A 64737-nucleotide genomic window follows, 5' to 3' on the forward strand; every position below is an offset into this window, starting at 1 on the left:
GCAGAAAAACTAATTCATGCATTTGTTACTTCAAGATTGGACTACTGTAATTCTTTATTATTGGGCTGTCCCACATATTCTCTGAAAAGCCTTCAGTTGATCCAAAATGCTGCAGCCAGAGTTTTGACGAGAACTAACAGGAGAGATCATATTTCTCCAGTTTTAGCTTCTCTTCATTGGCTCCCTGTTAAATTCAGAATAGAATTTAAGATTCTTCTCCTCACAAATAAAGCTCTTAATGACCGAGCTCCATCATATCTTAAAGATCTCATTGTAAGATATTTTCCTAACAGAGCACTTCGTTCCCAAACTGCAGGTTTACTTGAGGTTCCCAGAGTTTCTAAAAGTAGAATGGGAGGCAGAGCCTTCAGTTATCAGGCCCCTCTCTTGTGGAACAAGCTGCCAGTAAATGTCCGGGAAGCAGACACCCTTTCCACTTTTAAGACCAGGCTTAAAACTTTCCTTTTTGATAAAGCTTATAGTTAGGGATGGCTCAGGTGATCCTGAAACATCCCATAGTTAAGCTGCTATAGGCCTAGACTGCTGGGGGGGCCTCATCTGACACACCTTTCCTCACTTTACTCTCTTTATGTATATGTGATATTATTGTGGTCATTAACTCGTGTTTCCCTGTTCCAACAGATATCCTTTGAATGGTGTTACAGTGCGCCTTCCTGACTATGGAGTCAGCGAAGACTTCTACGCATGCAGTGATACTTCCTCGTATTTCCTACTGTTATACAACATGGTCACATACATCAGAGTGCAAAATCTTGGACTTTGATAGCTATCAGCTGTTTTTGGATGTCTGTCTCATCTTTAAGGTTTCCAAAGGATTAGCCCCTCCACTATTACAGGATTTCATAAAGACAGAATCCTCTAGAGTAAACACCAGGGGCCTCATGTACAAAGACTTGCGTGGATTTCCTACTGAAACTTGGCGTACGCTCAAACCCAAATGCCCTCCAACGTCGGATGTAAGAATCTGTGCGCACGCATGTATCCAAGCACATTTCGTTTGTACATCCCAATCAACGTGGAATTGAGCGCACATGTCGGAGCACCCAACTCCTCCCTGTCCACGCCCCTACTTAAATACGCAAATCATATTTAAATGAGTCCTGCACCTGCGATTCCCCTCTCTGCACGATCAGAAAATAAAGAAAAAAAGCATGAGTAAGACGGGAAAAAAGAAAAATTACACTGAAAGTGAATTGGAAGTGCTACTGTCCGAAGTGGAGGCGCGCAAAAATGTACTCTTTGGCACGCTGTCATCCGGCATAAGCAGCAAACACAAGAGGAGTGGGCGGGATAATGAGAGTGGGTTAATGCTGGGGGGTCTGAGAAGCCTCACAAGCAGAGGTGAAGAAGAAGTGGTCCAACATTAAGGTGGATGTGAAGCAGACTGGCTGCCCACTGCCGCAGTGTGGCCAAAACAGGCGGGTGGGGGGGTGACCGACTCTGTTTGAACAGAGAGTCGGGGCAACAATGGGTGACACTGCTCTCTCTTGGGGTGGTGGGAGCTCATGTGGGGGACTCCGATTACCCCCAAGCTAAATACCGATGTTTTTGTGTAACTCACAACAACGTGTTCATACAGTAACGTGCAGAAGTGCGCCGGGGAAAAGGTGAGGCTGATTGAGACATTTCACACTTTACGCACGAAGTTATTAACATATGCCCACAGAGACGATCAGGGGCTTGTTAGAAAGATCTTCAACTGAAGTTTAACCAGCAAAAAACAGCAAGAAACTAACTTTAACCACCAACTAATATATATAATAATGATGCCGTACGGGATAGAAATTGGGGGCGCACATACTCAATGCGCGTCACGGGGAATAATATTAGGACCATTACAAGAATGAAGTTACTCACCAAGAAGCCACCCATCACGCACAGTGCCGCCCTGTAGTCTGTTCCCAACATGCTGTTACTCAGAATGTATGAATCGTGCGTTGAACCAGGGCACCTCGCCACACTTTTGGTTAATTGCATTTATGCATCACATATGATCTGTACATCGATCGAATGAAAATGTTTCCTGTCAACATACAAATTCTTCATGTGATGGCGCTTTTATAGCAATGTGTGTGCAGTCGATAGCTCCGATTACAAAACCGGCTCTCGCTTCAAATTGAGCTTTAATGTTGGCCTGTTGGGAATTTGATATACGTGGCTGAGATGCGGATAATTCTGTCCCACACGGCTGGCATGGCTCGGCTGGCACAGTCCCAATCGGTTGGCGACCTGCCCCTGGAATGCTTCGGTTGGAACCCCAGTGTGCACATCACCTGTGGGCACAGGCAGCGCATGCCTCCTCGCTGTGTTGCGCTCCAATGCCGGCCGCAGCTCTGCGCACAGTTCCAGAAGGATTTCCCTCAAAACGGCTGATGAGTAATCAGTCGCCATTAGAGACCGACCGATCGATCAGCCAGGCGATTTAATCGGACGATTTTTGCCATTTTTTAAATCAATCGGCATCGGCCGATCTTCTTATTAAATTTTTATTTATTTTTTTAAATTTTTTTAAACCGAAGTAATAATGCTCAGACATTAAAAGACACCCGACAAAACGCTATCCGCGCAAAACCCCTGGTCCCGGCTGACGACTCACCACCTTGACTAAGCAATTTCCTGCGGGAAACACTGATATATATAGTAACTATATTATTATAGTTGGTATTTATTTATTTTATATTTAATTCATGTTGTTTTTTCAACAATAGTTGTTCAACAGTTGTTAAATTTTCAATAAATCGTGTGAAGTTTACAAGTGTTGTGCCTCCTCTTACTAGTATGTTTGTTTGCATGCCAATTAAGGATAATACAATAGCATATCGGCACTAAAAATCGGCAGGTCACATCGGCCATCGGCTGACTCTGACCGCTAAATATCGGTATCGGCTTTAGAAAAACCCATATCGGTCGGTCTCTAGTCGCCATCATATGCCAGCTAATCCTCTCTGTTGTAGTGAACACATGCTCTCTTCGAATTGCACCATTTGCAAAGTCTTCTAATACTTTTAAAGCAGCCATTGTTTTTAAATGGTATGCATTGCACCACTTTGCGCTGCTTTTATATCCACTCGTGTAAATGGAGACACATGGGTGTGTTAATTGTTTATCAGTATTAATTGTTCATCTATCTCAAATGTGCACATCACTGTCTGAGGACTAATTGTTTTCACATTTATTCATTATAACAGTTTCCCAACATCACCTTAGGTGTCGCCAAAGAATCAGCAGCTGCAGAAACGTGCGTACGCCAGCCCTAAGCTGCCGTGAGGCACCGCACATTTCCACGGTCTTTTCGTTCTTGATACATCTGATCGTTGATGTGAAAAGGTGCGTACGCCACTATTTTGTGCGTACGCACGCTTTGTACATGAGGCCCCAGAGCACTAGAGGACACTGATGTGCAATGATGCAGGACTAAGTTTGGCCAAATGGTGGAGTCCATCAGAGGAACAGTGCTGGAACACACTGCCAACTCGTGTTAGAAACTGGGACAATTCCACCACCTTTAAAAAGACCCTTAAACAGTGGTTGAAAACAGCCAGAGGTGCTCTCATGGGTTACCTCTCCGTCTTTTCCCTTTTGTGTACGGACTCTTAACTTTGATGTGAATCTTTCTAAATATTTTCTATTTGTTTGTTCTTTAGTTTTTTGTCATGGTGTATTGTCTGTATGTTTTTATGATACCTGCCTGAGGACAACGGATGAAATTTAGATACATTGATGCTTTGCTGAAATGTTGATTAATGTGCAGTGTCCTAACCAAATAAATAAGAAATAAAATAAAAACGTCCTTCACACCGACCTGTGGCCCGGAGGACCCAGAGGATGAGCGGGCTCGTTTCCTGGTGGAGGGGTTCTGCTCCTGCTTCTGCTCCTGCTTCTGCTCCTGCTTCTGCTCCTGCTCCTGCTTCTGCTCCTGCTTCTGCTCCTGCTTCTGCTCCTGCTCCTGCTTCTGCTCCTGCTTCTGCTCCTGCTTCAGTTCATGGTTCAGCTCCTGGTTCAGCTCCTGGTTCTGGTTCTGGTTCTGCTCCTTCTTCAGTTCATGGTTCTGCTCCTGGTTCTGCTCCTGCTTCAGCTCCTGGATCAGCTCCTGGATCAGCTCCTGGTTCTGCTGCTCCATTCTGGTTCTCTGACTGATGGACTCTGCAACAGTCAGTACATACGATAAGATCCAGCTGTGGCGTGCAGCGTGTTAAACCACACCCACTTTTCTTCTTCTCTTGATAACCTTTCTGCACAGTTTTTAACCATCCAGTCACATTCCATTAAACTCATTACTGTGCTTTTTATTTAAATCCCTGGGAACTGTAAAATGCTTCTTTAAAGACCCACTAAGGTCACAGTTCAAAATATTTGTAGCCTTTTTTTTTTTTTATCAAATTCATAAAAAAAATGTAATAATATACTCTGTAGACCGACACCCACTGTGTGCAATATCCCATAAATCTCATCTGAGTCAGTGTAAGGCTTTGCGGTAAGACATGTTGCATCACTTCCTGTTACCTTGCTTGTGCACTGTGGAATTTATTTCTCCTCTTGGACTACTGATAATCACTTTATTTCTACCTATAACTTACACAATTTTGCATAGTTAAACTCTATAGCTTACCGTTCTGTTCTAACACACTCCTACAGATCTTTAATCTTTATTTTCACTTTTAGCGGTGTGTCTGGTTCTCTAGCTTAGCATGGCTACCAGTTCTCTTCCTCCATCTCCTGCTTTCACCTGCTCCGTGTGTCAGATGTTTAGTTACTCCTCGGCCTCCTTTAGCGATAACGGTACATGTAACAAATGTAGTCTTTTTGTAGTTTTGGAGGCGAGGTTATCTGAATTGGAAGCTCGGCTCTGCACTGTTGAAAATCAACCGATAGCGAGCCAGCAGGGTTACCAACTCTCACGCATCTGCCGTGACACTCACTCTTTCAGACTTAGTGTCACGCTCTCACACTTAACAAAGAAATCTCACGCTAGATAATTTTTTCTTTCTGTGTTGATTTTTTTCACTCGTTCTATAATTTCCGAATGCTTAAACTCATGGACCACAGCAGAGCACGGGCGAAACAAAGGGTTAATTTTCCCCTTCCGCAGTTCCCTCTCTCAAAAAACGGCGCGTCATTGGTGGGGACAGCCTTGCTGTCTGTGATTGGCTCACCTTCTGTAGCGCTATGCCTGGCTTGTTGTTGCTAGGTTGGTTGCTAAGCGGTGATAGCGGGAAAACAGCTGACGAGGTGACCGGTCTTTGGTTCGGAGTCATCATGTCCGACTCGGGCGGGAAAAGAAAACTGACGGCCATGCATTTGGCTCATTCATACAAGATATGGCTAGTTAATAGGCTCAAAGCTACAAACTTAATAGTTTTTCAGGAAAAAGTGAGCCGTGGAAAAGTGTTTTTCATGTGACAGTTTATGTCTTTATTTTTAATAAATGTTTGCTGGACCTTAATCTTTTGACTACTGGTTAGAGCCTGGCTCGGGCCGGATTTTTCTGTCCGAGCCCGGCCCTCAACCGACAGAAAAGTGCTCGAATCCGACCCGAGCCCGACATTAATTAAAATATTTGTGTCCGAGCCCGCCGGAAGCCCGAGACCAGTGACCAACGCAAGACGGCGCACCCTAATCAGTGAATACACATAATCCATTATAAAACATACACATTAATGGCAGTGCACCATAACAAATGCACAAGGCTATTTTTTTTTAATGTCCTCCATAGCGCTTTCAGCCAACTGAGCTCGGCTGCACTGATCGCACGTGTTTAATGTAAAGTTGTTCGAATGTTCGATATGCGTGCGTGCGCACCGAGCATGCACAGACCACAGATGCACACAGATGCATGCTGCACGGCATGAGGCACGAACAGCCTACCAACATTTTCATTTATGCATATTCAATTATTTATGTTTATCACAAAAACTGACGTTTGCAATGAACTGAAACCTGTCCTCTGGCTGTTTATAATTTTCACGATGTCTGCTTGCTTTCGAGCCCGACCCGAGTCCGACAAGACATTCTGATTTTTTGTTCGAGTCCGGCCCGGCCCGTCGGGTTCCGACCGGGCCCGTCGGGCTGCCATACTCTACTACTGGTGTTTTATTTTTGTGGGAACTGTGCAAAGCTAATAAATGCTTGTTGGTAATTAGTGATGCTCCGATCAGCATTTTTTGGACCGATCACCGATCACCGATCACCAAAGTCATGATCTGCCGATTGCCGATCACTGCCGATCACGGAAGGAATCGGACATTTCCATGCCTTTCATCTAGCAGAGAGTGCACCATTTATAGAAATTAAACCGCCAGAGGTAGCTGGGGACATGTAGAACAAGAATCTGGTGGAGTTTGCAGAAAACAATTGTTTTTTTTATTTTCTATTAATATTTTAATCTGCCCATATACATCATCCACTGGGTATGATTTCAGCATCAGATTATTAAACAATGATGCAGTGAAATAACTTGAAAATCTCCAAAGAGGTAGCTGGGGACATGTAGAACAAGAATCTGGTGGAGTCGGCAGAGAACATTTTGATTTGGTTCTAAAGGAAGTTTTCAAATCTGACTATGCAGAAATGAGTTTGATTCTGAATATGCTTCAATAATTTTGTTCTATCATTTTGTTTTAATCATTAAAAAGAATGTAGTAAAAAAACAACCAAGTAATGACAGGTGTATGTATTCCAACAAATGAAAAATCAACTTCGATATAGATTTCTGAGTTTACGGGGTGCACTTGAATGCACCATAAATCCGCTCACACGCTTTACCGTACAACGCGATGTAAACGGGCACTCAATTTTCAAGTGTAGCTAGCGCGAAGCGCAGATGGCGTGACCGCAGTAAGTTTCACATCTTTCTGACACACTTTGAAGAAATTCCAAACAGGAGAGGTCATGTTGTCGAGATGCACTGTAGAGGTTTTGCCTGTTCGGTTCTGTACACACGTCACGTACCACATTAGAAAGTGGTCGCTAGTAATTTACGTCAAAAAAAAAAAAAAAAAAAAGCTAGTAATTATGTCACATGATCGGCTTTTTGATCGGCATATTTTTCCGATCGCCGATCAGGCTATTTTTGGGCATTATCGGCCGATCATGATCGGCAGCCGATCGATCGGAGCATCACTATTGGTAATGCTAAGTAGTCATCTGCCTACATTTTTCAAAAATTGTACATTTCCACTTTTATTGTTCACACTTATCTTTGCAGTGTGCACTTTCAAAACTTCATCAGTTAATATTTTATACAAAATGCACCAAAACTCATCAACTTACAGATCCTGAAATTTCAGAAACACATGTAACACACATAAAACATCTTACTGTGGCAATGTCTGCCTGGGCCTGTGATGATGTTGAAGTCACCAGAAACTTGAGTGACTTGCATAAAAAAAAAAAAAAAAAAAAAAAAATCAGAGGGCTGTGAATCAGATGGGATGTTCCATTATTCACCCCAGAATTGATTAAAATGCAGGAAATTGCATCCAAGAAATAGCAAATTTTCTGGGGGAGGACACCCAGACCCCCCAAAAAAATGAGGTGTCCCTCAACCTTAGGTGGTGGAGTGGCAAATTATGTCCCCACCAATGTCAACACCATTATTATGCCTTTGCAGCAGAGTGTCTAATCCCTCTCTGATTGTTGATTCGCTGGAAACGGCTTGTCCTTACGTCAGTGACGTCGGTCTGCCAAGGCAAAATCTGATTGGTAACGCAGCGCTGTCTCACTACAGCAATGTAGTGTTATTCGATTCAAGTGAATTTAGGATTTGCCATGTCTAACTAGTCACCCTAAAATCGACTAGAATGGAAGAAATTGCATTTAAGAAATGCAAAATTTTCTGGAGGAAGGCCCCACACTCTGCACTATTTCATATTCATAAAATGTATACATGTATCTACATCATATCTACACAGATAATATATATATATATATATATCTGTACTGTGGAACAACTTCTGAGATGCGTGTCGCGAACCGACCCGCTGAAATCTCACTCCAAGGTTTTTGGAAAAGTTGGCAACCCTGCGAGCCAGGTCCCTTTAGCCAGTGTGGAGCCACCTAGCGTAGCTAGCTCAATTAGCCTCCCCCTAGCAGAACCTGAGCAGCCGGGATCACAGGGTGGCTGGGTGACTGTCAGGAAGAGGCGTAGCTCTAACGTCAAGCCCGTTGTTCACCATCGACCTGTCCACGCTGAGGACAAAACCCTGGTAACTGGCAGCTCTATAGTCAGAAACGTGGCGTTAAGGCGGTAGCATGGTTGCCTCGTCTTTCACGGCGGTGGTGGACCGTGACGTCAAAATGACGTTTCAGGCCTGGCGCTTCCCTTGAAAAGACGGCGCAGCGCGTTGTCGTGCACCAGTCGATTTTTGTAACTTGGCGGCGCCGAGCACAACGAACCGGATGGACCGATGTGAGACCAGGCTCAGTGAGGAGGTGCGTTTGTACAGGCAGCTGTACGAAACTGCAGTGAAACAGCACAGGGAGCACGTAAACTCCCACAACTGGTGCACAGAGATGGGCAGAACTTTGGGGAAAGAGGGAGAGTTCTGTAAGAATGTGTGGAAGAAGCTACGGGACAGATACGTGAAGGCAAAGAAGAGGGCAGAGACTCTGTTGATGCCGGGGGCTTCAGACCTTCACCTCTATTAACTGAATTAAAAAATTAAAATGATCCGAAAACTGCAGCAGTATCATTAATTACAGTATTCTTGCTCTTGACAGCGGCATTGTTTTCTTCTCCACTTTTGTGGTTGTAGAGTAGAGGTAACCTTCACGTAGCAGCGCCACCTCTGTGACGGAGAAAATTGCAACTACTGGCGCGCAACGACTTGCGCCACTATATAGGGTCCTATGGCGGGCACGAACTCGTGACGTCATCAACACCGCTCGCGCGAGCAGACGCGGCAACCATGCTAGAGCCTTTACGAGTCAGCGGGGATTCGTCCCGTCCGGACGGATCGCAAGTCCGGGCGGATCAGTAGGGGGCATGGCTCACTTAACCGGCTCGTGACGAACGGGGCGGGAGTTAGGTTTCGTTTCACTCAGTGTGTCTGTGACTGTGTTCGTGACTGAACACCATGCTTGAGAAAGACCGTAGCCTAGTAGGCAACTAAAGAGGGAACACACACACACACACATATACATATATATCTATATATATATATATATATATCTATATATATATATATAGATATATATATTCCGGTTTAATCTTTTTGAATTTTTTTTTAAGGCGGATCAAATGCATGCCACCATCCGGTCTGCCCGGGTGACGTATTTAACCGGATAACCCGGATTTTGTTACAGCTCTACTTAATGCACGAGGCAGAGAGAGCGAGCGATTCTGTTGGCAAGAACTTGGGAGCTAATGTGCGCTGTTAGCACTTAAGCACTTCGTGGATACTACTGAAACGTGAAGATTGTGACGACGTGACAAATTTGTTTTGTTTAGATCAGCCACTCTCAGAGATCGCATGAAACACCGATGACGCTGTCTTAGCTCTGTGTTTTGGTAACCCAGCCTGACCGTCGGAGCCCAGTCCACTGACTCAGTAGCTAACAACACGCTGGAAAGCCTTCAAAACAAAGCCCAAACGTAGCCCGTATTACATTACTGTTGATTGGCATTTAACAACAAAATACTTTACTGCACTACTACAAAACAAGTTACATTTCCAACATACCTTTGACGAAGTGGTCACCGCAGGCACGAGCATTTGCAGATGCAGCCCCTCCAGTCTGTAAACGTAGCTTAGCTATCCACTTTTGGCGGCGTTGTTCTGTGAGTTTTTTCCATTTCTCACCTCTATGGGCGATTACCTTAGGTACTCGATAGTAACCCTTTCCCTTCTCTCGGTTAGACCGGTTGCTACATCCACAAAACTGAGGGATTTTGGGCAAAAAAGTGGCAGACAAAACACAGTGTTAGTGATGTTACCTCCAACCCCGAAGCTCCGAAGCACGCTTCAAACTCGACAGGGTAGTTATAGTGAAGAAGTGGCCCGGAGCTTGCTTCATGTGACGTCACTGATGACGTTTGAACCACTTCACTGCTTCATTCAAACCGAGTCAGCTGACTGCTTCGAGTTGATGTGCGGAGCTTTGAACATTTGCTGTGATTCAGTGTATTCAAGATGGCTGAAGCCCCGGTTCATGTCCCACGTTCTACACGTATATACGTTACGAACAGCTCTCGTTTTTTGACATTCGGAGTTTTGGATTATTCTCTCATGGAGCAACCATCGAGGAAGCGTTCTAAAGTGTGGGAATATTACGACCCAAACAGTTCCTTGTGACACCAGCCTCCTCTGTTCCCTGTGACAGAGTATTTTCCAAAGCTGGAGAAATTGACTAAAAAAAAAAAAGAAACCGTTTGAGCCCTTCTACTGTGCAAAAACTACTTTTCTTTAATAAAAACACCTGAAGTAACACAAGCACCCTCTTTATTACACCAAGCACACTCCCAAAGAAAATGTGAATGACAAACCAAACATTTTCACATTGTTTTTAAATTATTATTCCATCCATCTCTTCTCCGGGGGTCGGGTCGCGGGGGCAGCAGCTTGAGCAGAGAGACCCCGGCGTCCCTGTCCCCGGCCACTTCCTCCAGCTCTTCTGGGGGGACCCCGAGGCGTTCCCCTGCCAGAGATCCAACGTGTCCGGGGTCTTCCCCGGGGTCTCCTCCCAGTGGGACGTGTCTCACCAGGCGTCCAGGAGGCATCCCCACAAGATGCCCGAGCCACCTCATCTGACTCTCGTTGCGGAGGAGCAGCGGTTCTAAAATCGAGAGCTTCTCCTTCTGGCTCAGCTGATGGCGCACCGATCCGCCTGTCAACCTCCCGCTGCATTCGTCCCTCACTCGTGAACAAGACCCCGAGATACTTGAACTCCTCCACTTGGGGAAGGATCTCATTCCCGACCCGGAGAGGGCAAATTATTATTTCATGGGTAAATTAATCAATCGTTAATGACTGCGGTCAAGTGAGCCGCCACTCGTTCATCCGCCGTTAAGGCAGCCGCCACTTAACTTTCACATGCGCTCATATTCTCTACTACTACGGTTTTAAACGGCGCGACACACACAACGTTATTAGTTCTAACCTAAACGACGTGTGAAAGAGTGGCGGCTGGGAATGGCGGCTAGCTTGACCATCGTAAATGCACTGCCAGATGAGCGAGTTACAGCAGGCTTTAGCACAGTCTCTCTCTCTCTCTCTTTCTCTCTCTCTTTCTCTCTCTCTATATATAGGCTATATATAGCAAATATTAATTAACGTTTGGATCAGAATTTCACTTCAAACATCTTGCATAATAAGTTTTGTCAAACATCTTGCATATTCAAGTTTTTGTCGTTTAGAAATCATGATATGTGAGGTTTTTGAAGAACCTTAGCTCCAAAATTGTACAGTAAAATCTATTGGTTCTTTGTTCAGGAATGACTCAGTGGTACTATCAGTATGTCCATGTACTCCATTGCTAAGAATAATTGACATTTGGGTCAACATTTCACTTCAAAGTGCTTACATATGCAAGTTTTGCCCATCATAACGTGAGGTATTAGGACAATTACTCCAAATTTTTACAGTAAAATCTACTAAGTCCTCTTCCAGGCATGACTCAGTGGAGCTGTCAGTATGTCCATGTGATTCATTGTTAATAATAATGAACATCTGGATAAGCACTGTACTTCAAAATACTTGCATATGATTTTTTTGTCCGCTAAAATGCAATGTTGTGTTTTTGAAGGACCCTTGCTCCAAAATTGTACAGTAAAATCTATTGGTTCTTTGTTCAGGCATGACTCAGTGGCACCAAATATATGTCCATGTAATCCATTGCCAAGAATAATTGACATTTGGGTCAACATTTCACTTCAAACATCTTGCATATTCAAGTTTTGTCGATTAGATATCGTGATATGTGAGGTTTTTGAAAGACCTTAGCTCCAAAATTGTACAGTAAAATCTATTGGTTCCTTTTTCAGAAAGGACTCAGTGGTACCAAATATATGTCCATGTAATCCATTGCCAAGAATAATTCGCATTTGGGTCAACATTTCACTTCAAAGTACTTACATATGCAAGTTTTGCCCATCGTAACATTATGTGAGGTATTAAAACAATTACTCCACATTTTTACAGTAAAATCTACTAAGTCCTCTTCCAGGCACAACTCAGTGGAGCTGTCAGTATGTCCATGTGATTCATTGTTAACGATAATGAACATCTGGATAAGCACTGTACTTCAAAATACTTGCATATGCTTTTTGTGTCTGCTAAAATGCAATGTTGTGTTTCTGAAGAACCCTAGCTCCAAAATTGTACAGTAAAATCTACTGGTATCTTGGTCAAGCATAACTCAGTGGAACTGTTAGTACATCCATATATTTCACTGCCAATAATAATGAACGTTTGGATAAGCATTTCACTTCAAACTGCTTGCATATGGACGTTTTGTTTTTGATAAGACGTAATCAAAAACAGTAAATTCTATTGGTTGATTTTCCAACTCCAGGACCGACTGCAGCACGCCATCCAAGGAGGGGTTCGCCAAAAGGGTTCCTGTGATACCAATCCTCTCAGATTACCAAAGAAACTGAATATTGATCAATCTAATGTAGCAATCAGATTTAACATATTTACAACTCAACATATTTAAAAATTATTTAACAGAACTATATATGAGTGAAGATCACATAATGAGCACATTAGAGTTAAGACTAGTTTCACAACTCAAACTATAATTTCTTTTCCATCCTAATGCCTACACTGAACTGTTGATATAGTGTGGATATAGGTTTAAGGGTATAGGTGATCTATCTAGCTGTGTACAACATACAATTATTATCAAAAAATAGTTTATTTGCTGTGTAATATGAATGCAAACTTTTTCTAAAAAGCTGGAAAATTAAGTTTAACATGGAGATGTGAAACTTAAAAAAGGGAAATAAGTCAAAAAATGAAGGAGTACAGATAAATAATGGAGAGATATGGTATATTTAACCCCATAAAACCACATCTCGATAAAATACATGGTATTACACAGGAACATATGGGCAACAGCTGAAAAAAAAGGACTAATTGTTTGTTTTGTTTATTTAACAGTGTATTTTTTAATTCCAAAATGTCTTTATAGGAAATTCCTGCAGTAACGCAAAATTAAAAGCTATGTCAGAAGTAGCCGTGAACCTTGTGTTTGAAATCTCAATATTTAGGAACATATAGCAGTAAAGCAACATGAAAGCCAGGATAGGAGTATCTGGAGATGTGTTGTAGATTACATGCTGCATATATATTTGTCACATCCACTGTTGCTCTGAAATTGCCAGTCCATGGTGCTAAAGCTCCACAACGTCCCATCACTTCAAGTCAAGAATCAGGTCATGCCTGGGCCTCCTTGATACACAGTTTTGAGTTAGCTTGCTTATTTTTAAACTGCTCACTGTGAGGTGTTGTGGTGATAAATTAAGTTTGGTTCTGTCTCTTCCCTGTGTGGCAGTAGTGCACTGATGAGAGGTGCAGACAAGGTATAGATGACCAGTTGATTTGGGCTGGTGGAGGTAGGGCTGGATGTCCAATAAGGAATATGGTCACACACACACATACAAGGACATCAAGCAAGTAAAAGGCAAAAATGGTGAAATGAAATAACATTATGAAAAAGGAAAGAAGAAGAGTGATATAAAGAGATGGGGGGATGTCACCGATGAATTCAGCATCAAATAATCACAAAATGAAGCAGTGAAATAACTTGAAAATCACCACAGAGGTAGCTGGGGACATGTAGAACAGGAATCTGGTGGAGTTTGCAGAAAATAATCCTTTTTTTTTATTTTTTATGAATATTTTAATATAGCCATATACACCATGCATTGGGCAAGATTTCAACATCAAATTATTAAACAATGATGCAGTGAAATGACTTGAAAATCACCACAGAGGTAGCTGGGGACATGTAGAACAGGAATCTGGTGGAGTTTGCAGAAAATAATCGTTTGTTTATTTTTTATGAATATTTTAATATAGCCATATACACCATGCATTGGGCAAGATTTCAACATCATATTATTAAACAATGATGCAGTGAAATGACTTGAAAATCACCACAAAGGTAGCTGGGGACATGTAGAACAGGAATCTGGTGGAGTTTGCAGAAAATAATCCTTTTTTTTATTTTTTTATGAATATTTTAATATAGCCATATACACCATGCATTGGGCAAGATTTCAACATCATATTATTAAACAATGATGCAGTGAAATAACTTGAAAATCACCACAGAGGTAGCTGGGGACATGTAGAACAGGAATCTGGTGGAGTTTGCAGAAAATAATCGTTTGTTTATTTTTTATGAATATTTTAATATAGCCATATACACCATGCATTGGGCAAGATTTCAACATCATATTATTAAACAATGATGCAGTGAAATGACTTGAAAATCACCACAGAGGTAGCTGGGGACATGTAGAACAAGAATCTGGTGGAGTTTGCAGAAAATAATCGTTTGTTTATTTTTTATGAATATTTTAATATAGCCATATACACCATGCATTGGGCAAGATTTCAACATCATATTATTAAACAATGATGCAGTGAAATGACTAGAAAAAAATAGATGGAATTCTCTCTCTCTCTCTGCCTCTATATATATATAGGCTATAGCAAATAATAATTAACGTTTGGATCAGAATTTCACTTCAAACATCTTGCATAATAAGTTTTGTCAAACATCTTGCATATTCAAGTTTTTGTCGTTTCGAAATCATGATATGTGAGGTTTTTGAAGGACCTTAGCTCCAAAATTGTACAGTAAAATCTATTGGTTCTTTGTTCAGGAAGGACTCAGTGGTACTATCAGTATGTCCATGTACTCCATTGCCAAGAATAATTGACATTTGGGTCAACATTTCACTTCAAAGTGCTTACATATGCAAGTTTTTCTATCATAAATAGGTTTTTGATGGACACTATACAAATACAGCGTTCACGCACTGTGGCATTTCCGTACCAGGTGATGATGGACCCTGTCAAGGTGCTCTCCACTGCTGAGGAGTAAAACGCTTTTAGGATGGGTGTTGAAACTTTGAACTTTCTCAAAAGGCGAACAAAGTATAATCTCTGCCTGGATTTCTTTATAATGTGTTGCGTGTTGTTTGTCCATGTTAAGTCCTTTTTGATATGTATCCCCAGGTATTTAATGCTCTCTACTCTCTCAACAGGTTCTTTGCAGATGGAAAGTGGAGTGAAGTCCACCACCATTTCCTTAGTCTTACTGACATTAAGTGCAAAGTTGTTGAGCTGGCACCACTGTGAGATGTTTTCACAAAATCTGGCCCAATGCATGATGTATATGGCCATATTAATATATTCATAAAAAATAAAAAAACGATTATTTTCTGCAAACTCCACCAGATTCTTGTTCTACATGTCCCCAGCTACCTCTGTGGTGATTTTCAAGTTATTTCACTGCATCATTGTTTAATGATATGATGCTGAAATCTTGCCCAATGCATGGTGTATATGGCTATATTAAAATATTCATAAAAAATAAAAAAAAAGGATTATTGTCTGCAAACTCCACCAGATTCCTGTTCTACATGTCCCCAGCTACCTCTGTGGTGATTTTCAAGTCATTTCACTGCATCATTGTTTAATAATATGATGTTGAAATCTTGCTCAATGCATGATGTATATGGCTATATTAAAATATTCATAAAAAATAAAAAATAGGATTATTTTCTGCAAACTCCACCAGATTCTTGTTCTACATGTCCCCAGCTACCTCTGTGGTGATGTTCAAGTCATTTCACTGCATCATTGTTTAATAATATGATGTTGAAATCTTGCCCAATGCATGGTGTATATGGCCATATTAATATATTCATAAAAAATAAAATAAAACGATTATTTTCTGCAAACTCCACCAGATTCCTGTTCTACATGTCCCCAGCTACCTTTGTGGTGATTTTCAAGTCATTTCACTGCATCATTGTTTAATAATATGATGTTGAAATCTTGCCCAATGCATGGTGTATATGGCCATATTAATATATTCATAAAAAATAAAATAAAACGATTATTTTCTGCAGACTCCACCAGATTCTTGTTCTACATGTCCCCAGCTACCTCTGTGGTGATTTTCAAGTCATTTCACTGCATCATTGTTTAATAATATGATGTTGAAATCTTGCCCAATGCATGGTGTATATGGCTATATTAAAATATTCATAAAAAATAAACAAACGATTATTTTCTGCAAACTCCACCAGATTCCTGTTCTACATGTCCCCAGCTACCTCTGTGGTGATTTTCAAGTTATTTCACTGCATCATTGTTTAATAATATGATGTTGAAATCTTGCCCAATGCATGGTGTATATGGCTATATTAAAATATTCATAAAAAATAAACAAACGATTATTTTCTGCAAACTCCACCTGATTCCTGTTCTACATGTCCCCAGCTACCTTTGTGGTGATTTTCAAGTCATTTCACTGCATCATTGTTTAATAATATGATGTTGAAATCTTGCCCAATGCATGGTGTATATGGCTATATTAAAATATTCATAAAAAATAAACAAACGATTATTTTCTGCAAACTCCACCAGATTCTTGTTCTACATGTCCCCAGCTACCTCTGTGGTGATTTTCAAGTCATTTCACTGCATCATCTTTTAATAATCTGACGTTGAAATCTTGCTCAATGCATGATGTATATGGCTATATTAAAATATTCATAAAAAATAAAAAGAAGGATTATTTTCTGCAAACTCCACCAGATTCCTGTTCTACATGTCCCCAGCTACCTCTGTGGTGATTTTCAAGTTATTTCACTGCATCATTGTTTAATAATCTGACGTTGAAATCTTGCTCAATGCATGATGTATATGGCTATATTAAAATATTCATAAAAAATTTTTAAAAAAAGGATTATTTTCTGCAAACTCCACCAGATTCTTGTTCTACATGTCCCCAGCTACCTTTGTGGTGATTTTCAAGTCATTTCACTGCATCATTGTTTAATGATATGATGTTGAAATCTTGCCCAATGCATGGTGTATATGGCTATATTAAAATATTCATAAAAAATAAAAAAAAAGGATTATTTTCTGCAAACTCCACCAGATTCTTGTTCTACATGTCCCCAGCTACCTCTGTGGTGATTTTCAAGTTATTTCACTGCATCATTGTTTAATAATCTGACGTTGAAATCTTGCCCAATGCATGGTGTATATGGCTATATTAAAATATTCATAAAAAATAAACAAACGATTATTTTCTGCAAACTCCACCAGATTCTTGTTCTACATGTCCCCAGCTACCTCTGTGGTGATTTTCAAGTTATTTCACTGCTTCATTTTGTGATTATTTGATGCTGAATTCATCGGTGACATCCCCCCATCTCTTTATATCACTCTTCTTCTTTATTTTTTCATAATGTTATTTCATTTCACCATTTTTGCCTTTTACTTGCTTGATGTCCTTGTATGTGTGTGTGTGACCATATTCCTTATTGGACATCCAGCCCTACCTCCACCAGCCCAAATCAACTGGTCATCTATACCTTGTCTGCACCTCTCATCAGTGCACTACTGCCACACAGGGAAGAGACAGAACCAAACTTAATTTATCACCACAACACCTCACAGTGAGCAGTTTAAAAAATAAGCAAGCTAACTCAAAACTGTGTATCAAGGAGGCCCAGGCATGACCTGATTCTTGACTTGAAGTGATGGGACGTTGTGGAGCTTTAGCACCATGGACTGGCAATTTCAGAGCAACAGTGGATGTGACAAATATATATGCAGCATGTAATCTACAACACATCTCCAGATACTCCTATCCTGGCTTTCATGTTGCTTTACTGCTATATGTTCCTAAATATTGAGATTTCAAACACAAGGTTCACGGCTACTTCTGACATAGCTTTTAATTTTGCGTTACTGCAGGAATTTCCTATAAAGACATTTTGGAATTAAAAAATACACTGTTAAATAAACAAAACAAACAATTAGTCCTTTTTTTTCAGCTGTTGCCCATATGTTCCTGTGTAATACCATGTATTTTATCGAGATGTGGTTTTAATGGGGTTAGATATACCATATCTCTCCATTATTTATCTGTACTCCTTCATTTTTTGACTTATTTCCCTTTTTTAAGTTTCACATCTCCATGTTAAACTTAATTTTCCAGCTTTTTAGAAAAAGTTTGCATTCATATTACACAGCAAATAAACTATTTTTTGATAATAATTGTATGTTGTACACAGCTAGATAGATCACCTATACCCTTAAACCTATAGCCACACTATATCAACAGTTCAGTGTAGGCATTAGGATGGAAAAGAAATTATAGTTTGAGTTGTGAAACTAGTCTTAACTCTAATGTGCTCATTATGTGATCTTCACTCATATATAGTTCTGTTAAATAATTTTTAAATATGTTGAGTTGTAAATATGTTAAATCTGATTGCTACATTAGATTGATCAATATTCAGTTTCTTTGGTAATCTGAGAGGATTGGTATCACAGGAACCCTTTTGGCGAACCCCTCCTTGGATGGCGTGCTGCAGTCGGTCCTGGAGTTGGAAAATCAACCAATAGAATTTACTGTTTTTGATTACGTCTTATCAAAAACAAAACGTCCATATGCAAGCAGTTTGAAGTGAAATGCTTATCCAAACGTTCATTATTATTGGCAGTGAAATATATGGATGTACTAACAGTTCCACTGAGTTATGCTTGACCAAGATACCAGTAGATTTTACTGTACAATTTTGGAGCTAGGGTTCTTCAGAAACACAACATTGCATTTTAGCAGACACAAAAAGCATATGCAAGTATTTTGAAGTACAGTGCTTATCCAGATGTTCATTATCGTTAACAATGAATCACATGGACATACTGACAGCTCCACTGAGTTGTGCCTGGAAGAGGACTTAGTAGATTTTACTGTAAAAATGTGGAGTAATTGTTTTAATACCTCACATAATGTTACGATGGGCAAAACTTGCATATGTAAGTACTTTGAAGTGAAATGTTGACCCAAATGCGAATTATTCTTGGCAATGGATTACATGGACATATATTTGGTACCACTGAGTCCTTTCTGAAAAAGGAACCAATAGATTTTACTGTACAATTTTGGAGCTAAGGTCTTTCAAAAACCTCACATATCACGATATCTAATCGACAAAACTTGAATATGCAAGATGTTTGAAGTGAAATGTTGACCCAAATGTCAATTATTCTTGGCAATGGATTACATGGACATATATTTGGTGCCACTGAGTCATGCCTGAACAAAGAACCAATAGATTTTACTGTACAATTTTGGAGCAAGGGTCCTTCAAAAACACAACATTGCATTTTAGCGGACAAAAAAATCATATGCAAGTATTTTGAAGTACAGTGCTTATCCAGATGTTCATTATTATTAACAACGAATCACATGGACATACTGACAGCTCCACTGAGTCATGCCTGGAAGAGGACTTAGTAGATTTTACTGTAAAAATTTGGAGTAATTGTCCTAATACCTCACGTTATGATGGGCAAAACTTGCATATGTAAGCACTTTGAAGTGAAATGTTGACCCAAATGTCAATTATTCTTAGCAATGGAGTACATGGACATACTGATAGTACCACTGAGTCATTCCTGAACAAAGAACCAATAGATTTTACTGTACAATTTTGGAGCTAAGGTCCTTCAAAAACCTCACATATCATGATTTCTAAACGACAAAAACTTATTATGCAAGATGTTTGAAGTGAAATTCTGATCCAAACGTTAATTAATATTTGCTATATATAGCCTATATATAGAGAGAGAGAAAGAGAGAGAGAAAGAGAGAGAGAGAGAGACTGTGCTAAAGCCTGCTGTAACTCGCTCATCTGGCAGTGCATTTACGATGGTCAAGCTAGCCGCCATTCCCAGCCGCCACTCTTTCACACGTCGTTTAGGTTAGAACTAATAACGTTGTGTGTGTCGCGCCGTTTAAAACCGTAGTAGTAGAGAATATGAGCGCATGTGAAAGTTAAGTGGCGGCTGCCTTAACGGCGGATGAACGAGTGGCGGCTCACTTGACCGCAGTCCGGACACGTTGGATCTCTGGCAGGGGAACGCCTCGGGGTCCCCCCAGAAGAGCTGGAGGAAGTGGCCGGGGACAGGGACGCCGGGGTTTCTCTGCTTAAGCTGCTGCCCCCGCGACCCGACCCCCGGAGAAGCGGAAGATGATGGACGGATGGATGGAATAATAATTTAAAAACAATGTGAAAATCTTTGGTTTGTCATTCATATTTTCTTTGGGAGTGTGCTTGGTGTAATAAAGAGGGTGCTTGTGTTACTTCAGGTGTTTTTATTCAAGAAAACAAGTTTTTGCACAGTAGAAGGGCTCAAACGGTTTCTTTTTCTTTTTTAGTCAATTTCTCCAGCTTTGGAAAATACTCTGTCACAGGGAACAGAGGAGGCTGGTGTGCTGAAGGAACTGTTTAGGTCGAAATATTCCCACACTTTAGAACGCTTCCTCGATGGTTGCTCCATGAGAGAATAATCCAAAACTCCGAATATCAAAAAACGAGAGCTGTTCGTAACGTATAATACGTGTAGAACGTGGGACATGAACCGGGGCTTCAGCCATCTTGAATACACTGAATCGCGGCAAATGTTCAAAGCTCCGCACATCAACTCGAAGCAGTCAGCTGACTCGGTTTGAATGAAGCAGTGAAGTGGTTCAAACGTCATCAGTGACGTCACATGAAGCAAGCTCCGGCCCACTGCTTCACTAGAACTACCCTGTCGAGTTTGAAGCGTGCTTCGGAGCTTCGGTGTTGGAGGTAACATCACTACACCCAGGACGAGGCTCAGCCATTGCACACCGGCTGTACTGACCCTTGCGAATGGCGAATTCCCCAAATGTGGGAATCTCGACTGCATAATTTCTGGTAGTGGGGGACTGCGTTCCCGCTCTCCCCTGATTTGACTGTATAACGTGAATATCCCTGGGCAACTCTACCTTGGTTTTTGTCCTGGCGTTGCTGCTTTAACGACACCTTTCCATCTTTAAAACCCATGTTTTGCAAGGTTTGCTGAATGCTGCGGCAGGTCTGCACAGCTGATATGCAGCTGCGCAGTTGTCAGGTGAGGTCATACAGTGCAGTCACCCCAGGCAGGTGGGCGTTGCCTTAGTGATGGCAACAACGAGATGAGAATACGGCAGCATTTCTGCACTGGAGATATTAAGCCGTGAGGGTTTGCCTCAACTAAGAATTTTCCCAGTGTGGGTGGGTGTGGCTCTAGAGATGGGGAGAGTGGAAAAACTAAATCAATTTGTGCTCCAAGTTCCTTGGTTGTTGAAACAAGAACTGATCAGAAAGATGAAGAAAAGCCGGACTGTTTTAATCTGCAAGCTTTTCAGATTCAGGTTAGCTGCTGGCATGGCACTGCAGACAGTTGAATTTGCTGCACCGTCCGGCCGAGTGAGGCACCTGGAAAAGAGGTGTCAGCCTCTGACAGTTCCAACTCATACTTACCTGGCAGGGGAGATACCATGATAAAGAAGGTGGTTCACCCAGGACGAGGCTCAGCCATTGCACACCGGCTGTACTGACCCTTGCGAATTCCCCAAATGTGGGAATCTCGACTGCATAATTTCTCGTAGTGTGGGACTGCGTTCGCGCTCTCCCCTGATTTGACTGTATAAAGTGAATATCCCTGGGCAACTCTACCTTGGTTTTTGTCCTGGTGTTGCTGCTTTAACGACACCTTTCCATCTTTAAAACCCATGTTTTGCAAGGTTTGCTGAATGCTGCGGCAGGTCTGCACAGCTGATATGCAGCTGCGCAGTTGTCAGGTGAGGTCATACAGTGCAGTCACCCCAGGCAGGTGGGCGTTGCCTTAGTGATGGCAACAACGAGATGAGAATACGGCAGCATTTCTGCACTGGAGATATTAAGCCGTGAGGGTTTGCCTCAACTAAGAATTTTCCCAGTGTGGGTTGGGTGTGGCTCTAGAGGTGGGGAGAGTGGAAAAACTAAATCAATTTGTGCTCCAAGTTCCTTGGTTGTTGAAACAAGAACTGATCAGAAAGATGAAGAAAAGCCGGAGTGTTTTAATCTGCAAGCTTTTCAGATTCAGGTTAGCTGCTGGCATGGCACTGCAGACAGTTGAATTTGCTGCACCGTCCGGCCGAGTGAGGCACCTGGAAAAGAGGTGTCAGCCTCTGACAGTTCCAAATCATACTTACCTGGCAGGGGAGATACCATGATCAAGAAGGTGGTTCACCCAGGACGAGGCTCAGCCATTGCACACCGGCTCTGCTGACCCTTGCGAATTCCCCAAATGTGGGAATCTCGACTGCATAATTTCTGGTAGTAGGGGACTGCGTTCGCGCTCTCCCCTGATTTGACTGTATAACGTGAATATCCCTGGGCAACTCTACCTTGGTTTTTGTCCTGGCGTTGCTGCTTTAAGGACACCTTTCCATCTTTAAAACCCATGTTTTGCAAGGTTTGCTGAATGCTGCGGCAGGTCTGCACAGCTGATATGCAGCTGCGCAGTTGTCAGGTGAGGTCATACAGTGCAGTCACCCCAGGCAGGTGGGCGTTGCCTTAGTGATGGCAACAACGAGATGAGAATACGGCAGCATTTCTGCACTGGAGATATTAAGCCGTGAGGGTTTGCCTCAACTAAGAATTTTCCCAGTGTTCGTTGGGTGTGGCTCTAGAGATGGGGAGAGTGGAAAAACTAAATCAATTTGTGCTCCAAGTTCCTTGGTTGTTGAAACAAGAACTGATCAGAAAGATGAAAAAAAGCCGGACTGTTTTAATCTGCAAGCTTTTCAGATTCAGGTTAGCTGCTGGCATGGCACTGCAGACAGTTGAATTTGCTGCACCGTCCGGCCGAGTGAGGCACCTGGAAAAGAGGTGTCAGCCTCTGACAGTTCCAACTCATACTTACCTGGCAGGGGAGATACCATGATCAAGAAGGTGGTTCACCCAGGACGAGGCTCAGCCATTGCACACCGGCTGTACTGACCCTTGCGAATTTCCCAAATGTGGGAATCTGGACTGCATAATTTCTGGTAGTGGGGGACTGCGTTCGCGCTCTCCCCTGATTTGACTGTATAACGTAAATATCCCTGGGCAACTCTACCTTGGTTTTTGTCCTGGCATTGCTGCTTTAAGGACACCTTTCCATCTTTTAAACCCATGTTTTGCAAGGTTTGCTGAATGCTGCGGCAGGTCTGCACAGCTGATATGCAGCTGCGCAGTTGTCAGGTGAGGTCATACAGTGCAGTCACCCCAGGCAGGTGGGCGTTGCCTTAGTGATGGCAACAACGAGATGAGAATACGGCAGCATTTCTGCACTGGAGATATTAAGCCGTGAGGGTTTGCCTCAACTAAGAATTTTCCCAGTGTTCGTTGGGTGTGGCTCTAGAGATGGGGAGAGTGGAAAAACTAAATCAATTTGTGCTCCAAGTTCCTTGGTTGTTGAAACAAGAACTGATCAGAAAGATGAAGAAAAGCCGGACAGTTTTAATCTGCAAGCTTTTCAGATTCAGGTTAGCTGCTGGCATGGCACTGCAGACAGTTGAATTTGCTGCACCGTCCGGCCGAGTGAGGCACCTGGAAAAGAGGTGTCAGCCTCTGACAGTTCCAACTCATACTTACCTGGCAGGGGAGATACCATGATCAAGAAGGTGGTTCACCCAGGACGAGGCTCAGCCATTGCACACCGGCTGTGCTGACCCTTGCGAATTGCCCAAATGTGGGAATCTCGACTGCATAATTTCTGGTAGTAGGGGACTGCGTTCGCGCTCTCCCCTGATTTGACTGTATAACGTGAATATCCCTGGGCAACTCAACCTTGGTTTTTGTCCTGGTGTTGCTGCTTTAACGACACCTTTCCATCTTTAAAACCCATGTTTTGCAAGGTTTGCTGAATGCTGCGGCAGGTCTGCACAGCTGATATGCAGCTGCGCAGTTGTCAGGTGAGGTCATACAGTGCAGTCACCCCAGGCAGGTGGGCGTTGCCTTAGTGATGGCAACAACGAGATGAGAATACGGCAGCATTTCTGCACTGGAGATATTAAGCCGTGAGGGTTTTCCTCAACTAAGAATTTTCCCAGTGTTCGTTGGGTGTGGCTCTAGAGATGGGGAGAGTGGAAAAACTAAATCAATTTGTGCTCCAAGTTCCTTGGTTGTTGAAACAAGAACTGATCAGAAAGATGAAGAAAAGCCGGAGTGTTTTAATCTGCAAGCTTTTCAGATTCAGGTTAGCTGCTGGCATGGCACTGCAGACAGTTGAATTTGCTGCACCGTCCGGCCGAGTGAGGCACCTGGAAAAGAGGTGTCAGCCTCTGACAGCTCCAACTCATACTTACCTGGCAGGGGAGATACCATGATCAAGAAGGTGGTTCACCCAGGACGAGGCTCAGCCATTGCACACCGGTTGTGCTGACCCTTGCGAATTCCCCAAATGTGGGAATCTCAACTGCATAATTTCTGGTAGTGGGGGACTGCGTTCGCGCTCTCCCCTGATTTGACTGTATAACGTAAAAATCCCTGGGCAACTCTAACTTGGTTTTTGTCCTGGCGTTGCTGCTTTAAGGACACCTTTCCATCTTTAAAACCCATGTTTTGCAAGGTTTGCTGAATGCTGGCGCAGGTCTGCACAGCTGATATGCAGCTGCGCAGTTGTCAGGTGAGGTCATACAGTGCAGTCACCCCAGGCAGGTGGGCGTTGCCTTAGTGATGGCAACAACGAGATGAGAATACGGCAGCATTTCTGCACTGGAGATATTAAGCCGTGAGGGTTTGCCTCAACTAAGAATTATCCCAGTGTGGGTTGGGTGTGGCTCTAGAGGTGGGGAGAGTGGAAAAACTAAATCAATTTGTGCTCCAAGTTCCTTGGTTGTTGAAACAAGAACTGATCAGAAAGATGAAGAAAAGCCGGAGTGTTTTAATCTGCAAGCTTTTCAGATTCAGGTTAGCTGCTGGCATGGCACTGCAGACAGTTGAATTTGCTGCACCGTCCGGCCGAGTGAGGCACCTGGAAAAGAGGTGTCAGCTTCTGACAGTTCCAACTCATACTTACCTGGCAGGGGAGATAACATGATCAAGAAGGTGGTTCACCCAGGACGAGGCTCAGCCATTGCACACCGGTTGTGCTGACCCTTGCGAATTCCCCAAATGTGGGAATCTCGACTGCATAATTTCTGGTAGTGGGGGACTGCGTTCGCGCTCTCCCCTGATTTGACTGTATAACGTAAATATCCCTGGGCAACTCTACCTTGGTTTTTGTCCTGGCGTTGCTGCTTTAACGACACCTTTCCATCTTTAAAACCCATGTTTTGCAAGGTTTGCTGAATGCTGCGGCAGGTCTGCACAGCTGATATGCAGCTGCGCAGTTGTCAGGTGAGGTCATACAGTGCAGTCACCCCAGGCAGGTGGGCGTTGCCTTAGTGATGGCAACAACGAGATGAGAATACGGCAGCATTTCTGCACTGGAGATATTAAGCCGTGAGGGTTTGCCTCAACTAAGAATTTTCCCAGTGTTCGTTGGGTGTGGCTCTAGAGATGGGGAGAGTGGAAAAACTAAATCAATTTGTGCTCCAAGTTCCTTGGTTGTTGAAACAAGAACTGATCAGAAAGATGAAGAAAAGCCGGAGTGTTTTAATCTGCAAGCTTTTCAGATTCAGGTTAGCTGCTGGCATGGCACTGCAGACAGTTGAATTTGCTGCACCGTCCGGCCGAGTGAGGCACCTGGAAAAGAGGTGTCAGCCTCTGACAGTTCCAACTCATACTTACCTGGCAGGGGAGATACAATGATCAAGAAGGTGGTTCACCCAGGACGAGGCTCAGCCATTGCACACCGGCTGTGCTGACCCTTATTCGCAGAAGATTTCCGAACTGAAGTGCAAAAGTCTACGTTTCTTGTAGACAGTTACGGCCTGTCATTGGCCTAGAGTCTACGTTAAGTGTAGACTCTAGGCCAATCAGAGAGGAGTCTACATTCTAAACGTACACTCTAGGCCAATCAGAGAGGTTCTTGGCCAATTCAAGCCAAACCAACTCGCGAAATACCGAGAGGCTGCTACGAAGGTACAGTTTGTTACTACGATCATATTCTAGCGATATACCTCTGTAATTGATAAAAAATGTCCCGCATTTACCTACTACGATTATATTCTAGCGATATACCTCTGTAATTTATCAAAAAGATCACCTGTTTATTTGTAATACAAGGTTTTTAGCGTAATGTTAAAGCTGGGTGACCGGAGGGTGTTAGCAACGCTATAAAGTTTATTTTTAGCAAAAAAAATATACAGCATGGCTTTTTTTATATCGTTTTCCTGTCTTCTTTGTGAATGTCACATCAACAGATAACAGATAACGTTTTTAACGTTGTAACATGGAAGTCGAGTGACACCAGCGGCAGTACAGGTCTGCAGCCAGACCCTCTTGCTCGTCTGCGATCATATTCTAGCGATATACCTCTGTAATTGATAAAAAATGTCCCGCATTTACCTACTACGATCATATTCTAGCGATATACCTCTGTAATTTATCAAGAAGATCACCTGTTTATTTGTAATACAAGGTTTTTAGCGTAATGTTAAAGCTGGGTGACCGGAGGGTGTTAGCAACGCTATAAAGTTTATTTTTAGCAAAAGAAAAAAATACAGCATGGTTATATTTATATCGTTTTCCTTTCTACTTTGTGAATATCACATCAACAGATAACAGATAACGTTTTTAACGTTGTAACATGGAAGTCGAGTGACACCAGCGGCAGTACAGGTCTGCAGCCAGACCCTCTTGCTCGTCTGCGATCATATTCTGGCGATATACCTCTGTAATTTATTAAGAAGATCACCTGTTTATTTGTAATACAAGGTTTTAAGCGTAATGTTAAAGCTGGGTGACCGTACGCTGTAAATATCTCCGCGTTGCTCCATGGGTGTTTTGTTTAATCAACGCTATAAAGTTTATTTTAGCAAAAATAAATATACAGCATGGCTATATTTATATCGTTTTCCTGTCTACTTTGTGAATGTCACATCAACAGATAATAGATAACGTTTTTAGCGTTGTAAAATGAAAGTCGAGTGACACCAGCGACAGTGCACATGCGCTCTTTCAAGCTGCAACTCTGTCAAGTGCGTCTGTGATTTGGCCCGGAGATATTATTTATGCAAAAAAAAAAATAAAATATCCACCTCGTTTGTATGAATTTTAATACGTGTTACATTTGCCTGTTGTACATTTTCAATTCTGGTGGCAATGCTATGGCTTTTGCCTCCATTTGTCTAATAATAGTGACTATTGCAATGGTTATAATGATCATGATATTGCTAAAAGTCTGTTGACAATTTCAGGACATGGATACTTTGCTGCCAGCCCTCAACATACTGAACACCAGCCTGCCGTTAGAGAGGCAGCAATGCGTTCTGGCAGCCTCCAAGGCAGCCAAGGCCCAGCAGGGGAGAGGTCAGGTTTGTCCGAGGGACGACAAACTGAGGGACCCCAAGACTGCCTTTGAGGAGGGTAAATATCTTGGCATTGCATTTATACTATAAATATATAAGTAATGACAATGTGGTGCACTAGAGCTTTTGCTTGCCTGTTCACTGAGGTCATAACATGTCTCGTCTTCAGCAAAGAGGCGCTGTGGCGTACAGAGGCCGACTGAGGCCCAGTACTTGGGGCAGCTGGTCCTGACCTTCGGCCGCTACACCGGCCGGACCTTTAAGTGGCTGGTCGAGAACGACGTGGGCTACGTCAAGTAGTAAGCATTTACAAGAAAACCAAAGCAAGCCAGGAACAGTTTTCCCTTCACTGAAACTAACAGCGATGTGTGTGTGTGTGTGTGTGTGTGTGTGTGCATTTCAGTCTCGTCGACCGCCACGTTAAAGAGAGCCGGCAGCCGGAGAAGCGTGGGGCCATAAACGAGGAGTGGCTGAAGGACAGCCTGCTGCAGTACGTGGAGCTTTTTCCGGCCATCTCCTGCCACCTCGAGAGGAACGTGGACAAGGCCATTTACGGCATGGGCCGTTTCCGGTCGTTCACGTTCCTCGAGATGTGGCAGTGGTACCAGCGCCACCAATCTGACCCTCAAGCCGGCAGTGAGCAGGAGCGGAGGATGGCGCAGGAGGCCCACAGCTCTGTCAAGCAGTGGCTGCTGATGCGGGAGAGTGACATCACCTCGAAGTCACTCAAACGCTTCAGACAGTACATACTGGATAAAGAGGTAACTACACTGCATTCTGTAACTACACTGCAAAACCCAATAATAATGTAATAGCTCACACTCACCTGTAATTCACAGAGCGCCACTCCTCCTCCTGCTGCTGCCGCCGCTGCCACTTCAAGGGCCCCTGCTGCAGCTGCCACCTCCCAGGCGCCATGGTCTGACGACGCTCCGGACGACACTGCTCTGGTGGATGCCCTCGTCACCTTCGAGAGCCATGGGGAGCCCATCTCCGCCAGTCAGCCTCCTCCTATGTCCGCCGAGGGTCCCAAACAGCCGTCGCCACTCTCCACCAGCGTGCCAGCTTCTCCAAAGAAGTCCACCAGCAAGAAGGAAAGGCGCAGCAAGCAGCAGAAGCCGTCCTCACAGCCCTCCACCAGCACGGCTGCCTCAACACAGCACAAGCAGCTCCTGCTGTCCTCACAGGCGTCCACCAGCAAGGCTGCCTCAAAGCAGCTCCTGCTGTCCTCACAGCCGTCCACCAGCAAGGCTGCCTCAAAGCAGCTCCTGCTGTCCTCACAGCCGTCCACCAGCAAGGCTGCCTCTACTGAGTCTCCTGAACAACAGACGCCCGTGCCGTCCTCAGCGCCTGGTCAGGGTCCCCCTGATGCTCGTCCCGAGGAGCCGCCGTCGACCTCACAGCCTGCGTCTGCCACCACCTTGTCACAGAGTGACTCTTCTGTAAGTGTAAAATCACAAAATACACAAGCAATGTTAATGCATTTCACAAAATCACCACATTAGGGAAAATAAATAACTAAATGTTGTGCGTTGTTGTACACCTTGTGTCTTGCAGGTGGAGCTGGAAGGCTGGGTGCGCCTCTGGGAAGACCCCAACGGAATCCCCTCTGCCGACATCCCCTGGCTGAAGGAGGACAGCGAGCGAGGCCTCTTCACACCAGTCCAGGTCTACAAGGACATAAAGGGCGCCATTAGAAGGCGGCGAGTGTTGAAGTCAGACCGGATGTGGTTCTACCCACCCGAGCCACCCGGCTTTGTGAGCGGCGGCATTCCCACTCCACAGGCCTTTTTCCGAGGCCGCTTTTTCTTCTGGCGTCCCGTTGGAGTGTGGCGGTGCTCCCTGAAGTGTCCGCGCGGAGAGAAGTGTGCCGGGGCTGGAGGCAACTCACACCTCTCCAAGTCTGGCTACCACTCCCGGGTAAGGCTCAGTCTCTGCACAGCTGTGCTCAGAGAAATACACACATCACCATTGACTACTTAACCTTGTACCCAAGCATACGAATAATCATTGAAAAAAATCATTTTGGCTCTTCTTGCATCTTTTTGGGTGGGAATACACCAATATTTTTGGAATTTTTGAAATTGGGCTATTTTTAATCATTTTAGGCAATGTTGCATATTTGCAACTGTGGGCTTTCCTGATTAATTTTGTTCACACAACCAAGTCATTCTCTGCAGATCGATTGGCAAAAAAGGTATAGTGAACTGCTGCTACCACAATAAAATGTATGTAATAGACCTTTATTGAACATTCTTAATAGAAAGTGCGGAACGCAACCATCATAAACTTTCCATTCAACAACAAATCAAAAAGATTTCACAGATCTTTGTTGTGAAAAAGGGAAGCACACATAAAATGCAAAAAATGTAATGTAAATAAATAATGTAAATAAATAAAAAGCTTGTTGCATATCTGCAACCTGTGATTGACCTGTGATTCTCTCTCTCTCTCTCTCTCTGTTTTAGGTACGTCACATCTGTGATGTGTTGGGCTGGTACACCCTGGCGACAGAGGTGTTGTCGTGCGGGCCGTGTCTCAAGGCTGCCAGAGGTGGAGAGAGCGGACCCATGGGTCGGTGGCTGGCGTGGGACGACGCCATCCTCCGGCAGCTGAGCGAGGCACATCGGGCCAGGTTTCCCGCCATACTGACTGCCAGGCGAGGGGTGGACAAGACCATCATTCGCCTCCTGCGTGACAGAACGGAGGGTAACACGATGGTCAAGGTGTGGCGGCAGGTGCAGGAGAACCACCTGGAGGACTACCACGAGAGGAAGGACCTCTACACCACACTCCTCATGGCCCTGGTGGAACCCAGAGGCATCGTCTCTGCGCTGGGCCACAGGGAGTTCCAGGCACCGCCCCCTCCGAGAGCGGTTCCCTGCGCCCGGCTCCTGCGCCACGCCTTCCTCCTGGCCGAGGCGGACAACGTGCAGGATTACCGGAGCCAGATCCTGTCCACGTTCGGCAAAGTGCTGAAAATGGACTCCACGAAGAAGGCAAGTTAGCCAAAAGTGTGTTGCATACAAGTACTCACAGGGAAACACCACATTATGCAAAGCTAAACTGTATTTGTTTGTTTGTTTTGTTGTAGGTGGTGAAGAAGCTGTCTTGGGAGGGCAAGGGCTCGGCTGAGTGGTTCACCAGCATCGGCAACGAGCTCTCCCAGATCGTCAGCTTTGTGCTTACCTGCGAGGAGTCGGTGGAGAAGCTGGGGCCCATGTGTCGTGGGGTGATGGAGAGGTTTCGCCTCGCAAACCAGCCCGTCCCCCAGATCCTCTACATCGACCGCGGCTGCTGCAAAGCACAGGGTCTGACCGCGGTGGAGATCATGTTCCAGTCCTGGGTGGACGAGGGGATGGTGGTGAGGCTGGACATTTTCCACTGGCTCCACCGTTTTGACGCCGCTCTAAGAACGGAGGCTCACTCCAAATACGGCCCCTTTAAATCCGCGCTGGTCGGGGCGGTGCTGGCCTACAACCGCGAGGACCTCCAGCTCCTCATCGCTGCCATCAGGGCCAGAGACCCGGCCACCATGGAGGTGGTGAGTGATGAGGACGTGGTCCGGCGGTACGTCTCCCGGGACCAGCTGAAGCACCATGTCCGGCGCGTCACCCTCGGGGCCCAGGAGACGTTTCGCCTGGTCCACCTCCTCATCGAGGACCTGAAGGGTCCAGCAGGGCTGGATGAGAGCGGCGTCAGCCTCTTCAAGTCCCCTGGTAAGGAAAAAAAAACACCTCACACACACACACACACACACACACACGTGCAAAATGACTACAGCTCAACATGTGTGTGTGTGTTTACAGCGGCCATTGATGAGATGTGGGCAGCCCAGCAGCGACACCTGGAGTGCATCCAGGACCCCCCAGGCATGGTCATGTATCGTGTCGCCCGCACCACCACCATCAACGGTGTGGACGTCCCATATTATAAGGGCCTGCGTGGGAGCAACAGCCTGGAGGGGTTCCATAAATCTTTGCCCCACATGATTCCAGGTAATCTAAGGGGGAAAAATACCAACAAAAAAACACGTTTATCACATGATAACTGAGGTACTGATAATACCTGTTTGTTGTGATGTTCAGGTCCCCACTGTGCGGCGCGGCCTTATCAGGTTTACCTGATAAGCGGCATCGCCAGGTGGAACGCTGACCGCAGCTCAGACGCGGTGTTTGGGGGCGGAGGGCGGCACCACCGGGTGTACTCTGCGCCGCTCATTGACCGCCTGAACTCCCGCTGCCAGCAGCTGTTGGGCGAGCCAGTGGAGCGCAACTTCCGGGCCCCGGCTGATGTCCAGTCCGATGAGCTGCTCGGGCTGGAGTACCTCTTCAGCCAAAGCACGGGGGAGGCGTTCTCGCTGGAGGGCATCATCAGCGACGGTCCTGGGCCGGAGGAGGAGGTCGTTCAGCCTGGGGAGGTCGACCCAGACGCCGACGAGGCGTACCAGAGCGAGGAGGACCGTACTGATGTGGAGCCCCACATCAGACTGACCAGCAGCGAGACTGCTTCGGTCAACCCTCCTGCCTTTGTGAGTCCAATACATACTGATAGAAGAGAATACAGCGATACATGTGACCCGCTAAAAAAAACAAGACATCGTATACATTAAAACTTACCTACTTTTCTCTGTGTGTGTGCGCGTGTGTTTTACAGGACGATGTCTGCAGTGTTAGTCCTCTGCCCGGGTTCCAGAAGCTGGAGGCTTTCTGTGCTGCGCTGCTAGAGGTCGGCTTGACAGAGCAGAAGCTGCTCCTCAGCACAGCAGAGCGGAACAGGGTCCTTCATGCCTGGAATGCGGTGGAGGAGCATGACAAACAGCCACAGCGGTACCACCAGCTCTACCGCACCCACTGGGGCAACACGCTGTATTGTCGGACCAAGAGGGACGACCTGGCTGACGCCGCCGTGGTCCAGCGGGTAAAGATGGCTAGGAGGTACGCGCCAGCTCAGCAGGACATCAGCCCGCAGCACAACAGGCTGATGTACGTGCTGGTCAAGCTGCTGTGGCTGCACAGCCCTCAGGCCTCTCGCTCCAGCCCTGAGAAGGCCAACATTCTCAAGGCCTATGAGAGGATCCAGCACCGGGTCTTGGTAGAGGACCCCGTCCTGTGCAAGGCGGGCATCCCTCTCCCCAAAATTAACACCAAGACGGTGAGAGACTTCATCCGCCAGCAGGAGATGGCGTGGAGGTCAACCTCCACGCCACCAGGCAGCCAGCTGTGACCTCAAAGGCCGTGTCTGTGTCTTGTGAGCAGCTGCCTCCTGCACCGCGCCAGCCTGACGTCCTCCCTCCACCCGACTACCCCGTGATGGAGTACGTCCCCACGCCCAGCACAGCCGGCACCAAGGTGTTGAAGGGTCGGACCAACCTGCTGCTGGAGACGCCGCAGCCTCCTCCACAGCTGCTCCGTCTGCCGGTGAGGAGAATCCCCACCACCTCCACCATCACCAGGCCTCCTGCAGTGCTGCCCCTCGTCTCCTGCTCTGCCCCGTCCACCATCACCACGCCTCTGCTGCCCCTCGTCTCCTGCTCTGCCCCGTCCACCATCACCAGGCCTCTGCTGCCCCTCGTCTCCTGCTCTGCCCCGTCCACCATCACCACGCCTCTGCTGCCCCTCGTCTCCTCCTCCACACAGCCTGCTGGTCAGGCCTCCATCCCGCAGGTCACGGCGTCTGTGCCCATCAGGCCAGGTGTAAAGCCGCCCTCTGGACAAAGTGCTGTGGCAGGGTTGTCGTGGTCCCGATCGACTCTGTACAAGAGAAAGCTGGCAGACCACCCCACTGAGCTGGGCGTGAAGGTGCAGCGTCTCCCGGCCTGCAAAGTTTGCGGGCACAAAATCCAGGGACACAAAAAATATAAAAAAAAGACATATTGCCCTGAGATCCACCGTTCACCCTCCAAAGGACTGGAAGACATAGTTTTCAAAAACTTTGAACACTTCATGTCCGTTGTGGACGGACTGGAGGAGTGAACGGTCGGCCCCTTGTAAATAGTGTATATAGTTGCTGTGTTCATGCTCTGCGTTCTGTGTGTTGTTCTCTGCACTGTTGCCCTATTTCATTCACTTTATGTGGGGTTGTTCTCTGCACTGTTGCCCTATTTCATTCACTTTATGTGGGGTTGTTCTCTGCACTGTTGCCCTATTTCATTCACTTTATGTGGGGTTGTTCTCTGCACTGTTGCCCTATTTCATTCACTTTATGTGGGGTTGTTCTCTGTGTTCTGGACGAACAATTGCCCTTAAACATGGCACGTGTTGTTCTCTGCACTGTTGCCCTATTTCATTCACTTTATGTGGGGTTGTTCTCTGCACTGTTGCCCTGTTTCATTCACTTTATGTGGGGTTGTTTTCTGCACTGTTGCCCTGTTTCATTTACTTTATGTGGGGTTGTTCTCTGCACTGTTGCCCTGTTTCATTCACTTTATGTGGGGTTGTTCTCTGCACTGTTGCCCTGTTTCATTCACTTTATGTGGGGTTGTTTTCTGCACTGTTGCCCTGTTTCATTTACTTTATGTGGGGTTGTTCTCTGCACTGTTGCCCTATTTCATTCACTTTATGTGGGGTTGTTCTCTGCACTGTTGCCCTGTTTCATTCACTTTATGTGGGGTTGTTTTCTGCACTGTTGCCCTGTTTCATTTACTTTATGTGGGGTTGTTCTCTGCACTGTTGCCCTGTTTCATTCACTTAATGTGGGGTTGTTCTCTGCACTGTTGCCCTATTTCATTCACTTTATGTGGGGTTGTTCTCTGCACTGTTGCCCTGTTTCATTTACTTCATGTGGGGTTGTTCTCTGCACTGTTGCCCTGTTTCATTTACTTCATGTGGGGTTGTTCTCTGCACTGTTGCCCTGTTTCATTTACTTTATGTGGGGTTGTTTTCTGCACTGTTGCCCTGTTTCATTTACTTTATGTGGGGTTGTTCTCTGCACTGTTGCCCTGTTTCATTTACTTTATGTGGGGTTGTTCTCTGCACTGTTGCCCTATTTCATTCACTTAATGTGGGGTTGTTCTCTGCACTGTTGCCCTATTTCATTTACTTCATGTGGGGTTGTTCTCTGCACTGTTGCCCTGTTTCATTCACTTTATGTGGGGTTGTTCTCTCTGTTCTGGTCTTAAAGTGCCCTTTAAAGTTGCACTTCTGTGATGCTCTGTAAACTGTGCCATTACATTTTGTATTGCTCCACAATGCCATGCAATTCATGGTCCTCTGTGCCCTCTCTGAGTGCCCTTTAACGCAGCACCTTTTGTTGTTCCTCGGCACTGCACCCTCTGGTGTCAACATTGCCCTTGGATGCTGTTTGCTGTGGTACTGAATAAAAATGGTCAGTGCTACAGTCACAATGAGTCGTGGAGTGTCTGTCAATTGATTCAACAATAACAGAGCCTCGTTATCAGAAATAAGGGCCATATAAATAAATGGCTTCTAGGGAAGTAGCATAAGAGGCATAGGAGTAAGTGATAATCAACAATACTTTATTGAAAGAAAGGGAGCAAAAAAAAATACATGGCATGAATTTTGAATAGCTTTTTGTTCATACACACACTTGAGATATAGCAAAAGTATGACAATGAATGCATTTAACACTTTATTCTGTTGATTGACATGACAAAACCATGCAAAAGCATGCCAGGAGGGGACTTTAGTGCGCAAATGGATGCAGGGGGCTTATGCTTGGTGCAACTATAAAATTGTGTGCCATTTGTGCTGTAATATCCTGGTCCTTCCTGGTCCTTCCTGGTCCACAAGACCTGGGGGAAGGCATATGCAAATTACTCTTGAGGTCAGTGACATCAGAATTCTTAATTGCACCTACATGGACTCTAAGCCAATGGCTCGCAGGGTCAATTGCACTCCTATTCAGCACATCGCCATTCGCAAGGGTCAGCACAGCCGGTGTGCAATGGCTGAGCCTCGTCCTGGGTGAACCACCTTCTTGATCATGGTATCTCCCCTGCCAGGTAAGTATGAGTTGGAACTGTCAGAGGCTGACACCTCTTTTCCAGGTGCCTCACTCGGCCGGACGGTGCAGCAAATTCAACTGTCTGCAGTGTCATGCCAGCAGCTAACCTGAATCTGAAAAGCTTGCAGATTAAAACAGTCCGGCTTTTCTTCATCTTTCTGATCAGTTCTTGTTTCAACAACCAAGGAACTTGGAGCACAAATTGATTTAGCTTTTCCACTCTCCCCATCTCTAGAGCCACACCCACCCACACTAGGAAAATTCTTAGTTGAGGCAAACCCTCACGGCTTAATATCTCCAGTGCAGACATGCTGCCGTATTCAGCAAAACTTGCTAAACATCCACTTCATTGTTCACATGTGCTCTTTTTTTCCATCTTTTTGCTGCCATCTCTAATAGTGATGTGTCGGTCGCGAACGATCCGGCTCTAAGAGCCGGCTCTTTGAAGTGAACGACAGGAACCAGCTCCATAATGGGAGCCATTTTGGGATCCTATTTGGGAGACGTTTTTTTTTCTTTCAGTATCTCGCTGTCTCTCCGCCTCCCTGTCAGTGCCACAGAGCCGACAGTTTTTTTCCCACGTCATTTGTTTTGTCCTTCGGACCGGTGCCTCGCTGTCTCTCCCATCTCCCTCCCCCTCACTCTCACTCTCCCTCTCCTTGCGCGTTTTTCTCTGCTTCTGCCAGTGCTAGACGGGGATATATGGGGAGCCGTTGTGGAGCCGAAAGAGCCGGCTCTCCACAGTAAGTCGAGCCATTAGAGCCGCATCTGGAAAAAGACCCGAAAATCCCATCACTAATCTCTAAGATCCCAGAGCAGGTGCCTCACCGACTCAGGCGCGCCACAACCAGGTCGCGGGCAGGTTTAGATCGCTGACATGCCCCGGGAGTGCATAACGGACCTGACTGGCAGGATCTCATGAGCCACCATCCATGACAGGTCCCGGAGTTTGTTTGGAAGAGCGGAATGGTTGACGTTGCACCAAACTGTTTAGTGCTCGCCAAACGCGAGCCCACGCACTGGACTCACTGGTTCCCGCTCCTGCACAACAGAAATCAAAGAGCGGTGGTTTGTTAAAACATGCAACTCCTCTGCCTCCAAGTTAAAATGCTTTTAGAACGTCTGGATAAAAGCATAGGATGGTGGCAGGCTAAAAGACACAGGCACTTTTAGGTCGGTGGGTAAAATCTTCAGTCTTCTGAGGTAAGAACCCATCCAGAATCGTGTCATTGCTTTAGTTTTGGGGTTTCCGAATGGGTCTGTGGCCTGTAGGATGTGCAGTGTAGTGTATCTGCTTCCTAAAAACAAATAAAAATCAGGCACTCCCTTTCCTCCTTTCTCTGTTTGTTTCTTCATTACATCTCTCCTCAGTCTATCCCACTTGGAGCCCCACAGAAAATAAAAAATGGCTCGGTCCAGGTCTAAAAGCACTTTCCTAGGTGGGATTAAAACAGAACTGATCAGTGTCACAGCCCCTGGGGCTTGTGCTGGGCATGTCTCTCTCCTCCCTCTTTCTTTGTCTCCTCCCTGAGACCAGGAAGCTGATTGGAGTGTGCAGCAGTGATTGCGGCAGCTCGTACACCTGGCCGTCTGTGGGAGTGGATTTAAGCCGCCTTATTTTGTTAATTCTTCCCTTTTGGATCCTGGCTGGGTTTGTGAGAACAGCAGTGTGTTTTGGGTTTGTTTGGTTTATCCTTTTGATATGTTTCGCACCATACAACACCTTTGCCGCACATTTATGCTCCATAACACCACTACACTACTGATGACTGATTGCCACATCCCATTGTTTTACTTTTGTTGAATTCGTAGCTTAAGTTCAAATTGTTTAAATAAATTTGATTTCCTTATAACTTACAAACCGTGTGCTTCCTCCTTTTTGATAAGGCTTTTGAGCCAGGTCGTGTCATTAGTAAAAGAAAAGGTAAAATCACGGCTTTGATGATTAAAACCTTTCCTTCAACGGTCAGTCCTCTAAGTCCCCAGTATCCTAGTCTTTGCTTGACTTTCTCTACCACGTCTGGCCAGTTTGATGACCCTCCCCCTTCCCTGTCAAACATAATCCCCAGTATTTTCTGATTGGTCTGGGTTATAGTCACGGGGAGTCCTGTTGTCTCAGTCGCTGTCCATGGCCCATAAAATTGGGCTCGGGTCTTGTTTCTGTTTAGTTTTGCCCAGTGTTCGAACTATTCCGAGATTTTCGGGGGGTCATTTTTTCTCTGGCGGGGGGGGGGGCGTTGCTTGCTTGCTTGCTTGCTTGCGCTTGACTCCAATTACGCACACAGGCTCCACACCTCTACACACGCATCGCGTCTGCAATCATAACTCATCAGGGGAAATCACATTTTGCCAATATTTTAGAGACCCCCCAACATTTCCCAAATCATGTTTTCGGGGGGGTCTCGTGTCAGTTTCAGGGGGTCTCGGATCCCCCGAGTCCCCCCGTAGTTCGAACACTGGTTTTGCCCCAGAGGCCCGTCCAAACCAGTCAGTCAAATCCAGAGTCCTATTAATAGATAATAGGTCGGTGCATAAAATGTTCACATCGTCCATATATAAAACACACTTTGTCGATAGTCCCCCGCTCCCCGGGACTCTCACCCCATTGATTCGGTGGTCCCTTCTCAAGCTCTGTGCCAGTGGTTCCACACAGATGATGTAGAGGAGGGCAGATAACGGACAACCCTGACGGACACCGCAGTGGATGTTTACTGCTTTTGTCAGATGCCCGTTAACAAGGAATTTGCTGGTAATGCCCCGGTACAGCAGACCCACCCAAGTTATAAACCTTTCTGGGAACCCCATTTTTGGCAGTACCTGGAAAAGGTACTGGTGCGAGACCCGATCAAAGGCTTTCTCAAAGTCTAAATTTGGGACTGCTAGCCGAATGTTTCTGTCTCTCGCATAACAGATGGTGTCTCGGATCAGTACGAGGCTGTCGGTTATCTTCCTCCCCGGGATGGCACAGGCTTGATCCGGGTGAATCAGGTCTTCTAAAAACAAGGACATACGTGAGGCTAAAAGTTTACTAAAAAGTTTACAGTCAAAGTTTAAAAGTGTAATCGGTCTCCAATTCTTCAAGTCAGTCTTGTCTTTTTTTTTGTGAAGAAGAGTCACTATCCCTGCTCTAAAACTGTCAGGAAGTCGCTCAAGTTGCTCAAATTCCATAAAAACAGTAAACAAGTCAGGTGCTAAAATATCCCAAAAGGTCAAATAAAATTCTACGGGAAGTCCATCTTGTCCTGGGGACTTCCCTTTCTTAAAATTTGTAAAACATTTATTTAACTCTGAAATTGTAAAATCTTGGGTTAAAAGCACACTGTCTTTTACTGTTTTTTCTATGAAATTTAAAACTTCTGTCATGGTGTCCATTTCAACAGGTTTTTGTTCGTACAGTTCACGATAAAATTGTTCAACAGCTTGTTTAATTTCTTCCATTGAATCAACTGTGCACCCGTTCTCTTTTGTTAGCTTTAAAATGGCCCCCCCTTTATTCACAATTTTCTTAAAAAAATACCTTGTGCACTTCTCTCCTTCCTCTATTTCTCGTTCCCTGCTTCTTAAAATGACACCCTTACTTTTAATATCTGCTAAAATCGACATCTCTGTTTTCACTTGTTTAATTTCATCATTAAAATCCATCCCTTGTTGGTTTAATTTAAAATAGCGCTGTAGTCGCTTCTGCAGTCCCATCATGCGTCTGTTTTCCCTATTCTTTTTTCTCCTACCTGCCTGTCTAAAGAAAGTCTGGGTCTTTTCCTTCACCATTTCCCACCAGTGTGCACGTGTATCGTAAAAGTCTTGAAGGGTCTGCCACTCGTGGTACTGCTCCCGGTACTGACTAACTATTTCATCTTCTTTTAGAAGGGAGCAGTTTAGTTTCCACAGACCACTTCTGGAAGTCACACCCGAAGAGAGTGATAGGGTGCAGGAAAGCATCAGGTGATCGGAAAAGAAAACAGGGGTCAATCTAGCATCGGTTGGTGGGCAGTCCCGTGTAAAAAGGTAATCTATATGAGAGGCTCTGGTGCCATCACCACTGAACCAGGTGAAGCCCTCCTCTCTGGGATGCATGGTTTTAAAACAGTCCTGAAGTTTAAAATCCTTGCATATGCCCTGTAATAAAACCGATGTTTTGTCAACTTTAAAAAATTCCCCTGCTCTTTTTCTGTCACTCCTGCTTAAAATACAGTTAAAATCACCCCCTAAAACGAGTGGTGCCCTACCTAGCATGTGGGACTGCAGGTCTTCTAAAAGGTCATACTGGTCATTTTTTTCGTTAAAGCCATAAATATTTAAGAGGTTAAAATCTTGTCCCATAAAAGTCAAATGTGCTAAAAGTGCCCGTCCGTCTCTCACCACAGTGCTGCCCTTCACCAGAACCTGAGGGTTTTTGATTAAAATGGCCACTCCATCATTTTTGTTTTGGTTGGATCCACTCCACAATGATGTCTGTGGCCACATCTCCTCCCACTGTCTGTAGTGCTTTAAAAACGGTAGGCCGCATTCCTGTATTAAAAGAACATCTGACTTAAAAGAACTAAGAAAGGATAAAACACTCTGGGCTCTAACTTTCGACTTTACACTTCTCACATTAATAGTTGAGAGAGTGAGTGTTATGAGTATGGTTAAAAACAACAGGTATGACATCTTAAAAGACTAAATGAGGGTTAAAACATTTCAAATGTCTTAAAAGCAGTTATGTAATTTCTTGTGAATGGAGCTCTTCCTTCACTTTTACAGGTGAGAGGCGAGGGTGTTGAGCTCTATTCCCCGGTCGGACTCTGGGGGTTGGCCTCTGTTGCAAGGTTTTGTTAAACTTTGAGACTCTAGGGGTTGATTGCAGAACTACATTTAAAAAAGAGACCTCATTTGGTGAATTGGAGGGGAAGACTCTGGGCTCCTCCACAGATGAACTGTCTGAGGTAGTCCCAGCTCTTCCCCTCTTCTCTGAGACTATAGGAGAATCAGAGGACAATTCTGATGCAAGCCTCTTTGTTTGCTGGGCATCTGGGAGGGAGGCATCCTCGCTATCATCCTGTGATGGACTTCTTCACATTCTGAACTAGCTCCGCCTTCTGCCTGCACCACCTCCTCCTCCTCCTCTCCAGAACTCTCCATTGGTGGGGGTGTAGCAGGCCCCTCCCCCTCCTCTGCCTCACCCGACTGCTGTCCACCATTCAGGGATTTTGGCGGGAAGTTTGAATTTTCCAGCCCAGCTGTTTCAAGTAGCAACTGCCTCTGTCTGCCCTCCATTTCCTTCCTGCGTTTTTTTGGATTTCAATTTGTTGGCAAAGGATTTTGGGCAATCTCTGAAGAGGTGGTTTGATTCTCCACAGAGATTGCACTTTCTGCCATTCGTACACTCTTCGAAGGTGTGACCGATTCCTCTACATTTGCCACAAAACACCTTCGTGCAGGCCTCCACCAGGTGCCCGTGCTCCCCACATTTGCGGCAGAGTTTGGGCTGTCCCTGGTAGTGGATGTAGCCTCTGTTTTCTCCCAAGACAATCATTGATGGGAGATGTTTCAGGCCCTGGAAGCCCTGGGGGTCTTGCCATTGTTGGATGGGGACCCTCCAGGCGCAGTTCCAGATGCCGTCAACATCCGTCACCTTCATTGCCTGGCCTTTAACAGTGCAGAATCTTCCCAACCATATACAGATATCTTCTGCGTTCACCATTTCATTGAACATTCTGACAATTACTGTCTTCAGAGTATTGTCAGTAAGTTTCTCAACAGTAAACGCAGAAAACTGGGCTTGCACATTTTCAAATCTTGTCCAAAACTCCTGCAGCAAAGCTGCAGTGCGAAAACTTACATCGAAACCTTTGTTAAAAGGCAATGACAGGATGCAATTCAAATCGTCTGGCTTGAAGTTCAATATGTTTTGAATTAGCTTCCGAGAGAAGTCCAATCTGGACATCTCTATAAGCTTTCCTTCTTTTTCTTTAAATAAAAATCTAGCGCTGTGGTGCCTCCTCATGCCAGCATTGTTAGCCGACATGATGGAGGCACCACAAACAGTTTTTAAATAAAATGCTTAAAAGAACAATAATAAATATCACACTAAAAACCCAATAAGGAGTAAAAAGTGGATAAAAAGGTACTAAAAGGGATACTTACCTTCCTCTAAAAAAACGGAACACCGACACCGCCCCTGTTTCAGCTGAAACTCGTTCAAAAAACAAAAACCTGAAAAAAGGGGGTAATAAAGGAAAATTTAAATACAAAGAACTCCAACTACAAAAGACTTGGAATACTTTGATCGAACACAAAAAGGAACCTCCAAAGCGAGAAAATTTAATGCCGAAAAGGCATAAAATAGTCCACCCAAAGGAGGCGATCGCAGTCTTAGCCAAAAGGCCGAGAAGCGATAACCCTCCACTGTTTCACGTCCGAGCGCCCTTCCTGGCACAATGCGCACTTGTGGCGGTGCTCTTTATTTGCCTACAAAGCGTCACTTTGCACCTCCGCCCACCCGCTGCAGTGAGCACTCTTCAGCCGTTTCAGATGGTACAACTTTGCACTCCCGCCCGCTCCACTGAGCACCATTCAAACAACAATTTAGCGCTCCAGCTTTGAACATGGGCACGGTCTCAACAAATAAGGTGACTCTACTCCGAGAAGTCACTTGGCACAGCAAGAAGATTTCCTTTGCACAGACAGAATGGGCTTCACCCGCAAAGGTAAAGCCTTCCAAAGATAGAAAAAACTCATTAATGTTGCCCTCCACGGAAGTCTTTAGTAAAAGGCAAAAGACTTGTACGTTATGAAGAGAAACCAGAGTACGAGTATTTGACACTGCGGGAGCGGTGCATCAGGCTAGTTGGCATAGCCACCTTCCCCACGGTGAGCTTTGCTTGGTTGAGACGCTGGCTCCTCGGCCGACCAGGTAGGAACAATCGGGCCCTATTCAATGGCTGCTTTGTCTTTTACTCTGTGCAAAAGACTAGGGGTGTTGAGGCTTTGTTCTGACCGCTCATTGGGTGTAGAGGTTTTTTTCAAGCAATTCTCCCAGTCGGCCCAATCCCAGAGCCATCTCAAAGTGGAGTTCACTTTCACTCTCTTTTTTCGCAGACTAAAAGCCAGAGTTTTATCTCAGAAGCTAAGCAGAGTCGGACCTGGTTAGTACTTGGATGGGGAGACCGCCTGGGAATACCAGGTGCTGTAAGCCTTTTGGCTTCTCCAGGCGCATGCAGTTTGACTGCGTCAAATGCAAAGGCAGTCCCTGTTTGACTTTTTGGAACTGCTCCTTTGTCAGGACAAAGTTAAATGTATGAGGATCAAAGGTAACCATGACCTGGGACATCTTAGCAGATCCAGGATCAGCAAGATGGATCACAGGGTGATCAACAGATGTTTCAACAAAAGACATGCAGAGAGAAGAGAAGAGAGAAAAATGCTTACAGCACCTGGTATTCCCAAGCGGTCTCCCGTCCAAGTACTAACCAGGCCCGACCCTGCTTGGCTTCCGAGTTCGGACGAGATCGGGCGTGTTCAGGGCGGTGTGGCCGTAAGCCACAGTCCCTGTGACAAATATGTGTTACATAGGTGCTGGAACCATACGTTTCCCCTATTTTACCAGAGAGTTGGCTTGAGAGGCTGATGTTGAGCCTGCACGTCGACTTCCCTGATGTGTTTTTTCTCTGCAGCTGAAAATGGGACTCTCAGATAACTTAGTGTGTGTCTGTCAAGCTCCTCTGTTCTCTGTGTGTAGTTTGGTGTTCATGGTCATACAGAGAAACCAGGGAAGCTCAATCCCACGACATGCTCATAAACTGCGTCTTTTCTAAAGATTATAGTTCCATTTTAGAAGTCAGAATACAACGGCTCCCTGGAACTACCACCATGTACCGCTGGTTTTGTTATTTCACAAGAGTTGGGAAGAGTGCACTGTTCCCGGCGGCACTGCAGTACCGGGTCGATGCGTGGAGTGAACGGAGCAAGCCCCTTTTTCAACCCCTGTGCCTAAAAATCCATTTAATACGTAGTCCTCATATAAAGGACGTATCAGATATTAAACTGATAAGAACAGATTTTTTTCTTTTGAAAAAATTTATTGACACTAATACATCACATTTTCATAAAAACTTCATATTTAAGACATATGTTTTACCTATGAATAAAAACATCAATAAATAAGTGTAATCTGTATAACCACATTTAAAACAACAACAATAAAACAAATTTTTCATGGGATATTACAGATAAGGTCAATGTTGTCTAAGGTAAAAGTTACATGTGAAGTAGTTCTCATGCGAGTAGCAGTTTGTATTGAGTGTCTTTAAAAAGGAGTGCATTAGTTAAAATGCTCTCTTCCAAGTCCATTTTTTGTGCAGGAGCGCAGTGAGTCCCTACCCAGGGAAACTCATTTCGCTCCCCCAAACAGTAGGTCTCTCGGGATCCTGTCGTGGTGCTCAGAGGAGATCCCCACCCTGTTGCTCCTTCCCACCTGCCTCACCCGGAGAGCCAGGCCGTCGCTGCTTTGACCTTTTTGTGTGTAGCTCCGGCTCCTTCATCCGAATGGGCACAGAGGCGATTCTTCTTTGTGGATGTGTCCTAGGCCCGCCGCCTGCAGCTCCGGCCGCTTGAGCCGCCGCTGCGGCCATCCGGATCACAGCCACGGGGGGGATCTGCATGCGCTTCCTCACCAGCAAGTTCCAGTAGGTCCACATGGCGTCTTTGATGGCGGCTAGGGTGAGCCACTGCTTAGCAAAGTCCTTCTTTTTCATTTTTGTTTGGCTCACCCCATAGAGCACGAGTTGTGCTGTGAGGACCTCCCTTGCTGGCAAGTAGGGGAATTGCAAGGAGCCGGCTGTTGCCCACTGGTCTGCAGCAGCGCTGCACTCCCAGAGCAGGTGCCTCACCGACTCAGGCGCGCCACAACCAGGTCGCGGGCAGGTTGAGATCGCTGACATGCCCCGGGAGTGCATAACGGACCTGACTGGCAGGATCTCATGAGCCACCATCCACGACAGGTCCCGAAGTCTGTTTGGGAAAGCGGAATGGTTGACGTTGCACCAAACTGTTGAGGGCTCGCCGAACACGAGCCCACGCACTGGACTCACTGGTTCCCGCTCCTGCACAACAGAAATCAAAGAGCGGTGGTTTGTTAAAACATGCAACTCCTCTGCCTCCAAGTTAAAATGCTTTAAGAACGTCTGGATAAAAGCATAGGATGGTGGCAGGCTAAAAGACACAGGCACTTTTAGGTCGGTGGGTAAAATCTTCAGTCTTCTGAGGTAAGAACCCATCCAGAATCGTGTCATTGCTTTAGTTTTGGGGTTTCCGGATGGGTCTGTGGCCTGTAGGATGTGCAGTGTAGTGTATCTGCTTCCTAAAAACAAATAAAAATCAGGCACTCCTTTTCCTCCTTTCTCTTTTTGTTTCTTCATTACATCTCTCCTCAATCTTTCCCACTTGGAGCCCCACAGAAAATAAAAAATGGCTCGGTCCAGGTCTAAAAGCACTTTTCTAGGTGGGATAAAAACAGAACTGTTTAGTAAAAGCAAAGGTAAAATCACGGCTTTGATGATTAAAACCTTTCCTTCAATGGTCAGTCCTCTAAGTCCCCAGTATCCTAGTCTTTGCTTTACTTTCCCTACCACGTCTGACCAGTTTGATGTCCCTCCCCCTTCCTTGTCAAAATTAATCCCCAGTATTTTCTGTTTTGTCTGGGTTATAGTCACGGGGAGTCCTGCAGTCTCAGTCGCTGTCCATGGCCCATAAAATTGGGCTTGGGTCTTGTTTCTGTTTAGCTTTGCCCCAGAGGCCCGTCCATACCAGTCGGTCAAGTCCAGAGTCCTATTGATAGATAATAGGTCTGTACATAAAATGTTCACGTCGTCCATATATAAAACACACTTTGTCGATAGTCCCCCGCTCCCCGGGACTCTCACCCCATTGATTCGGTGGTCCCTTCTCAAGCTCTGTGCCAGTGGTTCCACACAGATGATGTAGAGGAGGGCAGATAACGGACAACCCTGACGGACACCGCAGTGGATGTTTACTGCTTTTGTCAGATGCCCGTTAAAAAGGAATTTGCTGGTAATGCCCCGGTACAGCAGACCCACCCAAGCTATAAACCTTTCTGGGAACCCCATTTTTGGCAGTACCTGGAAAAGGTACTGGTGCGAGACCCGATCAAAGGCTTTCTCAAAGTCTAAATTTAGGACTGCTAGCCGAATGTTTCTGTCTCTCGCATAACAGATGGTGTCTTGGATCAGTACGAGGCTGTCGGTTATCTTCCTCCCCGGGATGGCACAGGCTTGATCCGGGTGAATCAGGTCTTCTAAAAACAAGGACATACGTGAGGCTAAAAGTTTACTAAAAAGTTTACAGTCAAAGTTTAAAAGTGTAATCGGTCTCCAATTCTTCAAGTCAGTCTTGTCTTTTTTTTTGTGAAGAAGAGTCACTATCCCTGCTCTAAAACTGTCAGGAAGTCGGTCAAGTTGCTCAAATTCCATAAAAACAGTAAACAAGTCAGGTGCTAAAATATCCCAAAAGGTCAAATAAAATTCCAAGGGAAGTCCATCTTGTCCTGGGGACTTCCCTTTCTTAAAATTTGTAAAACATTTATTTAACTCTGAAATTGTAAAATCTTGGGTTAAAAGCACACTGTCTTTTACTGTTTTTTCTATGAAATTTAAAACTTCTGTCATGGTGTCCATTTCAACAGGTTTTTGTTCGTACAATTCACGATAAAATTGTTCAACAGCTTGTTTAATTTCTTCCATTGAATCAACTGTGCACCCGTTCTCTTTTGTTAGCTTTAAAATGGCCCCCCCTTTATTCACAATTTTCTTAAAAAAATACCTTGTGCACTTCTCTCCTTCCTCTATTTCTCGTTCCCTGCTTCTTAAAATGGCACCCTTACTTTTAATATCTGCTAAAATCGACATCTCTGTTTTCACTTGTTTAATTTCATCATTAAAATCCATCCCTTGTTGGTTTAATTTAAAATAGCGCTGTAGTCGCTTCTGCAGTCCCATCATGCGTCTGTTTTCCCTATTGTTTTTTCTCCTACCTGCCTGTCTAAAGAAAGTCTGGGTCTTTTCCTTCACCATTTCCCACCAGTGTGCACGTGTATCGTAAAAGTCTTGAAGGGTCTGCCACTCGTGGTACTGCTCCCGGTACTGACTAACTATTTCGTCTTCTTTTAAAAAGGAGCAGTTTAGTTTCCACAGACCACTTCCGGAAGTCACACCCGAAGAGAGTGATAGGGTGCAGGAAAGCATTAGGTGATCGGAAAAGAAAACGGGGGTCAATCTAGCATCGGTTGGTGGGCAGTCACGTGTAAAAAGGTAGTCTATACGAGAGGCTCTGGTGCCATCACCACTGAACCAGGTGAAGCCCTCCTCTCTGGGATGCATGGTTTTAAAACAGTCCTGAAGTTTAAAATCCTTGCATATGCCCTGTAATAAAACCGATGTTTTGTCAACTTTAAAAAATTCCCCTGCTCTTTTTCTGTCACTCCTGCTTAAAATACAGTTAAAATCACCCCCTAAAACTAGTGGTGCCCTACCTAGCATGTGGGACTGCAGGTCTTCTAAAAGGTCATACCGGTCATTTTTTTCGTTAAAGCCATAAATATTTAAGAGGTTAAAATCTTGTCCCATAAAAGTCAAATGTGCTAAAAGTGCCCGTCCGTCTCTCACCACAGTGCTGCCCTTCACCAGAACCTGAGGGTTTTTGATCAAAATGGCCACTCCATCATTTTTGTTTTGGTTGGATCCACTCCACAATGATGTCTGTGGCCACATCTCCTCCCACTGTCTGTAGTGCTTTAAAAACGGTAGGCCGCATTCCTGTATTAAAAGAACATCTGACTTAAAAGAACTAAGAAAGGATAAAACACTCTGAGCTCTAACTTTCGACTTTACACTTCTCACATTAATAGTTGAGAGAGTGAGTGTCATGAGTATGGTTAAAAACAACAGGTATGACATCTTAAAAGACTAAATGAGGGTTAAAACATTTAAAATGTCTTAAAAGCAGTTATGTAATTTCTTGTGAATGGAGCTCTTCCTTCACTTCTACAGATGAGAGGCGAGGGTGTTGAGCTCTATTCCCCGGTCGGACTCTGGGGGTTGGCCTCTGTTGCAAGGTTTTGTTAAACTTTGAGTCTCTAGGGGTTGATTGCAGAACTACATTTAAAAAAGAGACCTCATTTGGTGAATTGGAGGGGAAGACTCTGGGCTCCTCCACAGATGAACTGTCTGAGGTAGTCCCAGCTCTTCCCCTCTTCTCTGAGACTATAGGAGAATCAGAGGACAATTCTGATGCAAGCCTCTTTGTTTGCTGGGCATCTGTGAGGGAGGCATCCTCGCTATCATCCTGTGATTGGACTTCTTCACATTCTGAACTAGCTCCGCCTTCTGCCTGCACCACCTCCTCCTCCTCCTCTCCAGAACTCTCCATTGGTGGGGGTGTAGCAGGCCCCTCCCCCTCCTCGGCCTCACCTGACTGCTGTCCACCATTCAGGGATTTTGGCGGGAAGTTTGAATTTTCCAGCCCAGCTGTTTCAAGTAGCTCGTTAACTGCCTCGGTCTGCCCTCCATTTCCTTCCCGCGTTTTTCTGGATTTCAATTTGTTGGCAAAGGATTTTGGGCAATCTCTGAAGAGGTGGTTTGATTCTCCACAGAGATTGCACTTTCTGCCATTCGTACACTCTTCGAAGGTGTGACCGATTCCTCTACATTTGCCACAAAACACCCTCGTACAGGCCTCCACCAGGTGCCCGTGCTCCCCACATTTGCAGCAGAGTTTGGGCTGTCCCTGGTAGTGGATGTAGCCTCTGTTTTCTCCCAAGACAATCATTGATGGGAGATGTTTCAGGCCCTGGAAGCCCTGGGGGTCTTGCCATTGTTGGATGGGGACCCTCCAGGCGCAGTTCCAGATGCCGTCAACATCCCTCACCTTCATTGCCTGGCCTTTAACAGTGCAGAATCTTCCCAACCATATACAGATATCTTCTGCGTTCACCATTTCATTGAACATTCTGACAATTACTGTCTTCAGAGTATTGTCAGTAAGTTTCTCAACAGTAAAAGCAGAAAACTGGGCTTGCACATTTTCAAATCTTGTCCAAAACTCCTGCAGCAAAGCTGCAGTGCGAAAACTTACATCGAAACCTTTGTTAAAAGGCAATGACAGGATGCAATTCAAATCGTCTGGCTTGAAGTTCAATATGTTTTGAATTAGCTTCCGAGAGAAGTCCAATCTGGACATCTCTATAAGCTTTCCTTCTTTTTCTTTAAATAAAAATCTAGCGCTGTGGTGCCTCCTCATGCCAGCATAGTTAGCCGACATGATGGAGGCACCACAAACAGTTTTTAAATAAAATGCTTAAAAGAACAATAATAAATATCACACTAAAAACCCAATAAGGAGTAAAAAGTGGATAAAAAGGTACTAAAAGGGATACTTACCTTCCTCTAAAAAAACGGAACACCGACACCGACCCTGTTTCAGCTGAAACTCGTTCAAAAAACAAAAACCTGAAAAAAGGGGGTAATAAAGGAAAATTTAAATACAAAGAACTCCAACTACAAAAGACTTGGAATACTTTGATCGAACACAAAAAAGAACCTCCAAAGCGAGAAAATTTAATGCCGAAAAGGCATAAAATAGTCCACCCAAAGGAGGCGATCGCAGTCTTAGCCAAAAGGCCGAGAAGCGATAACCCTCCACTGTTTCACGTCCGAGCGCCCTTCCTGGCACAATGCGCACTTATGGCGGTGCTCTTTTTTTGCCTACAAAGCGTCACTTTGCACCTCCGCCCACCCGCTGCAGTGAGCACTCTTCAGCCGTTTCAGATGGTACAACTTTGCACTCCCGCCCGCTCAGGACAAAGTTAAATGTATGAGGATCAAAGCCAACAATGGCCTGGGACATCTCAGCAGGTCCAGGATCAGAAACATGGAGACTGAGAGCCAATAGAAACAGAGGTGTCTGCCAACCAATCAGCAGTAGCCGAAGCTGGTTAACTTCCTCGTGTCTGTGTGTGTGTGTGTGTGTGTGTGTGTGTGTCACAGGGTGATCGTCAGATTTTTCAACAAAAGACATGCAGGGCGCAGAAGTAAATATAACTGTATTGTTTTGAAGAATTGGAAAGAATTGTCCTTGTGGATAAAAATCATGTCATTAACATCCATTTCTGTGACGGAAGTTAATAATTATTTGTGTTGACAGCAGCACCGTCACTGTGAAGGAGAGAGCATGAGAGTGTTATAAATAGTAGCTGAGGGATCATTATTGTCTATACCTGGGTGGTAGAACACAAACAGTAATACACATAGATTATATAAACCAACCCAGTCAGAACATCACCTGAGATGTCTACCCTGTGAGGGACATTTGTTTTTTGAGGTGTGGGAGTAGAGGCAGCTGGAAGCTCTAACAGTCAACCAGCCACAGAGGATGAAGCTCTGATCACTTTTTTCTCATTCTCATGAGAAAATCTCAGCAATCTCATTGCTTTACAAATTCACCGCTTGACTAGGCTCATGGATTATCTATATACAATACATCTTCACTGTAAAGTCCAATAGCTGCCCTGACATACATACATTCGTTAACTTTACTAGGTTAATTACCATATGCACTTATGACTGATTTTTATGAAGTAAAAGTTAGTTGCATGGTGAAAAATGCAAAAAACTTAGTGTTTACAGTGAAGATGACTTTATTTAGAGTGAAGCTCATTCAACAATAAGTAGCAACACAGTCTCACTCCCACTGCGCATTCAAAGAAGAAGAAGTGTGCATGCATGCGACATTCAGTCTCTCCCGCTCAGCAAAGTATATTAGGTCTATGTCAGCAACGCAGCAGTCCAGCACACAGGCCGGGGCACTGAGGGCAGCCTGCTGAGTCCAGTTTTTTTAATTCTTTTGAAGAAGAATAAATAAGGTAAGTTATCAAGCAAGTATGTTTGTTAATATGTTTTAATTACTGCTCTGACTGTTAGCGTTCACTAGCTAACGTTAGCATTAGTTAGCTAGCTAACAAACCAAACAGGCATAACGTTAGCCTGTTCAGGCCATGGTTAAGGCGAGTTTGGGCGGTTTCCCACCATAGTCCTGTGATTATCTTAAAACCTTTGAAAAGTTCCAAAGCCTAATTACTTTGAAAGTCTCACATTTGAAATGTTGTAGCATGAGTTTTCCGTTTTCCCCAAATTGACAGCGATGGCATTTTGGCCTGACTTTCAAATTTGCAACGTGGAAATGACGGTTTTCAGTTAAGGCAGCATGAATGTGTTTGATGCAGAGAGGAGGATAAATGAGGTTCATAATGCACTGGCGCTGTCTTTCCTTGGGGAAATGGTGAAGGCTGGTGTAGTAGCATAGATGCTTTCGCATCCTATGAGTCATGACGGCCCTAATTGCACACCGCAATAAGGGTAAATAGCCATTGACTGCAGGTGGGATGGACTATATAGCCCAGTTACCTCCTCATCTCGCTCTTTTTGTGCTCCGTGCCCATATTATTTCCCAGCAGAGTGGCTGAGCTCAGGTGTCTTGCTCCGTGTGCGACACATAACCCAGTTGGTTTGAGGTGGTATTACTATTTTCAAAATAAATTGGCAACAATTTATCAAGAACCCATTTTAAATTTGGAACTTCATACCAATATTGTTCCATATGTAGTATCTATGTGGGGGAAAATTATGTTTGCAGATCAATGACCAAGAAAGAAGCATCTGTTTATGAAAGTAGGATAGTTTTGAGGGTATTTTTTCAACATTATAATTACAAAGTAAAAAGAAATTTAGGCCTCCTAATTTAGAGAAAATTAAATTCGGTATGAAGTTCCAAATTGAAGATGTGTTCTTGATAAATTGTTTAAGCCAATTTATCCATAAGGTCACTGTGAGTGTTCATAATGGCCAAATGTGTTAGTCTCTCCTGCGTCATGGTGCTGCGCAGCCAGGTTTTCAGGCTGAGAAAGAGCGCTCAGATGCTGTGACAGATATGGGCAGGGCCAGGGAAAGCCTAATGATCTTCTCCACCTCTGACAGCATGGAGCGGGGTTGGTGCTGCAAGGTTGCAGGATGGACCCCTTTGCAGGAAAGCCCCCCTCTTTCCCCCGTCCCTACACACAACTATAAAGAATGTGAAGGGGACAAAGGGCCTCCTCACACTGGAGGGCAAAGTTGTTCAGGTATGTTGATTTGTCTTCATCAGAAGAACACACTAATACACTCAGATAAATGACCGTGCTTAATTGTAATTCAGAGATACAAACATTTTAGGTAGACAAAGTAATGCCTACCAGTATTTGAAATGTTTTATTACAGAAAAGCTGTTGCAATGACATGTTTAGGTCTAATTAGATCACTAAGTGATTGAACTTGTTCTTATTTAGCTCTCAGCTGTGAAAAAGGTCCGCAGTGGGAGAGAGGAGGTCCCGCTGCGTGAGGTGAAGCTGCAGCAGGTAAGACCAGAGAACGGAAGGATTGGAGAGGAGGGACAACCTCTGTAGTTTCTAGATAAGGGAAGATAAAATAAGATAACTTTCATATTCTGTGAGTACCTTAGTAGTCTATGGGAGTGTGCTAACTGTCTCTTTCTGTGGCGCTGGTTGTTTATATGTTTACTGTGGTCACTTGTAGGCTGCACATTACAGAGTAATCTCTGGTGCCTTTATAGTTCTGACATCTCATACTGTGTTCTGTACAGGATAAAGCTTCTGCCTCCCTCACGCTGTGGCGGGAAGCTGCAGTCCAGGAGCTGGACCTCGGCAGCCAGTGCAGGATTACCCACTTAAAGTCCAACATGGATGCAGGAGGGGACTTCCTGCACACAACACCCTACAGCAATGTAGAAGTAAAAAGCATTCTAATTCATCTAATCTAAAAACACATTCTAATCAGAATCAGAATGAGCTTTATTTGCCAAGTCAGTAGGCACATACAAGGAGTTGTTTTCTCTATGGTTTAAACATGTAAAAGGCCACATGAAGTTTGGAGGTCTGCAGCAATGGACTCTGCAGAAAGGTCGCCAACCTTCTGCAGAGTCAATTGCTACAGACCTCCAAACCCGCTCTGTCATTTTACGTGGCCGACCACTTGGTGGCTGAGCTGCTGGCGTTCCCAGTCGCTTCCACTTTGTTCTAACACCACTGACGGCTGACTGTGGGACATTTAGTAGCGAGGAAATGTCTCCACTGGACTTGTTGCACAGGTGGCATCCTATCATGGCACCACGCTGGAATCCACTGAGCTCCTGAGAGCGAGCCATTCTTTCACAGATGCTTGTAGAAACAGTCTGCATGCCGAGGGGCTTGAATTTCTACACCTGTGGCCATGGAAGTGATGGGAACACCTGAATTTAATTATCTGGATGAGTGAGTGAATACTTTTGGCAATCTAGTGTATATTATACAGACATAAAATGGCAAATGATCTGACACAATTGAGAAAGAGATTAAAGAAATAAACAAGGAGTAAGAAAGGGGTTTAATATCTAGCTGCAAGGTATTATGGGACATAAGTGCTGTTTGTTTTGGCAGGTGCTGATTGTGACTGATGAGGCAGCTGGAGTGGAGGTGATGGGCGTGATGGAGAGCAGCACAAGGGGAGTGCTGGAGCTCCTCATGTCCAGCACCGAAGTGTTTTATATTTCCCAGGACTTGTGGGAGCCCTTGAAAAGGGTAAAGTCTTTCTAAATATAAAATATATTGGGAAAAAAATCATTAACATTGAGGCAGTGGAAAGACCCTGCCCTCTGGCAGAATAAATTTCATATATATGTATATAGTTTACACATAGTTAATAATGTTTTATGTTCTATTTTTATTAATGACGTTTCTTTGAAAATATAATAAAAATGAATTTAAATCCAGCATTTGGCTCAGTTGTATTGCTGTGGTAATATAGTCTGTGAAGATGAAGTGAAGATAAAAACTCTCCCAACCAAGGCTCAGCTCTGAAATACTACTGACAGGAATTTCAGATGTGAGATGGTGACAGAGGGAGAACACCCTGAAGAAACCCTGGACAGAATCAGACTTCAGATTTATTAATCTATTCAATAAAGATATATTTCAGTACTCTGTTTTAACGTAACATATAACAGTACGGATGTACATGTTCATTTATTTGTCATTTCAGTTCAGTTTTATTAACACAGACACAATTAAAAGAAGTAGCTTAGCTAAGGAATCCTACAAAATGCACCGTAACTTCTGTTCAATCCCGAGCATGCACAGAACTGTGGGAACAAAAAACTGAGTTTTAACAGGAAGAAAGCTCCATCAGAACCAGAACCAGGAAGGGCGGCCATCTGCCTGGAGCAGCTGGGGCTGAGAGGACAGAAAAGAGGGGACAACAAGCAGCGCAACACCAGGCCAGGGACACCTGCTGAGAGAGAGGAACAAGTTAATGACAACAATGATGGCACATGTACATGGAGAGGAGAGGTGCATCATGGGAGCTCCCCCAGCAGGCTGGGCCTATAGCAGCAGAACTATGGGATGTTTCAGGCTCAGCTGAGCCATCCCTAACTATAAGCTTCATCAGAAAGGAAAGTTTTAAGCCTGATCTTAAAAGTAGAGAGGGTGTCTGCTTCCTGAAGCCAAACTGGCAGCTGGTTCCACAGAGAGGGGCCTGATAACGGAAGGCTCTGCTCTGCCATTTACACAAAAGGGGGAGATTAACATTATGCAGGACAGGTCCGATCCCTCGGTCAGTATATAGCTCATGCAAATTTGACTGTATCCATTGAACTTATGATAGAATCATGCACCGTATTAGTCATTTTGGGGAACTCTGATTAAAGTTTTAATAATGTCTATTGCTGAGATTACATTTTATAACATTTAAGTCTAACACACCATGTTATTGTGATAAAATTAAAGGTTACGACTCTTAAATAACAGCTACAAGATGTCCAGGTTACACATATAACAGGGCTAAAATTGACAGGATTTCAGGTGAAAAACATTTTTAAAGATGGAGGTTGTAATAATCCTAAACCTGTCACTTGATTTTATTGTAAGACACAAATTTTTTTTGTACTATTAACAAAATTTCAACAAACTTCTATAACTGCTTAACTTTAAAACTTTCACAAAAATGTGCACAGTTGTCACTTCACGGATAAACATACATTTATATTTATATATAAATATCTGTTGTTGTAATATAATGTAAATGTAATATAAATATCTTAAGTGTTTCCAGTTAAAGCGAGTCTCCCATGTCAGCAGAAAGTATTACCTTTCTGTATAGGTTTCTTAAAGTAGGAGGGCTCATCCGGGATTTGAACCCAGGAACTCTTGCACCCGAAGCGAGAATCAAACCCCTAGACCAACGAGCCAAAAAGAAACAAAGTGTTTTTTGTGATTTATTTCTGAAATTCATGTGATCTCCGCATAAAACAGAGCTTGATGTTATTCAAATTATCTCCATATGTGAAAACATTGAATTTAGTCCCAGTTCAATCTTCTGTACCTCAAGAATAACTAAAGCCATTAGATGAAGTGCCTCCAAGTACAGACTGTTTTGGAAGTCCAGCACCCCTGAAGTACTGCTGTTAACAGTTATGGTACTATGTTGATGAATATAATAACATCTTAAGGCACTGCTGGGATTTGAACCCAGGATCTCCTGTTTACTAGACAGGCACTTTGACCAACTAAGCCACAGCGCCACATGGTTCATAAAACTGATGAAAGAATAAAGAGCAGGAACTGGATCCACCTCAGGAAGTGGTTTTTGTGATTTATTTCCGAAATTCCTGTGATCTCTGCATAAAACAGGGCTTGATGTTATTCAAATTATCTCCATATGTGAAAACAGTGGATTAAGTCTCAGTTCAATCTTCTGTACCTCAAGAATATTTAAAGCCATGAGATGAAGTACAGACTGTTTTGGAAGTCCAGAGGGGGGGTTTCATGAAGCTGGATTAGCGGAAAGCCTGGCTTTTCTCGATAGTTCTGGCTAATCTAAGAGAGAGTTCCGCTCCACCAACGTGGCTTATTTGAATGCCCACTGAGTAACCATGGTAATTTATGCCGCTGAACTTGCCTTCTCCTTGGCAGGCTAATGTTCAAGCTTAGCTTAGCTGTGTCTCAAATCCTGTCTGACCGGCTGAAACAGACTCCCGGAAAAAAACTTTCACCTAGTACAATTCCGCGCTCCCGCAACTCATGTCTAGTATAAAAAATAAAACAAAAAAAATTGCGGTTATCATGTCACCACTTTCACTGTCTCGGAAAATCAATATCAATCAGTCAGTGCAACTAAAGAAACACAAGTAGTTAACATGAAATTAAATGAAAAAGAACATGGAATGCATTAAAACTAATTGATACCTTATTACATCTCGGTCCCACATTTCACAAAAACCTGACCTACACCCACCCAGGACCAGACTCAGAAAAATGGGGGTATTGGGGATAATTGTCCATAGACAACTGGATGTCTCGTTTTGAAAAACACCACATCAACCCCTTTGAGTAATGCTGAGCAATGTTACATTTATGTGCTGTGAAAACAAGTACCTCATCATTCACTCCTATCCTCCGTGCATACAGATGATCTGTGATGGAGGTTATTTCATTTCTAACATTGAGGCTAAATGGCCGGGATCAGTTCATGATTCTAGGATCTTCCGAGCATCCTCACTGGCACAGAGGTTTGCACAAGGCGCAAGAATTTTACTTACCCGAAGGGGTGTACTTTTGTTTTTAGACTAGGACTTTAGGATGCAATAGCTTTTGTTTAACATGCTCCACATTCTCCATCGAGGGTTTAAATTCAAGTAGATTTTTGCTTCAAGACATCCAGCCAACTCCAGCTTTTTATTACCTTCATTAAGTCTACATTTCAGATCATTATATACAACAAAAACATCCAAAAATGTGAAAATCGCCTTTTTTTCAGCAGCAAGGGGTTAAGGTTACGGAGGTGGGGAAACACGATAACAAAAAATAAATAAAGCTATAAACTTTGCAGATATATGCTTTTTTTAAATCACCACCTGGACTCCCCCTTGAGCGGTCACCTTACCGTGGTGGGGGGGTTTGCGTGCCCCAATGAGTCTGGGAGCTATGTTGTCTGGGGCTTTAAGCCCCTGGTAGGGTCACCCATGGCAAACAGATCCTAGATGAGGGACCAGACAAAGAACAGCTCACAAGACCCCTATGATGAGTGATACTTTTGGACGCCGTGTTCCCTTGTCCGGACGCGGGTCACCAGGGCCTCCCCCTGGAGCCAGGCCCAGGGGTGGGGCCCACCGGCAAGCGCCTGGTGGCCGGGTCTGTGCCCGTGGGGCTCGGTCGGGCACAGCCCGAAGAAACGACACGGGTCCCCCTTCCTACGGGCTCACCACCCGTGGGAGGGGCCATGGGGGTCGTGTGCAGTGTGAGCTGGGCGGCAGCCGAAGGCAGGGACCTTGGCGGTCTGATCCTCGGCTACTGAAGCTGGCTCTTGGGAAGTGGAACGTCACCTCTCTGCTGGGGAAGGAGCCTGAGCTGGTGCGCGAGGCTGAGCGGTTATAGCAGATATAGTCGGACTCACCTCGACACATGGCTTGGGCTCCGGAACCAGCCTCCTCGAGAGGGGTTGGACTCTCTTTCACTCTGGAGTTGCCCGCGGTGAGAGGCGTAGAGCAGGTGTGGGCATACTTATTGCCCCCCGGCTGTGCGCCTGTACATTGGGGTTCACCCCGGTAGACGAGAGGGTAGCCTCCCTCCGCCTTAGGGTGGGGGGACGGGTCCTGACTGTTGTTTGTGCTTATGCACCGAACGGCAGTTCAGAGTACCCACCCTTTTTGGAGTCCCTGGAGGAGGCACTAGAGAGTGCTCCTCCGGGAGACTCCCTCGTCCTGCTGGGGGACTTCAATGCTCACGTGGGCAATGACAGTGAGACCTGGAGGGGCGTGATTGGGAGGAACGGCCCCCCCCGATCTGAATCAGAGTGGTGTTTTGTTGTTGGACTTCTGTGCTCATCACGGATTGTCCATAACGAACACCATGTTCAGGCATAAGGGTGTCCATATGTGCACTTGGCACCAGGACACCCTAGGCCGCAGCTCGATGATCGACTTTGTAGTCGTATCGTCGGACTTGCGGCCGTATGTCCTGGACACTCGGGTGAAAAGAGGGGCGGAGCTGTCAACTGATCACCACCTGGTGGTGAGTTGGCTCCGCTGGTGGGGGAGGAAGCCGGTCAGACCTGGCAGGCCCAAATGTATTGTGAGGGTCTGCTGGGAACGGCTGGCGGAATCCCCTGTAAGGAGGAGTTTCAACTCCCACCTCCGGCAGAGCTTCAACCATGTCCCAGGGGAGGTGGGGGACATTGAGCCCGAATGGGCCATGTTCCGTGCCTCCATTGTTGAGGCGGCCGACCGAAGCTGTGGCTGCAAGGTGGTCGGTGCCTGTCGTGGCGGCAATCCCCGAACCCGCTGGTGGACCCCAGTGGTGAGGGAGGCCGTCAAGCTGAAGAAGGAGTCCTATCGGGCCTTTTTGGCCAGTGGGACTCTGGAAGCAGCTGATGGGTACCGACAGGCCAAGCGGAACGCAGCCTCGGCGGTTGCTGAGGCAAAAACTTGGGCTTGGGAGGAGTTCGGGGAAGCCTTGGAGAACGATTTCCGGATGGCCTCGAGGAGATTCTGGTCCACCATCCGGCGGCTCAGGGGGGGGAAGCGGTGCACCGTCAACACCGTGTATGGTGAGGGCGGGGCTCTGCTGACTTCAACTAGGGACGTCGTGAGTTGGTGGGGGGAATACTTCGAGGGCCTCCTCAATCCTACCGACACGCCTTCCGATGAGGAAGCAGAGTTGGGGAGCTCGGACGCGGGACCTCCCATTTCTGGGGCTGAGGTTGCCGAGGTGGTCAAAAAACTCCTCGGTGGCAAGGCCCCGGGGGCGGATGAGGTCAGTCCTGAGTACCTCAAGGCTCTGGATGTTGTAGGGCTGTCTTGGTTGACACGCCTCCGCAGCATCGCGTGGACATCGGGGGCAGTGCCTCTGGACTGGCAGATCGGGGTGGTGGTCCCCCTCTTTAAAAAGGGGGACCGGAGGGTGTGTTCCAACTATAGGGGGATCACACTCCTCAGCCTCCCTGGTAAGGTCTATTCGGGGCTACTGGAGAGGAGGATCCGCCGGATAGTCGAATCTCGGATTCAGGAGGTGCAGTGTGGTTTTCGTCCTGGCCGTGGAACAGTGGACCAGCTCTATACCCTCCGCAGGATCCTGGAGGGAGCATGGGAGTTCGCCCAACCGGTCTACATGTGTTTTGTGGACTTGGAGAAGGCGTTCGACTGTGTCCCTCGGGGACTCTTGTGGGGGGTGCTCCGGGAGTATGGAGTGCCGGACTCCTTGATATGGGCTGTTCGGTCCCTGTATGACCGGTGTCAGAGTTTGGTCCGCATTGCCGGCAGTAAGTCGGACATGTTTCCTGTGAGGGTTGGACTCCGTCAGGGCTGCCCTTTGTCACCGATTCTGTTCATAATTTTTATGGACAGAATTTCTAGGCGCAGCCAGGGCGTTGAGGGGGTCCGGTTTGGCGATCTCAGAATCGGGTCTCTGCTTTTTGCGGACGATTTGGTTCTGTTGGCGTCGTCAGGCCATGACCTTCAGCTCTCACTGGAGCGGTTCGCAGCCGAGTGTGAAGCGGCTGGGATGACCATCAGCACCTCCAAATCTGAGACCATGGTCTTCGGCCGGAAAAGGGTGGAATGCTCTCTCCGGGTTGGGAATGAGATTCTTCCCCAAGTGGAGGAGTTTAAGTATCTCGGGGTCTTGTTCACGAGTGAGGGACGAATGGAACAGGAGATTGACAGATGGATCGGTGCGGCGTCTGCAGTGATGTGGGCTCTGCACCGGCCCGTCGTGGTGAAGAAGGAACTGAGCCAGAAGGCGAAGCTCTCGATTTACCGGTCAATCTATGTTCCTACCCTCACCTATGGTCACGAGCTGTGGGTAGTGACCGAAAGAACGAGATCGCGAATACAAGCGGCCGAAATGAGTTTCCTCCGCAGGGTGTCTGGGCTCTCCCTTAGAGATAGGGTGAGAAGCTCGGTCATCCGGGAGGGGCTCGGAGTAGAACCGCTGCTCCTCCGCATCGAGAGGAGTCAGATGAGGTGGCTCGGGCATCTGGTGAGAATGCCTCCTGGACGCCTCCCCGGTGAGGTGTTCCGGGCCCGTCCCACGGGGAAGACCCAGGACACGTTGGAGAGACTATGTCTCTCGGCCTCAGGGCTCCAGGCTGGGACCTCACACTGACAGAAGGTAAAACACTTCAGTTTCTCCCTCAGAAAGAAAGCTCAAAGCTGCACCTCAACCACACCTTACAGCATCTCGTTTGGACAGGGAAGCCATGAGACGGGAAACTTTATCATTAACTAGGTGAATGTGATTTTATGCTAAAGTTTTATCAACATTTAAATGAATCAATTTTGTAAATGAGCTCAGTTGAATTCAACTCAACAATACTCATTAATCCCTGAAGGTAAATTATATCCCTGCAGGATTAGTTATTATTAAAGATCAGCTGCTGTTACAGATAACTAAATAAAATGTAATCAGCTGAAGTGTAGCAGAGAGGAAGGTGTGGTAGAAACCTTCGGAAGGTGTCCATTAGTGGGTTGGGCTGTTGTTTCTGTAGCTTAGCAACAGCTCAGCTGATGATGTCACACACAGCGTCAGCAGGTAACTCAGGTGAACTCTGTCAGCAGACAACATGGACAGAAACTCACAGCCAGTAGTTCAACATCTGGGGTCCAGAGACGCTCCTTCTCAGTGACACGTCCAGGATTTCAGCATCTGTTGTTAACCAGCTCTGTGATCCTCCTGCTTTCCTGTTACCGCTCTGTCTGACAGTCCTGCGTAACATTCAGTCGCTACAGCGACTGTCTTGCATTTCTGGTGGCTACTTCCTGTTCAGCCAGGACCGTAACACCAGTTGCTAACACAAAAGTCCCCGCTGATCACATCTTTAGGCCAAAGTGGGATTTGTCAGTGAGATTCTCCCACTGTGAGCGGCAGAAAGCGCTTTCTAAGAAACTCTTAAGGACATAATAGCTGTGGGGACGTAGTTACCACAAGAACACAATACAACTCCAAGTCTGTGCTGAACATTTTCCACTGAAATGCTCAGGGTTACGCCAAACACAGTCAGCTTAAAACTAAAGGTAACAAAAACAGCCTGAAGCAGGTTTAAATGATCAGCTTTTGAGTTTGTAGATACAATCCAATAAAGTATAAGGGTGTCGTGTGCACACTGCCACCAGGTGTTCTGGGTAAGTTGTGTAGCCGTCGGAGCAGAAGAAGAAGAAGAGTTGTGGAATAAATCAACGTGAGCAGCGCGACTGAGAGCATCTGAGATTACAGCAGAATGTCTGTTTGGTAAATCTGCTCAGTACCTGATTGTGTGAGTAACTGAGCAGTTGTAGAAGCAACAAACAGATCAGTTCAGTTTTATCGTGTTAAACGGTTCAATTCAAAGTACCGTTAGCCTGCTTAGCTGCCTTTTCCCTCAGTGCAGCCATAACGTTTGGACTAAAATCCGTTCATACATCTGATTCCAACACAACAGACATTTGAAAGAGTTTCACAGCTTGAAGTTGAGCATCGTGCCCTTTTAGTGTTGGAATACAGCCTTAACTTTCAGCTTCAGTCATGAGCATCATACAGCTGTCTGGGAAGTACAGGGAACAACTCCAAACCTTTTTCAGACTGCATTAAAGATTTCTGGGTCTTTGGGGAACTTTCCCTCATAACCAAACACACATTTTCTTCAAAAATATCTGTGTAGCAAGAACATGAAAAGCATGAGAAAAGTTAACATCTGACCTTTAATGAAATGCAGAACAATGAAATACAGACAAGTGTAAAGCTCGACTTAACATCAAACTGAAATTAAATATTGCTTCTTCAGATGTTTCCATAAATAAACAAAGCTGGTGCAAAGCTACTTTGTGGATCTTAACTTTAAACAAAACAAATATGTTCAGTATAACAGAATAAACATGTTTCTACTGTCAAACAGACTGCATTTTGTTCTGTCCATCAAATCACAATTGATGCCATGTTTGTCTTGAATGTCGGGAGATCCGTCCTCAGTTAAAGCAATCCCAAAAAATTATAAAGCACTTTCAATCGTTCTTCAAACATGTGCTCCCCACAGAACATTGAGAACTAAAGTCCTAACAAGAGAAGGTGGTAATCCACAAAGAAGATTTTTAATCTGAACAAATGCAAGGCTTCTGATTGGTAGTTCCTGTTTCTGCTCTCAGATGAATGTTTGCTTATCTGCCGTAAAAATTGTTGTTGATTTAAGCCAATCATTTCTCTGCAGTGTGAATATGTTGGTGTCTCTTTAGATTAAATAATGTAGTGAAAGCTGCCCCACACTGACCACAGATGAAAGGTTTCTCTCCTGTGTGAATATGTTGGTGTTTCTTTAGACTAGATAATGTAGTGAAAGCTGCCCCACACTGACCACAGCTGTAAGGCTTCTCTCCTGTGTGAATATGTTGGTGCGTCTTTAGACTACCTAATTGGGTGAAAGCTGCCCCACACTGACCACAGCTGTAAGGCTTCTCTCCTGTGTGAATACGTTGGTGTGTCTTTAGATTAGATAATGCAGTGAAAGCTGCCCCACACTGTCCACAGCTGTATGGCTTCTCTCCTGTGTGAATACGTTGGTGCGTCTTTAGATAAGATAATGTAGTGAAAGCTGCCCCACACTGACCACAGCTGTAAGGTTTCTCTCCTGTGTGAATACGTTGGTGTGTCTTTAGATCAGATAATCTAGTGAAAGCTGCCCCACACTGGCCACAGCTGTAAGGCTTCTCTCCTGTGTGACTACGTTGGTGTCTCTTTAGACTACCTAATTGAGTGAAAGCTGCCCCGCACTGACCACAGCTGAAAGGCTTCTCTCCTGTGTGACTACGTTGGTGTCTCTTTAGACTACCTAATTGAGTGAAAGCTGCCCCGCACTGACCACAGCTGAAAGGCTTCTCTCCTGTGTGACTACGTTGGTGTCTCTTTAGACTACCTAATTTAGTGAAAGCTGCCCCACACTGACCACAGCTGAAAGGCTTCTCTCCTGTGTGATTACGTTGGTGTCTCTTTAGACTACCTAATGTAGTGAAAGCTGCCCCACACTGACCACAGCTGAAAGGCTTCTCTCCTGTGTGACTACGTTGGTGTGTCTTTAGATCAGATAATCTAGTGAAAGCTGCCCCACACTGATCACAGCTGAACGGCTTCTCTCCTGTGTGACTACGTTGGTGTGTCTTTAGATCAGATAATCTAGTGAAAGCTGCCCCACACTGACCACAGCTGAAAGGCTTCTCTCCTGTGTGAATACGTTGGTGTGTCTTTAGATCAGATAATCTAGTGAAAGCTGCCCCACACTGGCCACAGCTGTAAGGCTTCTCTCCTGTGTGAATACGTTGGTGCGTCTTTAGTCTACCTAACTGAGTGAAAACTGCCCCACACTGACCACAGCTGAAAGGCTTCTCTCCTGTGTGACTACGTTGGTGCGTCTTTAGTCTACCTAATTGAGTGAAAGCTGCCCCACACTGACCACAGCTGAAAGGCTTCTCTCCTGTGTGACTACGTTGGTGTCTCTTTAGATTAGATAATTGATTGAAAGCTGCCCCACACTGACCACAGCTGAAAGGCTTCTCTCCTGTGTGGCTACGTTGGTGTCTCTTTAGATTACCTAATGTAGTGAAAGCTGCCCCACACTGACCACAGCTGAAAGGCTTCTCTCCTGTGTGGCTGCGTTGGTGCGTCTTTAGATTACCTAATGTAGTGAAAGCTGCCCCACACTGAACACAGCTGTATGGCTTCTCTCCTGTATGAATACGTTTGTGTGTCTTTAGATTATCTAATGTAGTGAAAGCTGCCCCACACTGGTCACAGCTGTATGGCTTCTCTCCAGTATGAAGCCTCTGATGATACCTCAGATTTGATCGTTTGATAACTTTCCCACAGTCCTTACAGCAGTGCCATCTGGATCCCTCTTGGGCTCCATGTTTCTGCAATGACAGAGAGGAAGAAGACTTCGATCCTTTTGAAGTTCACACAAAAGATTTCTCTAAGCTAACCAACATATTCTAACTGGACCTGGGCAGGCCGAGCCACACAGGTCTCAATATCACAGATCAAACGTGAACGCTGAGGGTGCGTTTATAAGTGCCCTCAGCTATCAGCACTGTGCTCTGATGTATTCTGCACACGTTCAGCTTTTTAAGCAGTAAACTCTTGCTTTTTCACTAATTCTTTTTGTCATGATGAAACTGAAAAGGAACTTGAGCTACAATATTTCTTAATGATGGAAGGAACTAGAGTATTGTCCAAGTTGTTCACTTAAACACCATGTAGAGGTTGGGCTGAAAAAGGTTGATGACCACTGGTTTAAATGAATAAAAGTAACAGTGGTGGTAATACATGACATTCTTTACACTAACCCTCTGTTCCAGCTTACAACTCAGAGGTCTGCAGCCATTCAGCTCAACAGCCATCAGGGAAAAACAGTCCGTTTTAACTCAACCTTTGTTTCTCTTTGTTAAAACAACTCTACAAACCTGTCATCTAACCATTAAAGACCCAGAATATTACCACCACCAGGTTCAATTCATGTAACCCAGAGACTTTAAACACAAAATATAGCTGCAAGCAGCGATGTGGGGGTCCTAGCAGAATAGCACAATAGGCAAGGCTTGGGCTGCTCCGGAATGCGTCTTGAGTCCATGCACCAAGTTTGGCATCGATACATCAATGCATCGCAGAGATACGGTCTAATGTCCCATTTTCGCGTCGGCGTAGAGTTTGATTGGCTGCTGCGGTTAAACGGAAGTGAATTAAATAAATACACATGATAACTTATGTGCGGCTTTGTCTGAAGATTCTATGTGCCAAGTCCCGTGGAGATTGGACAATCCCAGTGGCCTGAAATGATTTTTGAAGGTTTTAGATTAAATTCAAAATGGCGGAAAATCCAAGATGGCGCTGATGATGTCATGAGGTGCGTTGACCTCGTCTGCATCCAGGGATTCCAACGTTACCTCATTTTCGAAATTAGGACCAAGGGATCCAAAGATATGAGCAAAAATGCATTTTTGCTACATATAGCGCCACCTAAAGGCCAAACGTCACCAAACTTCGTTGGCCTCTTACCGTCCTGGTTATGAGTCTGTGTTAGAAGTTTGACTTCATAACATCAAATGGTTGCCAAGATATGGCCTCACTTCCGGTTTGGCGGCGTCAACCTCAAGTTTGATTGGATTTTA

At 45.2% G+C, this 64737-nt stretch overlaps 9 non-coding genes and 4 pseudogenes across 9 annotated transcripts; 8 read left to right on the plus strand and 5 right to left on the minus strand.

The window, feature by feature from the left end:
- Nucleotides 1-20807: 20807 nt before the first annotated feature.
- LOC142366618 (U1 spliceosomal RNA) lies at nt 20808-20997 on the plus strand (annotated as a pseudogene).
- A 548-nt stretch (nt 20998-21545) lies between these two features.
- Nucleotides 21546-21709, plus strand: LOC142366434 (U1 spliceosomal RNA). Its single transcript, XR_012766814.1, has one exon. It is a non-coding gene; the product is annotated as a U1 spliceosomal RNA (small nuclear RNA).
- Nucleotides 21710-22258: 549 nt separating this feature from the next.
- On the plus strand, nt 22259-22422 carry LOC142402574 (U1 spliceosomal RNA). The gene has a single exon (XR_012773395.1). It is a non-coding gene; the product is annotated as a U1 spliceosomal RNA (small nuclear RNA).
- Nucleotides 22423-22971: 549 nt separating this feature from the next.
- Nucleotides 22972-23135, plus strand: LOC142366271 (U1 spliceosomal RNA). The gene has a single exon (XR_012766768.1). It is a non-coding gene; the product is annotated as a U1 spliceosomal RNA (small nuclear RNA).
- A 549-nt stretch (nt 23136-23684) lies between these two features.
- Nucleotides 23685-23848, plus strand: LOC142401849 (U1 spliceosomal RNA). Its single transcript, XR_012773224.1, has one exon. It is a non-coding gene; the product is annotated as a U1 spliceosomal RNA (small nuclear RNA).
- A 549-nt stretch (nt 23849-24397) lies between these two features.
- LOC142365875 (U1 spliceosomal RNA) lies at nt 24398-24561 on the plus strand. Its single transcript, XR_012766670.1, has one exon. It is a non-coding gene; the product is annotated as a U1 spliceosomal RNA (small nuclear RNA).
- A 549-nt stretch (nt 24562-25110) lies between these two features.
- Nucleotides 25111-25274, plus strand: LOC142365788 (U1 spliceosomal RNA). Its single transcript, XR_012766651.1, has one exon. It is a non-coding gene; the product is annotated as a U1 spliceosomal RNA (small nuclear RNA).
- A 549-nt stretch (nt 25275-25823) lies between these two features.
- Nucleotides 25824-25974, plus strand: LOC142366672 (U1 spliceosomal RNA; annotated as a pseudogene).
- A 9384-nt stretch (nt 25975-35358) lies between these two features.
- On the minus strand, nt 35359-35484 carry LOC142366607 (U1 spliceosomal RNA; annotated as a pseudogene).
- Nucleotides 35485-42157: 6673 nt separating this feature from the next.
- Nucleotides 42158-42270, minus strand: LOC142374155 (U5 spliceosomal RNA). Its single transcript, XR_012768654.1, has one exon. It is a non-coding gene; the product is annotated as a U5 spliceosomal RNA (small nuclear RNA).
- A 611-nt stretch (nt 42271-42881) lies between these two features.
- LOC142375688 (5S ribosomal RNA) lies at nt 42882-43000 on the minus strand. Its single transcript, XR_012769022.1, has one exon. It is a non-coding gene; the product is annotated as a 5S ribosomal RNA (ribosomal RNA).
- Nucleotides 43001-43364: 364 nt separating this feature from the next.
- LOC142370630 (U2 spliceosomal RNA) lies at nt 43365-43541 on the minus strand (annotated as a pseudogene).
- An 11522-nt stretch (nt 43542-55063) lies between these two features.
- On the minus strand, nt 55064-55137 carry trnat-agu (transfer RNA threonine (anticodon AGU)). Its single transcript has one exon. It is a non-coding gene; the product is annotated as a tRNA-Thr (tRNA).
- Between the last annotated feature and the right edge of the window lie 9600 nt (nt 55138-64737).

This window comes from Odontesthes bonariensis, chromosome 2 (assembly GCF_027942865.1).
Source record: "Odontesthes bonariensis isolate fOdoBon6 chromosome 2, fOdoBon6.hap1, whole genome shotgun sequence".
In the NCBI taxonomy this organism is placed as follows: Eukaryota; Metazoa; Chordata; class Actinopteri; order Atheriniformes; family Atherinopsidae; genus Odontesthes; species Odontesthes bonariensis.